This window comes from Delphinus delphis, chromosome 9, assembly GCF_949987515.2.
Source record: "Delphinus delphis chromosome 9, mDelDel1.2, whole genome shotgun sequence".
In the NCBI taxonomy this organism is placed as follows: domain Eukaryota; kingdom Metazoa; phylum Chordata; class Mammalia; order Artiodactyla; family Delphinidae; genus Delphinus; species Delphinus delphis.
The window spans coordinates 13,797,733-13,869,821 of NC_082691.1; positions in this window are offsets into that span (position 1 = coordinate 13,797,733).

Here is a 72,089-nt window from a genome sequence, read left to right on the forward strand (position 1 = left end):
TCACCACAACTTTGCTACCTTATACTTGTATATTACTTCACAGTTTTCAAGGTACTTTCACAATCTCTACCCTATTCGATCTGCACAACCTCCTATGACCTATTCATAGTACCTGTTATTACTCTTTTTCCAAGTGACGATCCTGAAGGTTACATGTCCCAGGGTCACGACTCGGCCCAAGAGCACATGGCTAGTAAGTGGCAGAGCTGGAAAAGAACAGATGCTCAAGGCATTCACGGTGCTCAAAGTCCTTCCATAGTTTAACGTCTTCCCCATCATTTGCCCAGCTCCGGAGAGAGCTGCTCTCTGAGCGCCGGGAACGTGAAGTTTGAAAAAGATCTGACGAACTCATCTACATATGCTAACATTCAATGCTGATAAGTTTCAACATGTCACCCCTCTCAAGGACATTGCATTTTAATGAGCTTCATTCAGTTATATAACGTGAAGGAATACTTGCCCAAATGTAAAATTGCAGGCATAAGTGAGAAGTTAGCCGGGGACGTATTGGTGGAAAACGGGAGCGTTCTGACATCCCTCAAATCACATCGTGTCGAGGATCCCCACCTGACGAACTCCCTGTTCCTCACGAGGCTTCCCCGCCCGGGAGGTGTGGATTTACGCACCTGCCAGGAGCTTGAATACAGGCCTCCGGCTTCCTTTCCAGCCATGCCTGGTAGGGTCTGTGTTTGCCTTGAACTCACTCCTCAAACACGCATTGGCTCTTCTCCTGCACTCTCCCCAGCGCAGTTTTGCTCCAGGGCTTGTCACACCCGGTGCTATCAGATCTCTGACCATGAGAAGCAGCAGCCCGGTGACCCAGACCTTGGCGCAGTGACAAGCAGCAAGGGTTAACCGGTTTTGCACGAAGCAAGCCTGGCTCAACCCTGTGAATCTCTTTTTCACATTTGCTGCTTATTCATAACCCAAGCCCATCTGCTGCGCAAGTAACGACCAGCCGCTCCTGTTTCAGATGTCAACTGCCCCAGCTGTTTCTCTCTCTCTGTAAACATGAAGGGGGGGAAGCAATTACCACAATATTAATATTCTGGCTTGATTATCTCTACGCAATGAAATGAAGACTGATGAATTCCCCTTGGGGCCCACCGTCACTTCAGCCCCACACAGAGCACACCTACGCAGCGTAGCGCAGGCTATCACCTCCCGGGAAGGCCCAGGTGAACCTCGGAGTTTCTGCCGTGACCCTGGCCACCTGCAAATGCCAAGGTGAACTTGGTGCATGCAGGGAAAATTGATGAGTCGCTTGGATCGTGCAGGGCTTTGAGAGTGAAGTCTACGTTGAAGTTAAGGAATGAGGCTTAAAGATACCCCATGTAGCTCGGGATGACTCTTAGATCTGTTTTGATAGAGATTCCAAGAGTCATAATTTCTTCCATCAGCATTCTTTGGTTTAAAGTCAATGTCAGACAAAAGCTATCATCAAGAACATGTTTCCCTCTCTGGTTTTTCACTGCCATCCCGAGGCAGCAGGAACTGGAATGATCTGACTCATCAAGAAAGCTTTCTTCATTATTTCCTAAATTTGTATTAAGCATCGGCACATCCTCCCTCGGTCATAAAGCAGGCACCCAAGCACCTCGTATGAGGAGCTCCGAGATACAAAATTTAATGTGGACCATTTCCTGCCCTCCTCAGACTTCATACTGCCTGATACTGGGGCAAGAACTTTATTTTATTTTTTTTTTAGGCCATACAGCATGTGGGATCTTATTTCCCTGACCGGGGATCAAACCCGTGCCCCCTGCAGGGGAAGTACGGAGTCTTAAACATTGGACCACCAGGGAAGTCCCAGGGGTAAGCACTTTAAAAAGGAGGTTGAATCAGAATCGGTCTGCCTGGCTCTGCCGCTTTCCACGTGTGACCTCGAGGTCCATGACCTGCCGGTGCCTTAGTTTCCTCATTTATAAGATGAGGATAGCACTGTTGAGAGGATTAAAGGAGTTGATAGGCACGCAGTGTTTAGAACAGGCCCTGGCCACACTCAGTGAAGTATACATGTTGCTATTGTGCTGCGTCTCATATCTGAAAGGGATTTCATGTGATGGTGTCTGGGTGCAGGTACCGGGAAGGCCCCAGAGAAGAAGCATATGTAAGCCATGCCTCAGACAAATGAACTCAAGAGTAGAAGAGAAACTGGAGGCCGCGGAAAACACATGGACATAGTGATGAAGGAATAAAAGTTCTCAGTGTGTTCGAAGTTAATTGTCACCCAGGGGACAAGAGAGTTGGGTGCATGGAGGCAGGAAAGTGAGCTAGAGTGAGCAGGGGATTTAAGTTTGGAATAGATTAGAACAGACCCCGAGTGATAAACCGAGGAATTGGGATGTGTTCTTATAAGGAACGGGAAGCCTTGGTAAGTTTCTAAGAAAATAACCTAAATAAATTCATATTTTGAAAAACTGTAGGAGCAGGCAGTTCGGAAGACTAAAATGGCAAAAGCACGGGGAGACTTCTGCCGGGTAAGTCGAGGCGGGGTCTGACCCAGGGCAGCAGAGTGCAGACAAGTGGACAGGGCAGTGACCAGAGGGCCGAGGGGGTGAGCAAGAAGTTCAAACGGAAGCAGACCGTGAGGCTCAGGGTCCTGGCACGTGGGAGGAGGGAGACCCCCCTACTGGCTTAGAGGACACAGGGGGACAACGTGAATAGCAGTGGGACTCCGCTGGGGGCTGACATGGTGTTCTTGGTCACTGTGGGGGATTCCTGAGGTGCTCAAAGGCAGAGAGCAGGGCCTTCCCTGCAGCTGTACTTGAACAAGCCGCTTCTCCCCCCAGCGGCAGGTGTGAGGCCTGAGATTCCACCCACCTCCCAACGGAGCCAGCCAAGCACTGCCTCACGAAGGGAGGGAATCCTAACAGACTCTTCTTAGGCATGGAAGTTTGCTCAGCTTATTCTAGCTTGCTGTAAGAGTCCTGCATTTTATAATGGACGGTCTTATTTCACGAAGCAGCTTCTTCTGGTATATGTGCACGTGTGTATGTGTGTGTGCCAGAACACAGGTGTGCATGGGTGCACATGCATGTGTATGTGTGTGTGAGGGGAGGGGTGGGTCCAATAAGAAGAGTCGAATTTGCCTGATAAAGTGTTGTGGGCTTCTAACCCCATCTGCTCACCCATCCCACTGCTCTGGAATCTCGTTAATGGCGACTCGATTCTTTCTTTCTGTTCAGCGTAGCCATACGCACCACAGTGGGGAACGTCTGTGGGTAGAACAGCCTCCCTCTCATCAAGACAGCTCTGTGACCTTGAGCGGGTTACGTACCGTACCTGGCTTCCTCACGTGCAAATGATGATAACTGCAAGGGTTGTAAGAAGTATTGTAAGGATTGAATAAAATAAGGCAGCAAAGCCTCACATCTGCTAAGTGCAAAGTAAACGTAAGCTGTTATCGTTGTGACAGGATGCTGACAAACTGACACGGCTCACGGTCAGGGGTGGGGTCGGACAGGGCGCCTTCTCACCCCAGGCCATGCTGTGTGCTGGAGAAGCCTGCAGTTCCAGCTCCGCCCCTGCGTGGCCTGTACCCCTCTGTGCCTGAGCTTCCCTTTGTGCAAAATGGATATGCTGACCACGCACCTTCTGCATCGACTTACTGTGCGCATGAAATTGGTGTAAGGTGGTGAGAATGGTGCCTGGCGTCTAATAGGTACTACTGATTTTTAAATTCAGCTGCTGATACTTCTAAAGTAGAGGAAAGGCAGAGACAAGGGGACTGGTGTGAGGGAAGGTGTCATGGGTCCTGTCATTGAAGATCAGCTTTTCTGATGACTAGGCCTGAGGACACAGCAGTACCGTAGCTGTCCCTGGAACTGGCGTGCTGTGACTATAGGCTTGGTAGGCTGTCCTTCTAGTGTCGTTTCCAAACTGGAACTAGAAACAACTCCCAAAGTACGCTGCCAGAACATTTTAGGTTGTCTCAGCATGATGACTTGGAGAGGTTGGCATTCCTTTGGATCTGTGAATTCAAATTTCTCTTTTTAATTGAAGTATAGTTGATCTACAATGTTGTGTTAATGTGATTAATGTTGTATAAAGACATTCAGACATTCTTTTCTCAAATATATTTGTTAAATATTACATTCCTACCCAGTCGCCACTTTTTAAAGAGTTAAGAACAAGATGGGAAGGAGAAGAGACACATGAAGCTAGCCCCAGGCCTGAGAGTTGCTGCTTGCCTGTGAACATGGGTGTCCCATTTTGAGAAATCCCAATACACATCACTCAAAAAGCTGCTAATCTTGTAAAAAGAAAAAAAGAAAGGAGTGTAGTTTTCTGGAAAAAGAGTGAAGAGAATCAACATTTGCATTATCAAAGGATTCTTTGCTTCAGGGGGAAAAGAAACCACAAAGAAAGAAAGAAAAGAAAAAAAAAAGTAAAAAAAAAAAATTGAAAAGGATTCCCCACATGGTCTGTTTAAATGGTATCCTTTCTTGGTGAATTTCAACCCTGATTCAATTTGCAAATATTGGATTTAGACTGCAGTGCGTAAACCATATGTTCCTGAGGAGGTTTAAAAACGTGTAAAGTGAGGTACCCCTGTAGGAACGATATTTAGGAGAAATTAAAGCAAACCAGAGAAAAGGAGCACGTTCCTTTTTAAAGAAATCGGGTAATTGAACTCAGAGTATGTGAGCTTAAACATCAGCTGAAAAACAGCTGCTCTTCAGAGGCGGATGAGCCAAAAGAGTGAGGTTGGGAGGAAGTTGAGATGAGAACTGTTTAGTTCTTTAATGCTCCTGTGTGTGGATAAAAGGGTGAGAAGGAGGGGATCTTCTTTGGCCCCAGCAGCGGTTCCAAGCAGTTCTAGAAACTTCTGCCTCCCTGAATATGATCTTCCCGCATGGCGGCTGGAGTGGAGGACCAGGGTCACACACATGGAGCAGTGATGTAGCAGGGCCAGCGGGTCAGGCACCTGTGAAGCCGCAGCCATAATACATTCTTCAGAAGCTGCTTTTTGACTTAATCGAGCACAATTTTCCATCCCATATGTGCAAAGCATTTCATCCATTAGCGTCTTCTTGGCTCCTTTGGGCTTCTTTCTTTCCATTCAAAAAAAAAAATCAAAAAAATCAAAACTCCCCATACTTCAACTCATCACACGCAAATATTTTGCTTCTGAAATCCACTCCATTTTCTCCTTGACGACTGGCATATTTTAACCTGTAGAGGTTCAACCGCCCTCATCTGCTTTTGATTAATGCAAGTTCCCTCTTTCCTGGGTCTGAACCCAATCACATTAAACAAGGTACTTTGCTAAGTGTTCTGAGGCGTAACAAGGGATCACGAACAGCTGTCTTAAAGGAGCTTACATTTTAATTTAATGTAATTTAACTTTAATTTAATTTCCATGTAACTGCCTGTCTGATTTTCTCAATTTCTACCGTAGAGTACCCCCTCCAAAAAAGAAAAAAAAAACACCAAATGCTTCTAGAAACTTGCAAACTGACACTTTAACTCTTGTGTAGTTGGGGAAGGTGGGGAATACACGCGTCTATGTGCATATGTGCGCACTCACACACACACAAAGATGCACAGATATCCAAAGTAACAACCTCAGATTCTATGTTGTAACCATGCTTTACTTAATTTTTAATTAAAAAAATAATTTTTTTAGCTAGGAAATGCTGAGCATCACTTTCCTTGAAATGGTACTTTGCAGTTAACCAAATGAATGACATAGGTTGTGTCTTTTTTTTTTATACCCCCTTCACCTATTTCTCTGACCCTGCCCCCCACCCCTGGCAACCACCAATCTGTTCTCCATACCTGTGAGCTTGGCTTTTGTGTGTTTCTTTGTTTTTTAAGGTTTGTTCGTTTTTTTGGTTTTTTTTTTAAGATTCCAGACATAACAAAGAGCACACAGTATTTGTCTTTCTCTGACTTACTTCACTTAGCACAATGGGCTCAAGTTCCATCCACATTGTCACAAATGGCAAGATTTCACTCCTTTTTATGGCTGAATAATATTCTACTGTGTGTGTGTATATATATATATATATATATATATACACACAGACACACATTTTCTTTATCCATTCATTTGTCAATGGATACTTAGGTTGTTTCTATATCTTGGCTATTGTAAATAATGCTGCAATAAACACGGGGGTGCATTTTATCTTTTCAAGTTAGTGTTTTCTTTTTTTTTTTCGGATAAATACCCAAAAGTGAAATTGCTAGGTCATATGTTAGATCTATTTTCAGTTTCTTGAGGTATCTCAATACTGTTTTTGACAGCAACTGTACTGTTTTACATTCCCACCAACAGTGTATAACGGCTTCCTTTTCTCCACATCCTAACCAACATTTGTTAATTCTTGTCTTTTTGATAATAGTCCTTCTAACCAGTATAAGGTAATATCACATTGTGGTTTTGATTTGCATTCAGGTGACTGACGATGTTGAGCATATTTTCATGTACCTGTTGGCCATCTGTATGTCTTTTTCTGAAAAGTGTCTATTCCAATCTTCTATTTTTTAATTGGATGTTTTTTCTTCTTTTTGCTACTAAGTTGTATGAGTTATTTATATATTTTGGATATTAGCCCCTTAACATATAAATGATGTGCAAAAATTTTCTCCCACTCAGTAAGTCGCATTTTCATTTTGTTGATGGGCTCCTTTGTTGTGCAGAAGCTTTTTAGTATGATGTAGTCCCACTCATTTATTTTTGCTTTTATTGCTTTCACTTTTGGTGTCACGTTAAAAAAAAAAATCATTGCCAAGACCATACTGCCTATGTTTTCTTCTAGAAGTTCTATGGTTTCAAATCTTACATTCAAGTCTTTCATACATTTTGAGTTCATTTTTGTATATGGTGTAAGATAGTGATCCAGTTTCAGTCTTTTGCATGTGACTGTCCAGTTTCCCTAACACTGTTTATTGAAAAGAACGTCTTTTCCCCATTATATACTTGGCTCTTTTGTTGTAAATTAATTAGCCATATATTCATGGGTTTATTTCTGGACTCTCTGTTCTGTTCCATTGATCTATGTGTCTGTTTTTTTTTTTTTTGCGGTACGTGGGCCTCTCACTGCTGTAGCCTCTCCCGTTGCGGAGCACAGGCTCCGGACGCGCAGGCTCAGCGGCCATGGCTCACGGGCCCAGCCGCTCCGCGGCATGTGGGATCTTGCCGGACCGGGGCACGAACCCGTGTCCCCTGCATCGGCAGGCGGACTCTCAACCACTGCGCCACCAGGGAAGCCCTATGTGTCTGTTTTTTATGCCAATACCAGTCTATGCTGTGATCATGCTTTACTTTAAACAGTAACAACATTTTCTGGAATCTAGAATGAAAGGGCCTTTGACCTCAAGACCACATGTAGCCCAGATGTAACTGACCATGGTGAAGATGATTTCAAAGGGGTAAATGCTGGACGCAGGAAGAGTAGCAAAGGGCACTGTTGCAGTTGTGCAAGAGTGAAATGACAATGACCTAAACAAGAAAATGATTGTGGGAAGGGAATGGAGTCAAGATATATTCAAAGATAAATTTGTAGGACTTGGTAGTTCCATAGATTGGGGGGGATAAGCAAAGTTTTGAGTCTCCATTCACTCCCTTTTATCTGACCAGATTGTTAGGAAGTTGGCATTGATGTTCATGGAGATACAGAGCTCATGGACTGGAACAGGTATGGGGTGGAAACAGGACGAATTAAGTGTGGGACAAATTACATTTGAAATTACCACGGGAATTCCAAGTATATATATGCAGCCAGCCCTCATATACGTCGAGGAGTCTGAAGCTGAAAGGAGAAATCCCTGTTGGAAAGTAGAAGGATGACCCATCGGAGAGGGTCATGTAAGTCAACAACAGAGCAAGGATTAAGGAAGTGTGAGTGGACAACTATGTCGAGCAGCGTGGGTATCCTGTAGACAGGGATTGGGACACATCCACTAGATTTGGCAAAATGGTGGTTCTCCCCAGGCAGCTGCTGTGACACGTTGAGAAAGTAGACAGCAGAGGAGAGTTTGGGAGTTGGCAGAAGGCAGTTAGGCAAATGGCCGTGACTGTAGCCACACAGATCATCACAGTAATCTTGGCATTTGTTCTGCAACTGCATGGCCTTTAGTTACAAAAGGGATTAGAAAAGCTTGAGACGCTCCCTGTGTAAAGGCAGATCCACGTGAATGCCCAGGAAACGCACTGAGTACAGAGCATCATTCTAGTCTCTGGTTTCATCCTAAACCTGTCTCTGTCAGAGACACACGTACATGGCCAGATATGTGTGCCCCAAGAACGCGAAAGGACTCAGATTCTTTTCAATGTAGAAAGGTAAGAATTTTAAAGATCAATACATATTGATGATCCTAGGAACATCAATGCATGTACAAAGCTCTCTCCCCCCCTTTCCTGGTGTCGGATAGCAGGTTGGTAGATGACTAATACCAGCATTTTCAGGTGACAGATGATGTAATCGAATGGTCAGGAATCCTTTATTTACAGTTAAGAGGCATGAGATGTGATATTCAGAGATGGCTAGAACTCCAGAGCCTCACTCGTGTGCAAGAGATTTTGCAGGGATATCGATTCAACTCAGTTTCTCTACCAAACTCAGTCTCTACAAATCCTTGGATCCTTTAAAACGTAGATGAAGCAGTTCTAACGTATGACAGAATTATAGAGCAACTCCGTATTTCAAAACATCTCTCTGAACAGGCTGACCTTTATTTTCAGAGAGTATGTGGTCAGTGCTTCCTGTAGCAGTTGTGATGCCTGTGTGTTGATATACCCGTGTGGGCTGGCTGGTTCCCTGGGTACACAGCAGGCACTTAGAAAATGTGTCGGGTGGTTCGTGGAAAGTGTGCATTTCTAAATACCTGGCTAGGGTGAGTTGTAGTGCACAGCTATAGATCAACACTTCAGACCTCTGTAACCCCAGATTCCCTCCCCATACCCCAGTCAAGATGACAGCTTCTGGTTGGTTCTCCTCCCATCTGAAACCACACTTGTGTAAGTCTCCTTCACCCATGGCTAGATGTACCCACTCACCAATTTCTGCCCCTCATAGGAAATACGAAAAAGCTCATAAAAATACAGGTGACTTAAGTGTGTGTTTCAGTTACTAGTTTTGTCTCTTGACCTCCTTGATCTGTTGAGCTTTGGGACCTTTGCCCACCTTTGCTAGATGACCTCTGACTCCTTCTAGGTAGAAGCAGCTCATCCCAGTGGTGGACAATGTGGCCTCTGGCACTGCCTGGGCTGACTTCCTAGCTCTGCCACCTCCTATCTTTGTGCTGTGGGCAAATTGCCTAGCCTCTCTGTGCCCTGGTTTCCCCGGATCTATAATGGGGCTAAAAATAGAACGTCTCATCTGGTTATTATGAAGGTTAAATTAGTTAATACATGTTATGCGGCTGGAAGAGTGCCAAGCACATGGCAGACAGTCACTAGAGGCACTGTAGTTGTGGAGTTGTGGTTATTACCTAGTGCTCTAAGCTTCTCGGCCTATAGCTCCCCATTTCTGACCCCGTGGAGTGGCCGACGGAGGAGCCCTGTGGAGCCTGGGACTGGGTGTCAGCTGGCCTCGCTGCCGGCCGCCAATGGCACAATGCACACTTTAGCCACAGGTTCTCGGGCAGCTCTCAGTAAAGACAAATGTTCACTTGGGGCTCGGAATTGCTCTCTTGACTGAAAGGAGGTGCAAAGAAGAGGAAATTCAAATCATTGTTCCCCTCAAATTATCTTTTATTGTACAGTGTTTGCCGATCCTTCGAGTTTTTTATTTACTCGCTCCTGACCCACTCAACTTCCAGGGGAAAAGAGAATTTCAGAGATGTTGTAGGATTGAGCAGGGGCGAGACACATAACAGGAAGACGTGTCCTTCGTTTACGAGTCTTAATTTGTGAAACTTCCTTCATTTACACCAGTTTCTTAACCCCTCAGACAACTGGCGTCACCCATTCTTGTATGAAACTGCTCTCTCTCCATCACTGGAGAGGACCGAATCCAGCTGTCCCAGGTGATCTTCACAAGAAGCATAGGTGAGAGCCACCCTCCAATAGAGCTCCCAAGCTGCAGGTCCCCGGTGAACCCAGGCATATGATCCCCGTGGGGATCCTTCCCACATTTGGTGGGAAGGCACCCACATCAGCAAGCCCTAGGAAGGAAAAGGAAATCTGTCTTTTCTTACTATAACTCACAGGCCCTTCTGGGAAAGGGAAATGATGGTCCAGGTAGCCTTGGAGACATTGCTGATAACAGAGACAAGAGGCTGGGGATGCAAAACTTAGTAGTGGCTGCAGCAGCAACAATGGCAGCTTGATTTATTGAACACTTACTATGTGCCAGCCATTGTGTTTAGTGCTTTATATGCATCATCCCATTTTATCCTCCCAAACCCCTCCTATAGATGTTATCTAGTGAGAGACAACATCTAGTGTAGATGTCTCTTAGTGGTGGCTAAGAGGACAGGCTCTGGGGTGGGGTTTCTCAACCTCAGCACTGTTGACATTTGGAGCTGGGTAATTCCTGGTTGTGGGGACTGTCCTGTACATTGTAGGATGTTAAGCAACGTCCCTTACTCAACGCTGTAAATACCAGTAATATCCCTCCCCTGTCCCAGTCGTCACAGCCAAAAATGTCTCTAGACATTGTCAAATGTCCCCTGGGGAGCAAAGTTACCCCTGGTAAAGGATCACGGCTCTAGACTCTCAGAAAAAGCACAGAGAATCCTAGCTCCAACACTACTGGTATGGCTGTGGGTTAGTTTCCTCATCGGCAAATGTACACACCACATATTTTTAAAAATTTAACTGAAATAATTTCTGTATCATGCTTAGAGCAGCACCTGGCCCAAAGGAAGTTTCAGTCGATGTTAGCTCCTTTAATTACTTGAAGTTTTACCTTTCGACATATTTTTGTAAACAGATGAAGAAACTGAGACTCAGAGAAGTTAAATAACTTATTACATTCTCAGCGGAGGTGCGGCTGAGCCAGGTTCAAATGCAGACCATCTGCCATCAGAGTCGCATGCCCTCCACCTGGCTCTCCTGCGGGGTAAGCTCGGAGTCAGCCAGGCTGTACACTGTCCAGCCAATGGCTCGGGGCTGGCTTCCTGGGGTCCTAGTGGGACACAAGCCCTGGAGCCTGGTGACTCTCCCTGACAGCAGCAGGGGCCACAGTGACCCGAGCAGCTCAGCCAAGGCGGCCACTGCGGCTCCCTGGCCTTTGACATTGTTTGTCGGCATCACAAGTGGACGCTATCAGGGATTACTATTTGCGTATCCGTGAATCACAGTATGCCAGATTCATAAGAGCCAGATGTCCCAGCTGACCCAGACGAGGCCCTCAGACAGATCCCACGCGTTTCATGTGTCAGGCCTATATCCATTCATAAAACAGCTCCCTTCCAATCCCCAAATATAAGTCTTGAGAAAAAAAATTCAAAGTTGGATGTGCAATTCTGAGACTAGCTGCAATTGATTTCCAGACCTCGCCCCCCTCCACCATCCCCAGCCCTGCAGTCATCTTATACTTTTAATTCTGGGTTAATTCTTCCATGGTTCAAAGCAGAAAGAGGGGCATGGTATCCATCATTCGACCCCAGAAAAGGAAAGAGGAATTCAAAGACATATGTAGGTGAGCACAGCATAATATTAGCTTTGCTGGTGTAAATGTTAAAGCTACAGAAATAATTTGTGGTTGGACTCAGGGGAGGTGTGTCACTAACACCCTCCCCTCTTTTTCTTTACTGTTTTTTTTTTTTAAACTGTTTTTGGAGCCACTTTCTCAGAAGCACAGCTGAAAACCCCTTAAAAACGCACACACGCATGCACACCAGAGGGGTCTGGAGTAAGGATCTGAGAGGTTCAAGTCGGCTCCCCCTGTTAAAAATTACAGCTGCACCAAAGATGGTACAGAATATCAACCCAGGGCGCAGGAAACTCGTCTGGTTCTCAGGAATGAGAAAATGTATCTGTGCTGGATCAGACAGAAGGTAGAGGGTCAGGCTTCCCTCTCCCGTCACCACTCTGTCCAGAAAGAAAGGTCAGGGAGATGCCCACCGTGTCTGGCAGCATCCTGGTGGCTGGGTGCGGTCAAAACACAATGTCTGTCATTCATGAGTGGTCAAAAGACAGGGACGCATTTAAAAAAACAAAATATGCGTGAAAAATCAACCTGGCGTTTAGTGTTACTCGGTTTTCGTTTCCACTTTTTGATTTCCTCCAGGGGCTGAAATTTAATCTCTCTTTTAGCAAACTGGAGCTGGCTCCTTCTCTCCCTCTGGCTTTTTCTCCCCAGTGGGCTCTCAGTGCCTACCCCACAGATACGCTCAGCCGATTAGGAAGCCTGTGCATTGTCACCAAGACCTGTTGTCACCAAGGAAATGTGTTGGGGCAGGTGCTTTCCATCCACCCCTCCGCACACCTTCAGCCCTGCTGACCCTGCTAATCTTCAGGTTCAGCACTTGTCAGGTGCTGACAGAGAAGGCATCCCTTTACAAAACACACCCACCCTGGGGTGTCCGTGCGTGCGAGCCTGTGTGCGTGCACCTGTGTGTCCCACTCTCCCACAAGGTTCCACATTTCCCATGGGTCCCACTAGTGCAGGAGTCGAAGTGACACGGCCTCAGTAGCTGTTCTAAGAAACTCTGGCCAAGGGCTAAGCTTGCCCCTCTTCCGAGGGTGTGCCCCCGGACATTCCTCCCCTCCCCAAGAGGCACTTTTGGTGAGACAACACAAACACCCTCACCCACTGTGCCCCCGCCCCTTGGCTTGATGACCTACATTACTGGCGAGCACAGAGTCATTTCTTAGTTTAACTCACATCCGGTTAGACACAGAGATATTTGTTAAGGCTACTTTGTGGCGGGTAAGAATACATCAGGGGTCACTCCAAATCCATTCCAAATCAGTCTTGCAGGCCAACCCCGCAGAGAACAAGAAGGAGGAAATGACTCACTCTCCGAGCCCATTGCTCTCTGTAATTCCTGAGACTCTCTCCTGGCACAGAGAGCCAGGGGCCGTCGCCGAGGTTCAGCTGCTACTTGAGATCAAGTCCTGCCTCTAACAGCACCCGTGCTCCCCGCTTTGCAGAGGAAGGCCCTGCCCTAATGGCATGTGTCTACACCCTGCCATTCTTGGATTGTACGAAAAGTGGATAGAAACAGCTTTCCCACCCACTCACTTTCCTGATAACCCTTAGAATGTCCGTTGTTGAAATAAGGTAGATTTAGTACATCGATAGCAAATGAGAATCACACATTTTCCCCAACTCACAGTACTTCAGCTCTGTTGTTTTCAAGCAGACTGATAGATTAAGTTGGAATTGTATAATCATGATACACCATCCTTCACTGGCCAAAACTTAGATTTCTTTACTCACTTGTCTCTCCATCAATCTACCCATTCATTGGAAAACACGTTAAGTGCGGGATCTGCCGGAAACAGTGAGACCCAGGGCACGGACATGAAGACACAGTCCCCGTCGCTGATGGGTTGGCCAGGTGGTAGATAGAGATGGGCAAGCAAACATGCACAATTACATTGGCACCACGATCTGGATCTTCTGAAGCACAGGGCAGTGACATAGTGCAGGTGGTCAGTACCACCTTCAGGCATCAGGAAGGCTCCCAAGACTGAACGAGCAGGGATTTCTGGGCATGAATGTGGGCAAAGGTTAAGCAGACAGTGGGAACCCTTGGAGCTGTTTTGTGCCTCTGCCCTTACTCCTGGGGCTTTTTCTGCCTAGAATCCCCTAACCCAGCATTAAGGAAACTGCTGGCACATAGTAGGCAGCTACTGTATGCCCACTGGGGAACTGATGAATAAATTCCTGACGATGAGCAGTTAAAGAAGCTGGTAAAGATGTAGTAAATCAAAGAAAGTGGAGGCAACTACAGACAAGGCCCAGCGAACACATGGCATGTGAATAGCTGCCCCTGGAGTCCTCGTCCATGGCGGATGGCATCCATGATCAGAGAGGTTTTCTGGTTGAGTTTAGATGGCAAAGGACTCAGCTCTGCACAACAGAGCACTTGACTGGTGCACAAAGTGGAACCTGTTTGCCGTTTGCCTTTGTAGACTATTCATAGGAGGCACTTGACAAGGAAGAGTAAAATACACACATACATAGCATTAGAGATGAGACTAATTTCTTCATGAAGAGCCTTTGAATATACCTGGAGAAAGAATATGAGCTAGAACGTCTGCATAGCGCTCACATCTCGTGTATAGTGACAAGAATAAGAGAAACAGTTCTAGAATGTCTATACTTTTCTTCACTGTGATGTTTGTTTCTATACTGAACAAATGATTTGGATTGTCTGTGGGGTCCTGGGCTGTCCGAGGATAAGATGAGGTTGGTGGAGTTGTAAGGATGAAGCGCTATGGAAGTGCAGAGGGAAGGATGTGAACCTTCCAGCATGAGCACTGAACACTGCTCCAGAGGACGTAAAATCGAGCTGCACTTGAAAACACGGGTCAGGTTTACACAGGAAGGAATTGTTAGAGAAATGACCTTTTAGGGAGGAAAAAGTAGCCTGAAAAAGAAGTCTAAGAATAAAAATTGGAGGCATGGGGGGATTACAGGGAAGAGTATAATGTGTCCAGAATATGCACTATGCTAAGTGCATCCTGGGCATTAATTAACTAAATCATCTCTTAATCACATGTGGTGTCACTCAGTACCAGGGTCAGGCAGACAGTATGCTCATATATTCATACTTTAGGGCCTTAAAGAAAATAAGTGACATTTTTAGGAAACAGAGGTTATGACAGTCACGGCCGGTAAGAGATCCTTCATCACATCTATTGGGTCCTGGGAGAAAAGTCTGAACCACTGGCTCAGCACAGGGCTGTCCTTCCATCCCTGGACAGGACGGGTATACAACCAGATTTCCCAGCCTCAAAGGACTGCTGTAAATAGTAGATAGAATACATGAGTCTAGGACAAAGCCGGGAGCCCAGTCTGTACTTGGAGCACAGGAATTGTGGATTGTGGACAGTAAAGGAGTGTTTCTAGCTTCACCGGTGCATCAGGACCACCTGGAGGCTTCTTGAAACAGATTGCTGCCCCCTCTGCCCCCCGGGAGTTTCTGATTCTGTAGGTCTGGAGAAGGCCGGGACGTTAGCATCCTTGGGCGATGCTGCTGGCCCAAGGGTTGCTCCGTGGGGACACCCACACTGGGCCACACTGCCTTTCTGTGCTGTGTCACTTGACACACCCACTCTGAGCCTTTACTTCCTTCTGCAACTGTAGACTCAGAGAGAGGGAGTTCATAAACTCATCCAGGGAAAAGTTTCAGACGAGCCATTAATTTACTACCTATTACTTAATATAAATGAGGAAAATCCAATGGTAGAACTTATTTCAGGCACTTTCGGTCATGAAGTGGGAAAGGATTTGGAGGAAGGAAGGATTGATAATGCTTTTGAAATCATACCTCTCCTATAGGTGAGATGACTGGAGGTCTGAGAATTTCCTGGCTAATAAAATGTAGTCAATATTCCTACGTAGCAAAAAGATCACTGCCTTCACCTGGCCCATGAATACCGCAGAATTCAAGTCCTTTTTTCATCTGTTCTTCTTTCCCCCTTCCCCTCCCCTCCCCACCTAGGAGAGTACTGACCTGGGCACCCCAGAACGGCTTTGACTGACCCTTTTGCAATAGACAAAGCATCAGTTATCATGGTATCCAGCCCAGCATGGACAAGTTGGCACTGGTGATAGGTCAAATACATTCCTCAAAATTTGGTGCTTCCTCTTGAATGTCTAAATATTAGGGTTTAGGAACAGAAAACCCTAACCCCAGTCTGTCACTCAAGGATCCTGCGATTGCCGAGCGGAGGTTTAGAAAAGAAGCGGAGATTTTTTTCTGGGAAACCACCAGTATTCCAGCAAAAGCCACAGCATAGTGAGAACTTCTGAGTAAAACTAGGAAATACCAGCTATGGAAAGAAATGGCAGTATGTTGACCATACATGTAAATAATTTCCTGCCCCCCCCTCCCCCGCCAGCCATCATCTCCAGGGGAAAATAAGCACATCTGTGCGGGAGAGTGTCTGCCTTCTTCTGAACACAGGTCAGGAGCCAAGTCAGTTGGGAGAGCCCCATGGAAGCACAAGATACACAGCTTCGAAACATCACTGGCCTCTCTCTCAAGTACAGTAATTGCCAGGGATGGTCCACAAGGTACACTCCTTCCTGACATGAGACCTTCCACATAGACCTCATTTCCAGTTGGCCCTCACTGGCGTGTGTTCATGAATATTAAGTAAAGGAACAAACATTTATGGAGCACCTTCGACGTACTGGAGTTTGTGCTAAGTACCTTACACATAGTGATATCTTATTTAATCCTCACTCCAACCCTGTAAGGAATGTCCTCCATTAACAGATGAAGCATAGGCTTAACCAAGGTCGTGCCACCTACTGAACTTTAGTGATGTGATAAGATTCAATCCCGGACCTGCTTGAGGCAGAACAGCATCCAGCCATTGCTTTCAACAAAAGACCTGTCTTTTCGGTTGTTTTTTAAAAAATTATGTTAAAATACACATAATATAAAATTTACCCTCTCTGCCGTGTTTAAGTGTTCAGTAGTGTTAAGTATATTCACATTGTTGGGCAGTCAATCTCCAGAACTCCTTAATCTTGCAAAACTGAAATGTTCTACCCCCTAAACAACAAGTCCCCATTCTCCCTCCCCACATCCCCTGGCAACCACCATTCTACTCTTTGTCTCTAGGATTTTGACTACTCTAGGGACTTCATATAAGTGAAATCATACAATAATTATCTTTTTGTGATGGGCTTATTTCACTGCACGTAATGTCTGCAGATTTCATCCACGTTGTAGCATGTGTCAGGATTTCCTTCCTTCTTAAGGCTGAATAATATTCTATTATAGGTACATATCACATTTTGTTTATTCATCTATGAATGGACACTTGGATTGCTTCTTTCTTTTGGCTATCATGAATAATGCTTCTGTAAACATCTGTGTGAAAATAGCTTTCCCAGACCCTGCTCTAAATTTTTTCTGGATATATATCCAGAAGTGGAATTTCTGGATCATTTGATGATTCTATTTTTAATTTTTTGAGGAACTGCAGTACTGTTTTTCATAGAGGCTGCACCATTTCACATTCTCACCAATAGTGCACAAAGGTTCCAATTTGTCCATGTCTTTGCCAATGCTTGTTATTTTCTAATGGGTGTGAGGTGTTATCTTGTGGTTTTGATTTGCATTTCCTTAATAATTAGTGATGCCAAGCATCTTTTCATATGATTGTTGTATATCTTCTTTGGAGTAATGTCTATTAAAATTCGTTGCCTATTTTTATTTTATTTATTTATTTATTTATTTTGCGGTTCGTGGGCCTCTCGCTGTTGTGGCCTCTCCCGTTGCGGAGCACAGGCTCCGGACGCGCAGGCTCAGTGGCCATGGCTCACGGGCCCAGCCGCTCCGCGGCATGTGGGATCTTCCCGGACCGGGGCACGAACCCGCGTTCCCTGCATCAGCAGGCGGACTCTCAACCACTGTGCCACCAGGGAAGCCCTTGTTGCCCATTTTTAAATCAGGCTATGTGTTTTATTTGTTGTTGTTTCATTTTAGAAGTTGTTTATATATTCTGGATATCAAACCCTTTTCAGATATATTATTTGCAAATATTTTCTCTCATTCCATAGGCTGTTTTTCACTCTGTTGGTTGTGTCCTTTGATACACCAAAGTTTTTAATTTGAATATAGTCCAGTTTATTTTTTCTTTCATTATTGTGCTTTTGATGTCATATCCAAGAAATCATTGTCAAATCCAATGTCGTGAATCTTTTCCCCATGTTTCCTCTAAGAGTTTTATAGTTTTAGGTCTTATGTTTAGGTCTTTGATCCATTTTCAGTTACTTTTTGTATATGGTGTAAAGTAAGGGTCCAACTCCATTCTTTTTCATGTGCCTATCCAGTTTTCCCAGCATTGTCCTTTCCCTACTGGATGGTCTTGGCATCCTTATAGAAAATTATTTGACCATATATGCAAAGGTTTTTTTCTGAGGTCCCTCTTCTATTCCATTGGTCTATACGTCTGTCTTTATTCCAGTACCACACTATTTTGATCACTGTAACTTTGTAATGAGTTTTGAAAGTCAAGAAGTGTGAGACCTCCAATTTTGTTCTTGGTGAAGGTTGCTTTGTCTATCAAAAAAACCTGTTTTGAAGAGATAATAATAATAATGACTGTTTATTATTAAAAATCCAGAAAGGGAATGGAGTTCTTAAACCTACAAACTATTTCGCTTGCTAAGGATCAATGAGTATAGATGTCAGAACCATCTTTCAGTTTGAGAGGATCACGTTTCATAAGAATTTGAAAATGTTGTCCCCTCCTTCATAAGTTAGGTCAGCTGACTTTAGAGTTAGCCCTGCCTTGTTCCCCTGTCTTATCCCTACTCAGGGTCCTGGCTGAGTTTCTTGTTAGTTGAGCTGCTCTGGATGGAAGTTGTACTATATTCCCAGCCTCAAAATTGGGAGTCCAGGAGCAGCAGGGCAGAGGATATCAGTAGTAAACAGGAGATTTGTGGAAGCTCCATAGAGGGTTGGGGCAGTTCAAAAAAAATGGAGTTCCCTCTCTAGTTTTCAGTTTAGAGGCAGAGGGTTAAAGCCTGACAGAATAAAAACACCAAATTCCGTAGGAAATACCTGTTTCAGTCCAAGGCACTGTGGCTGGATATGTGGAGTGGAGATGGAAACCTTTTCTCCTTCCTTAAAAAAAATACAATCTAAATATGAGAAAAGACAATACTATGTTAGCGCATTGGAAGAGAGTGGTGGAAGAGAGTCCATGGGAGCCTGGAGACCAGTTGTAATGCCAGAGCTGAGGAAACATGAGCAAAAAGACAAGAACAGCAGTGATGGGAATAAAAGAAACCCAGGTGGTGGTTACAGAGATGTCTCAGGGTCCCAGCGCTAACCTTAAGTATTGTCCTAAGGCACCGGCAGGCTTCCTAAGGTAGTCCGAGGCAAATGGTGGAGCATTACTCTGCTCCGTAACTCTCCCACCCCCGGAAGCTCTCTCCTTCCCAAGTATTCCCTGTTCATCACCACTGTGGTCTCTCCTTCCAAGATATCCTTGGCTTCTAAATAAACCCTCTCCTCCCCCCACCTCAACCCTTAACAAACCCTAGACACATGTGCACACACATACATACACACACACATACACACATGAGTCTCCCTTTTTCCTGTCTTGAGCCTGGTCTCACAAGCACCTGCTCCCCGGGTGTCGCTCACCCGGGGGATGCTGAAAAATTGGCTGTCAATGGCAAACACTTGATTGACAGGTGGCCTCAGGATACCTTCACTTGGATAAGCCAGAGAGGCATGGGGGACTTGGAATTAGAACAGGGATCTCTGACTCTGTGTATGTGGCAGCCTGGATGGGAGGGGAGTCCGGGGGAGAATGGATACATGCATATGTTTGGCTGAGGCGCTTTGCTGTGCACCTGAAACTATCACAACACTGTTAATCGGCTATACCCCAATATAAAATAAAAAGTGAAAAAGAAAAGAACAGGGATCTCCCGTAGAGAAAGAGTTGCCAACAAAGAAGTGAGCAAAATGATAGAGGTAAAGTAAAACAATAAAACATATTTAAGAGGACTTAATGATTATGCTTTAAAGAGCAGTTTGTATTTCCCTGCTCTACCTCACACGGGTCCTGTGTCCTAGGTCGTTTAATTCTGATAACTGCACTGCACGATAAATGCTACCATCTTCAGTTTGCTGATGATGAAACTGAAGAGGAGAGAGAGGAGACCCATATGCTCTCTTTTATGGAAACTATGAGGTCGGGTCTGACTGGCAGAGATCTGGCCTCCTTTGATTAACCTGTTCTCCTTCTGTGGATAGACCCAGCTTTGGGGGAGTTCAGTCTGGGTTTATTAAAGCACAGTCACACTGCACAGGTCTGTTGAGAGAGGCGACTCCTCTCCCTCTTCTTTCTGAAACCCTTATTGAGCACAGAAGGGGTGAGTCCACAACTACTGAGTAAAATATGCCTGCTTGGTCTATTCAGAGCAGTGTCATTCGTATCCCACGTATCCCACATAAGCATAGGTGTGAGGGGCGTACCCTGAGGGGTCAGAGACAAGAAGCCTCACCTGGGCTTTTGGCCAAGGTGCTATTTTTGAGGGTTAACTTCTCAGGGCCTCAGTTTACTGTCTGCAGCATGGTGGAGGAGAAGGCATCGGGGGAAGTCTCCAGGAGTCCCTCAACACCCCCAAACAGCCCTGCAGCAACCCTTTGCTCTCACCCAGGAACCACAGAAGGGGACGAAGGGAGGGAAGAGGGACTCCTGGGGACTTCCCCCCGATGCCTTCTGCGTGTTGCTTGTCCCTTATTCTTCCCTCACCTCCACCTCCCTTTCCTCCTGTCCTAGCAACGGGCTGGCATCCTGGTGACCTGGGCTGTATAATTCTCAAGGTCTTCTCCCAACCCTTCCCTCTCTCCCCCCAGTTCAGGATTTCTTGGGAAGAGAAATACAAGGATAAGAAGAACCGTTCGCCCCCCTTGCAGGGTGTGTATGGATTATAAGATAATTCTTTTCCTTTCCTGTGTTCTGAGTGACCCGACAACATTCCTTCATAGCAACTGCACTTTTATATGGATTAAGAACCAAATGTTGAAAACACAACAGAAAAAGGAATCTTATTGCAGTTTCCAATATCTGACCTGCCAAGAACCAGGAGCTTCAGGGAAGCTAAATCAATTACTTAAGAAGTTTCCATCTTTTCAGCTTTTCTCAAGAAAAGTTGGAGGGAGCCTCCAACCTATCTTTCCAAAAAAAAAAAAAAAGTGCACACACGGCAGTGAACGGATAACAAAGGCATTTCCACCAATTCCGCATTGGATGGGAGGGCCTGCCTAGAGATTTGCCAAGAACACCGAAGCCAACTCCAGAAAGCTTCCTGGGATTGCAGTTGAAATAGCCCTCTTGATTAGTGAACTTTCCCAGGTTGATTAAGAAATTTGTACTGTTCCCCTGTCAGCAAACTCAATTTTTTGGAATTCAGCACTTTGAAGCAAAAAAAAAAAAAAAAAAAAGATCTAAGAACATGGACTGTATTGTCTTCTTTCTAGAATCTTATTGAAAATGTGTATTTTGTCATTTTTTTAATTTTTATTGGAGTCTAGTTGCTTTACAATGTTGTGTTAGTTTCTACTGTGCTGCAAAGGGAATCTGCTATATGTATACATATATCCCCTCACCTTTGGATTTCGTTCCCATTTAGGTCAGCACCGAGGATTAAGTAGAGTCCCCTGTGCTATACAGTCTGTTCTCATTACTCATCTATTTTATACATAGTATCAATAGTGTATATATGTCAATCCCAATCTCTCAATTCATCTCACCACCTCCCTTTCCCCTATTTTGTCATTTTTAAAAAGCTGCATTCTACCCAATGCAATTCACCTAACGTTTGTCGAATGCCTAAGTGTGTCCGGTTTGTTGAACGCCTGATGTGAAAATTCAGAGATTCAGTGTGAATTCAGGAGCTCACGATGTAGAGGGGAAGGCAGCCTGCAAAGGGAGATCTGTGGAGGTACGGAATCCACGCTTCAAGGAAGGGGGTGTCTCTGTGGGGAAAAATGAGTCTGCTTCAGGGAGTCAGGACAGACTGGAGAAAAAGGATAAAGATGAATGCCCTTGGCTGGCAAGGGGAAGAAGTCATTCCCAAGTGAAGGGGCTTCCTTTGTGCCTCCAATTTTACATACTTTACCTCTGTTCATTCACACACAACAGGTGGGTTTCAGGTCTTACAGAATTAGTCTTTCCACGTTATGAGTGAGGAAACCGAGGCAACGAGAGACAGTTACGTGTCCAGGGTTACAAAACCGTAAAGCACGGTTTGCACAGGCATCTAAGTCACAGTCTGGGAGTTAGATCTAGATGGAGGCCAACAGGCTTTGGTCAGAGGTGAAAGGAATGAATTCTGCTCTGAATACGTCAAGCTCGAGGTACACGTGGGAGTACATTAGCTAGAAATAAGGACCTGGGATTGGAAGAGAGCTGGGGGCGAGATTTGGGAGCATGGGCAGGTTGGTGACAGCCGGGGTATGTGTGAGAGTGAGTGAGATTGTCCTGGGTAGGCATGTGCCGAGAAAAGCAGCTGTAGATAGAACCCCGGGGCCACAGGAAGGGCCCGAAGACGGACAGAGAAAACGGGGGAGTGGCTGAAGCAGTAAAAAGAGGCAAAGCCATGGAAACCAAGACAGAGGAGAGTCTTCAGGAATGAACAGCGCCAGCCAGTGCCATAAATGCTGCCAAGAGCTTACACGGGATGACAGCAGCCTTTCCGTGGATGCAGGCAGGAATGTGCATGCTAAGAAAAACGATTTAAGTGGATAATTTTTTCAAACACATTCTGTGTGCCCAGTACTGTGTTAATAGCTTTATATATATGGGCTATTTAAATTTTCCCAGTATGAATTGTTGTGGATGTTACCTCCAGTTTACAAATGAGGAAACTGAGGGTTTGTTAAGAAACTTGCCTCATATCAGCAAACTGGTTTGTCAGAACCAGATTTAGAACCCAGGTCTGTCTGTCTCATAACAGCACGCTCTTAAATATTACTTTTTTCCTGATGTAGAGAGATCGCTAACATAAATTGTCACAAAAGGTTTGATATTTACAAAAACTTTCCAGAAAGGGGCTTTCATGTGATTACCTTCCTGATGAGGTGGACATGAGCTGTTCATCACTTGTTCACCCACGCACTCATTCATTCATTCATTCATTCATTCCACAGACATGTATTTCTTCGAGCCTCTATAATGAGCCTGACATCAGGCAAGTCAGCAAAGATCCCCATGTGAAGGAGACCTGATTCCTCCCTGGAGGAGCTTTCAGCCTCAGAGCAAACATGTACCACAAAGATGTCCACTTCTCTGTGGTAGGCGGCGTGCGGGAAGACGGCGTTTGCACCCAGGGGCACCGAGAGCAAAAGGTTGCCCTTCCTGAAGGTCAGAAACGATTCAGAGAGGAAGTGGCCGGATCTGAGTGTCAGTGGTGAGTCGGTGTTGTGTGGACCCCTTGGGGCTGGGACCGCAGGCAGGGGCAGTCCTGTGCGGGGAGGCTTAGGGCCAGGAACAGGGTAGCATGTGGAGCCACAGAAAGCCCAAGTGGGCTAGAGTGAGTTCTCAGGCATCAAGAAGCTGCCCTGTTCCTGATTTTTTGATATACCAGCAGGCACCTGCATAATTATCTGAGGGCTATATTTATTTATGCCAACTCTTTAAAAATAATCTAGCTTCAAATTTAAAAAATCCACAGAATTGCTGTTTTGATCAGTGGTTATTTATTCTTTTGTAAGATGTTAAAGTAAAAAAATATCCATTGATATTTTACAAATCTTACAAATCACCTGTCGTGTGCATAATAAAGTATGAACCCCCTTTGAGAGCACAGAGATGAGAGTCCAGATTGGGGGGGGGGTCTTAAACTTTCGGGTCGCATACAGCACTTGGAGAGTATAATGAAAACGATGGAGCCTCTCTATGTCACCCTGTGGGTACTAGCACACACCCTCACGTGTGGTATTTTGCATGTTATTTAAGAAACTAGCGGAGGACTTCCCTGGAGGTCCAGTGGTTAAGACTTTGCCTTCCAATCAATGCAGGGGGTGCGAGTTCGATACCTGGTCAGGGAGCTAAGATCCCACATGACTTGCGGTCAAAAGACCAAAACATAAAACAAGCAATATTGCAAGAAATTCAATAAAGACTTTAAAAATGGTCCCCACACACACACACAAAAATCTTAAAAAAAAAAAAGAAGAAGGGAGGGGGGCAGTGGTTCCTGGATGAGAGGTCGGGGTACCCTGCTGTAGGAGTAGGCGGGATGCAATATGAATGGTCGTGTTAAAGCCTGAAAGAGCAAAGCTGAATCCACCTGCTCTTCCTCTTATTTGGATCCCAGGAGGCCACCTGGTTGCACTCAATAGCCAGAGGTATCATTTCAGAAACTTTGTCATCTCAGCAACAGGAAAACGGCAGCCTTAAGAGGTCCAGGCAAAACTGCTGTATCGTGCAGGGTTCCCAGCTCGGTGCTCTGTGGATGGGATGGGGGAGGAGGGAGGTGCAAGAGGGAGGGGAGATATGTATACGTGTAGCTGATTCACTTCGTTGTACAGCAGAAACTAACACAACATTGTAAAGCAACTATACCCCAATTAAAAAAAAAAATGCAAAATCAGCCTCGGCCTGTGTAGGTGGGGACTTCAGCCCTCTGCTGGCTGAAGGGAAAGACTGAGTTAGCCCAGCAGGCAGCTCGTGGCAAAAAAAAAAAAGCAAGCCACGGAGGTGCAGAAGCAGGGCCACTGCCCCCAGGCACGAGCAGGGAGGTAGGCGCTTGGCAAGCCGAGCTGAGAGCGGGGGAGAGGGAGACTGCAGCCACCAACCAGGGGCAGAGCCGCGCTATTCAGTCTCTTAGCTCCATTGCTGTGGCCGGGGCCCCATTAAGGGATGCCCCCCCAGCACCCACAGAGAGGGCCAGACAACAAGTAACGCTTGTCTTCCGCTGGCAGAACAAGTCCACTGACCGGCCACCCTGCCTCCCCCAAAAAGGCCAGAAGAAGAGGGAAGAAAAGCAGGGAAGAAGGATCGAGGGACACGCAGAAGAATGTGTCTGCTGCTCCAAATGTGGCACCGTTTAAGCTCCCGTTAAATGGTGAGTCAACAAAGAGGTCAGCTCGTCCAGGGACCCAATTACCCTCCGCTTGGTGCCCAGGAAGGCCCAATTAATCCTCATTAGCTCGGCTTTGGTGGGGCTCTGAGCTCTCTGGCCCCTCCAGCTCCAGCCCGGGTTGTGGTCCTGGGTCCAAGCACCCCGCTGTGAACCTTGTTTTCTCAAAGCTCACACTTGGCTTAAAACTCTTGCTGGTTTGACCCAAGAAAAAAGAGCCTGTGGCCCAGAGGTAATGAACTGTTCTAAGTCTGTCTCATCTTTCTCTAAAATAAGAATTCTGTCGACTGCACAAATATGACACGAATCAAGACATGCCACACCCCCTCTCCCTCGCATACACTTAACACTCAGTCTCCTGAATGCACATGATTTGATTCTGAGTGAGAAGCTGGACCCTGTCAATATAGCCTAATGTAAATGCTTTAAGCAAAATGAATAGTATCATTAAATTGCTTCTGTCTCTTGTGTTCTATTGGTTTAACACCTATGATGATAAGCCTGCAGCCCTTAAGCTAAGCAGACAATTTGGTACTAACATCCTGCCCCTGGAAGGTACAAGGACAGGAATGACAGGTCCAAACCTCTGCAGGGATGGACACTTGGTCTTCTGACAGTTTCATCCTTTCATTTTAGTATTCTCATTCCCCCTCCCTCCTGCCCATTTTTTTTTCCCACATTCCTTATTCGCAACCCCCAGCCGTGCCCCCACCCTGGCTTGATTTCAGTTCCCTGTTCCTCAAACCTTGTTCTCAGGCGAGGACCAGCTTATTCACACAGAGCCATCACAGGCCCACCGTGGGTCAGAGTTCCCTAAAGTCTGATCCAGGGGCCGCCTGCAGCTGAAACACGTGGTGCGTGTCAACAGTTTAAATCCTGGGCTCCACTCACTGAATCACAATTTCCAGGAGTGGGAAATCGAAATAAGCATTTTAATTGTTTCCCAGGTTATTCCTCTGCGTACACACACACACACACACACACACACACACGAAAAAACCGCTAAGATACAGCATTTGGCCTCCCAGGGCTGTACGAGAAGTTTGTAAATCATACAGACTTGGCAATTCCAGGACAAGGAATGCTCTACGAGTTGGTCTCAACTGGGAGATGTACGCACATGTGTGGATGATAGAGTTCCTGCTGTGTATGTGAGCTTCTCACATCCAGTTCTCCACAAAAGGCCAACTGGAGAAGTTCAAGTGGCCATACCTCATGGCCCAAAGGCCAAAAGAGGGAGCTAGTCTGGTAAGAGTGAACGGGGGAAGGAATGCTGGCAAAGGGAGATGCGACAGGAAGGGTGAGGGGGGAAGGGTCTGTACTTGTTGGTCTGATTTCCTGCAACTTCCGAACATGTATTAGTAGGATGTCCCCACCGTGGTGGGATTAAGTGGCCCTGGAGTATTGAATGACTAGACGCTCCCCCATTCAAACGCACTCACTTCAGGAACCTGGAGATGAAGCCCTGGGTCATTTAGAAATTGAGCTCCTCATGGAACACAAATCAGTCTGCTGTGGCTTAACCAGTTTCTCTTCCTCATCCGATGATACAGCTGCAGGTAGGGGCTGCCACCTTTTTAAAATCCAAGGCTCCTTCTGTCTTTCTGACCTGCCCTCCTTAGAATGCAGCCTCGTCCTTACGGGGGTTGTATCCTCACCTTCCCTCTGTATTCCAGGCCAAAAGAGGAAAAGGGAAAGCACAGGGAGGAAAGGTGCCACTTCTGTCAGGAAAACGCAGCTTCCCCTGAATCCCCAGAAATCTTCTGCTTCTCACTGGTGAGAACTGCCTGTAATAGCCGCCTCGGTTGCAAGGGAATGTGATAAAGGTAGCTCTTATTTTAAAAATCTGGAACATTGTCTCCTTGAATAACATTGGGAAGCTTTAGTAAGGAAGAAAAGACACCTGGATACTGAGGAGGTAGGCAGCTTCAGATGCTCGTGGTGGACCTGGCAGAGGCAGGGGCTTCACAAGCTAAGGGACAGTTTTATGGACGTCCATTCACTCAGTCGCAGCCTAACACTGCTTACTCGATAAGGGTTGAGTAAGGGTCGATAAGTCCCCTGCAGAATCTGGAGGCAAGCTCTCCCCTCTGACTTGGGGGTGTTCTAACATGTGACTAGGAATTTTCAAGGAGACATGACCCCATTGTCTGTGCTAACAAATAGCACTGTCCTCATAAGTGTAACATTTTGAGAGAGGTGACTCATGCTCACGTCAGAGTCTTCAGATGACTGGGTTTTCAGGTCATCACACGGCATGGAGGCTGGCTGGCTGGCTGAGGAGTCTTCATGGGGGCTCCCACGTCTCTGGGGACCCCAGGGGAGGAGGGCAAGAGGAAAGGCTGACAGAAACGGGCTGCGAGCAATCAGAAAAGCTAACCCTTTGATCCATCGTCTGAGAGACGCGCCGGAAGTGTGACTGTGGTGCTGCTGTGTCCTCTGAGCATAGAGCTTCTCTGGGGACAAGCTAAGGAGAATACAGGCTACCACTACTGAGGACTGAACATTCAACACTTCAATAAGCCCACAAGTGACGCACGAGTGATAACACGATGTTATACGTGAGGAGACCTGGGCTTACAGGAGGTGAAGGGACAGGCCTGAGGCGCCCAGCCAGAGCACACTGTGGGTGCCTGTCTCCAGAGCTGGAGAGCTGAGTGGATTAGACATATTGATTTCCACATTAGTAACCCGGGATGGCCCGTGATGAGTTTAGTCCTCTCGGGGATTATTTAGTGTTCAACAGAAACGGGAAATCCTAATGCTTTTCTTTTCTTGAGGCCTTTCTTAGACCTCTCCTGCTTCCTTTGTTCCATGCTAGTTTTCCCTACATATCTAGGCTCTCAGCCTCAGAGGAACTAAAGCTTACCTCCTTTCTCTTGGCTTCTAGGTCTACTGCTGTAACATAGGTACCCTCCACACTGAATTTAGGGGCAGGAGAAAGGGTCCAGACCTGCGAGGCCCCTGCCTGACAGCCTGTGCCCTAATCATCCCCCAAAGCCTTCCCGAGTGCCAGATTCAGAGCTAAGCGTTTTCATGCAGGTTCTCATCTCATCCCCGACACCTTATGATGAAGATCCCAATGTCACCCCCGTTTCCACAGATGTGGAAAGTGAGACTTGGAGAGGTGAAGTGCCTTGCGAAGGGGCAGAAGGCGTGGCAGCACTGTGATGACAACTGTGCTGTTCCAGACTCTTTTTTTTTTCAATCTGCCTTTTTTTAAACTTTTTATTTTCTGTTGGAGTACAGTTGATTCACAATGTCATGTTAGTTTCAGGTGTACAGCAACGTGATTCAGTGATACGTATACATGTTCCAGATGCTTGCATTCCACATGTGATCACGTGTATCTACGCAGCATAAGCAGACCAAGGAGGAATGTCAGTCTTTCATATCGCAGACTCTCTGTGGTCTTTAGATGACATGAAAAAAATCAAATATGTCCCTGTTATGTCTATTTTCTTCTAATGTTTTCCCAGTGGGAGTTCGAGACGTCTCCACGGGAGACAACCACGTTATCTTCCCCAGGAGCCCTGCAGCATGTCAAGAGTGACGTTGCCATTGCCCTGAATGCCCCCGATTCCCTCATAACCACAGAGCACAGTGTGTGCAAAACGCACGGACAAACTTCCTGTATATTTGTCCCCTCCATTCCAGGCATGCTTCTTATACCACAGAATGTTATGTGTACCCAGGAATTAATGAGTCTGCAAAGGGGAACTCCCCCTCCCCCCAATATAATGCAAGCTTCAAACCTAGGTAGCCACAAGGCAGGATAAGCATTTTTCTGCTCACGAGCACGACAGAGCCACCAAGACCGGGAGCATCAAAGCCCCGGGCCCATCCTCAGCCCGGCCCCAGGAGAGGTCTTCCTTCTAGAACTGGTTCCTCCACTCATGGCACCCAGAGCCATCCTTTCCTCTTTTCCCTGGGATTCTTGCCTTAAAATTCCCCGAGAAGTCTACGCAAGGCAGTGGCAAAGGATGAAGCCTGGAGATTTTTAGAGGACCGGCCCTTCAAGGCCCTAGGTGGAAGGCCTGAACTTCTTTTTCCAGAATTGCTTCAGCTTCCAAAAGTGAACCTCTGCTGGGTTCTGGAAATAATATTGCTCTTTTAAAAAAAAAACACTTTTCAAGTATAAAACCTAAGAATCAGATACTCAGTATCTATGAAAGCCAGCATTAGGAAGGTGCCTTTGATGTGGATACGGACTGTACAAGACTTTCCGCCTAGGTGTGTATGTTAATGCCGTGTAAATACAATCAGATCGTGTTTACCTAAATACACCCCAAATAATCACTTCTGAAATACCATAACTGTATCTCTTCTTCGACTTTTACTTTAAGTTCTTGTCGTGAGTGTCACTGAAGATAGACAGAATTAGCATGTCAGAATCAAACTGAATGCCGTCTTTTGCCCCAGACACCAAAGTTTCCCAGAGCTCCGTGGCTGAAGGGCAGCTTTTCTCCAAACCCTCTTTAGTGCTACAGAGATGGATCTGAAAGATCAAAGCTGTAACATAGAGGCAGCCAGTGCAGAGACCCGCAGAGACCTGGCAAGTAATGTAAACGGGAGATGCCATGTGAGTGTCAGTAGCCGTGGTGACCAGGAGAGGAACGAAGGCCTTTAGACACAGGCCGTCACCACTCTGTTGGTGCCACGAGCAGCCTCGGCTACGTGATACGAAGGGCTCAGTGCAGAATGAAAATGCAGGGGCCTTTGTTGAGACGGCAACGGCAGAGCATGAAACCAAGCACGGGGCCCTTCTCAGTGCGGGACAGCGTGTGACCATGCAGGTCAGGGGGCCCAGGAAGCCAGCCCTGGCCACACGGGTATGTCAGGCCAAGTTGACAAAAGCAGCGCACAGAGACTGGAGCTTGCTCGCTTCTTGAGACCTTTAAACCCAGATGAAGGCCCAGCCTGGATGTGGTAGGAGGTGGCCTGGCCTGCTGAGGGGTCAGCACTAAAGGGCCCCATCCTCTGCTGCCTTTCTTGGGGTCCACCCCTCCACCGCTACCACCTGCTTGCAGACTTACAAATGCAAACCTGTTCAGAGAGCCTGAGCTCAGCTGCACCTGAGTCTTTGATAACCTGGCAAGGAACTTTTCCAGAAGTTGCGGGCACATAGGTAGACTCAGGGTAGAGACCTAATACATCTTCCTTTCTCGTCCTTCCATTCTAAAACAGAATGCATGTCTTTCTTACAACCATAGTATTAAATGTTTTCACCTTTTTTTATACCTCATTGTATATTTAACTTTTTGTTTATTTTATAATTTGTTATTAATGTTTCATTTTAAAATTTTTATGCGTTGATTCTCTTAAACATACAAAAGAATTACATTTCAAATAGAATATACAGACCTCCAAGTATATTTAACCTTAGATTGAATAAATGATGGCATCTGACCTATTTCTTTCAGATCCATATCTTTGTTTTAAGAAGGAAATCTTGCAGATATATTTGAAATGTTCCATATACTCCTTTCTCTTTTACCCAGAATTAACCACAGTCTTGAAGTTTTTATAACTTTCCCATCAAAAGTTTTATGTTTTGGGCTTCCCTGGTGGCGCAGTTGTTGAGAGTCCGCCTGCCAATGCAGGGGACGTGGGTTCGTGCCCCGGTACGGGAAGATCCCACATGCCGCAGAGCGGCTGGGCCCGTGAGCCATGGCCGCTGAGCCTGCGCGTCCGGAGCCTGTGCTCCTCAACGGGAGAGGCCACAACAGTGAGAGTCCCGCGTACCGCAAAAAAAAAAAAAAAAAAAAGTTTTATGTTTGGACACTTAAGTAGATGTATAGTATTATTTTCTTTTTCTGTTTAATTTACCAAAATCATATATTTGCAAGTTGTTTCGTTATTCCCTCAACGTAGAATAGATCTATGTTGATACACTAGATCAAGGAGTATTCATTCTAACTGCTGTTTAGTAAGCCCCTATACGTATGAAGGATAATTTATTGATGCCTCATGTATGAGTCTGTCTGTTTCCTTCTGATTTTTTGTTGTTGTGAACAATGTGCAGTGAGGGTCCTGCTCTTTGGGTCTTCGCGCGAGCAGGTACATTTCTCAAGGATCTGTATCTAGTGGTAGAGTCTGAACATCGCCAAGTTGGGAGCAGCTTGGTGATATCCATCAGAGGCTGTTCCCATTTACTCCCCACATCAGATCTGAGAGTTCCCAAGCCTCACATCCTCGCCCACACTTGTTATGATGAGACATTATTCTTTGGTCTGGCCAGTGGGTGTGAAGAGACACTTCATTGCTGACTGAGTCTCCATTTCCCTGCCACTGATGGGATTGCTATGTATTTCCATATATTTATTGGTCACTAGGGTTTTCTCTTCTGCTAAACACTTATTTATATCCTTTGTCACTTTTTTAAGAAGTGGATTGTTTTCTCTCTTTTACTACTGTGAGGGAGTTCTTCATATTCTGAATATGGATTCTTTGTTGGTTGTAAGTGTAGCAAATATCTTTTCATGGTCTGTGGTTTGCTTTTTCACTTTGGATTGCCTTGTGTTATACAGAGGATTTTAATTTGAATGTCACTAAATGGATCATTCTTTGTTTTTACCATTTGTGGTTTATGTGTCTTGTTTTGGGAATTCTTCTCTAATTCATGTGTATAAAGATACTCTCCAATGTGTTCTTTTGTTTAAACTTAACTTCATAATTTTATATGGATTATTAAGTATTTGTCCATAAGCATGTATTTTTTTAAAAATTGTGGTAAAGTACACATAGAAAATTTAGCATCTCTCCAATATAGTCTTTGAAATATTTCAAAATTTACTCTCCATATTTATGTCTTTAATCCTCCTGGAGTGTAATTTTCTGTATTACAGAAATAGGTAATATTTCTATTAGGTAGGATGTAATATTCCTGAGTTAGTATTTCTAACTTTTTTTTTTCCAAATGGAGTTTTCTCAGGATTATCTATTTAATCGCGCATTCTGTCTCCACTTACTTGTAATGCCGTTTCTGTCATATATCAATTTCGCATATGTGTATGTTGTCTTTCATTGGTCAACTCGTGTGTTTCTTCACTAGTACGTTGCTGTTTTAATTGTCATAACTTGATCATGGTTACTGATACCAAATAAGGCAAGTTCATCTTTGTATTGTTAGGATGTTTTGGGCTGCACTAATACTGACATAAGAAATGGGGTTTTATAAAATGCCATATAATAATAAGTCTGAAGGGAAATGTCTAGTTCTACTTCCAACCATCACTTTCTCATGAAGTCCCATTCAAAGACAAAACGAGTCCCATTCAAAGACAAAACGACTTAAAAGGCATCCCTTGATTTTTATTAGGAAAAAAACTATCCTTTCCCAGAAGCCCTGGTAGGGATTGCTCTTTACATGCCATTGCTCAGTTGCAGGTGAAATAGACAGCCATCCACCTGTGCCTGGCAAAGAGAAATAAGATTGCAATAATCGACATATTATTGTGGCTTTGTCCATCTCTCCTTGTAATTCTGTTGTCCATTTTGACTTCATATGTTTTGGGGCTGTGCTGTTAGAACTTTAAAGATTCAGGATGATTATCTTCCCGGCAGATTGTTCCTTTTATTCTGATATAAGAATTTATTTTCTATTTTTCTTCTTTCCCCTTAATAATTGTTTGTTGTCTTAAAGACTATTTTACCTAACATTAATATTAATATGCTGGTTTTCTTTTGATTAGTGCTTTCCTCTATCTCTTGTCTCATCTCTTTCCTTTCAAATTATATTTCTTTACATTTTACATCTTTCTCTCACATATATCAGTGAGGATGGGTTATGTTATGCCGTGGTAATAAACAGTTCTAACATTTCAACAGCTTAAAACAACAAAGATGTATCTCTCTCTTTCAAGCTGCAAGTCTCACAAGGCACCATGGGCAGCTCTGTTCCATTTCATCCTTCCCCTGGGGTTCAGAGCAGTCACTCTCCTAATCAATGCTCATGGTTGTGGCAGAACGGGGGAAAGTGATAACATCACACACTGGATGTGAAGGTTTCCACCCCAGTGTGGCACACATCCCTCCAGCGTATGCTTTACAGGTCGTAACCAGCACCTTCCCCTCATTCCTAGGGAGCAGGCAAATGAAATCCAAACCATGAGTTCAGAAGGAGAGTAAGAAATATTTAGTGAACAGCATTAATAACTATCATAAGTTGTATTTGAATTAAAATTCAGTTTGAGAGTCTGTATCAATTGGTAAGTTTATTTTATATTTACTATGAATGCTGGTATATGGGATGATTTGTGTTTTCTATTTATTTCCCTTACCGTTACTTTTTTTTTTTTTTTTTTTTTTTTGCGGTACGTGGGCCTGTCACTGCCGCGGCCCCTCCTGTTGCGGAGCACAGGCTCCGGACGCGCAGGCTCAGCGACCATGGCTCACGGGCCCAGCCGCTCCGCGGCATGTGGGATCTTCCCGGACCGGGGCACGAACCCGCGTCCCCTGCATCGGCAGGCGGACTCTCAACCACTGCGCCACAAGGGAAGCCTTCTTTTTTACTTTCTAGCTATTCTTCAGACCTTCTCCTTGTCTTTGCTGTTCCTTAGCTCCACTACAATGTGTCTAAGGGAGGATTTTCTTTTAATCTATCCTGCTTAGGATTCACTGGGATTCCTACATCTGAGAATTGATGTGTTTCACAAATTCTGGGAAATCCTCCGCCATCCTTTTGAATGTTGCCTCTCTTCACTCTATTTTTTCTTTCTGAAATTTTATTTTTATTTTTTAAAACTTTTCCACATTCTAGTATTTTATTTTTATTTTTAATTTTTTGACCATGTCGCACGGCATATGGGATCTTAGTTCCCCAACCGTGGGATCAGACCCACAACCCCTGAATTAGAAGCACGGAGTCTTAACCACTGGACTGCCAGGGAAGTCCCCCATTCTGAAATTTTAATTTGACATATTTTAGACTGCCTACATCTATCCTGCTTATTGCTTAACTTCTCTTTTACCTTTCAGGTATTTCCAGATGCTGCATTACAAGTAATTTCCCAGATTTTATATTTTTGTTTGTTGATTCTCTTTTCTACTATATTTAATGTGGTCTTTAGTCTATCCTTTGAATTTTTTATTGTATTTTTTTCTCTTTGTAGAAAGAAGCTCAGTTAGTTCTTTTGTTTAATTAGATTGTTCTTTTACACAGCGTCATGTCTTTCATCATGTTTTCTATTTCTTTTAAATAAAATATCTAATAATTTTAGGTAATCTTGTTTTCTGGTTTCTTTTCAGATTGTTCTGTTTCTTCTGGTTCTTGGAGGGACGGGAGACATTCATCCTCTTTTGACTGTCCCTGTTGACTTTCCTGTGGTGAGTAATTATTTGTATTATGTGCAGTGTTTTTCTTGCAAGTGCATCTTGACATTTTTCAGATTGGCATGTTTTCTCCTGAATGGTGATTTCTTACATAGAAAGTAACTCATTGTCTGATTCTAGCAACATGTAGACCTAAACTATTGCAGACTCACCTTCAACTACAAACATACAAAAATTTTGGATAAACTATAACAACAGCACAGTTTTAAAAACCTATCTGAGGGGGAAGAATAGAGGGCATCTCTTTTTTTTCTCTGTAAGTCCCTTTAGCCGTGAGTCCTTAATGGTTTTGTGTTTTTAAGATACCCAAGCACTTCACCTGGGTGAGAGAAGCTTTCACGTTAATTTCTGAGTTGAGATTCTGCACTAGCTACAAGTGTTCATTTGATTGTCACTGTGCATGTGGCAGGCTGGACACTTCTTTCTTTCTTTTTCTGTTCTTCCCTGAGCCCTGGGCAGAGCAAGCTAGGTGCAGCATGCCAGGTTGGTCCTGGTGGTTTTTCTGTGAAGGTCTTTCACAGAGTCAGTAACCTTCTAGGGTTCAATGCCAGTCTCAATTCAAGCACCATGCCTCATGGGGCCAAAGTCCACGTTTCCTGTCAAGGTGTGAGCACCAGTATTTCCGCCCATGAATGGTAGGACACCTTTCTAAATCTTATTACCTCACTACCACATCAGGCTGCCTCTTCGTTAGGTCTGTGCTGGCTGGGAGTTCTCTTTTCATTTCTGGAAACTAGAGATTCATTTTAATATTTATTTGCTCCCCTTGATATGTTTTAGAAACTACTGTGTTGTTATAACATCCAGAACTCTTATGTTGTGGCGAAAGGTGCAATAGTTCAGTGCCCCACGTTGCTAGAACCACTCGGTGCTCTATTTTCTGTGTGAGAAATCACTGCTCAGGGAAAAAAATCGCCAACCTATAATTACTTTTATAGGAGCTTATTAAAACATTGAATTTTCATAATGACAAAAACCTGGAAATACATATGTGAGTGTGTCAGAATGGCATCTACACCTCCAGGTAAGAAAAGTGTTCTCCATTGCATCAGTCACTTTTACCTTTTGTGTGTTAGTCCAAGGCCACGTTGTTTTAAACCCGTGTTTCGATAACGAAACTTTTCAAAATTAACATATGGAACCACGCTTTTGCTAAACTATTTACTTCTCATTTCTTGTTTCCAGGTTTAGTTTAATATTATCCTTCACTTCAGCTACCATACTTTGTAGAAAATGCGTTCTCTTGCAGAGCCAAAGAAATGTAAAACAAAAATGACACACACACATGTCCCAAAAGTGTCCATCTGTTCATTCACCCTTCTGGGATTTAGGGATTTTTTCATGTACTTGTATGGAGACTTTTCCCCTTTAAGACTCATGTATTTGATATTCTGTGGGACCTGGTAAATCCATAACATAACCTGAGATAAGTTCCAGGGAGTAAGATAACATTTGTTATTTACAAGCCATTCACTCCCCTTGACAATTGAGTGTTATTTTCTCTCTAAGAGAAATGGTAAAACGAATGAGAATGAAAATTAAGTGCTGGGAGTTGGCAAAATAGGGCTCTCATGTTGGTGAATATTGCACACGGGGAGAATGACAAGTGACAGCCAGCTCGGAATTACATTTCATGGGAAGGTACTGCATAGCCAAATATAGACAGAGGAGATTACTGCTCATTGAAAGCCTGTTTTGAAATATTCCTTAAGATTGTTAAGAGATGTGTTTGTTTTCCTATAGCCAAAGCCCCCAGAAAACCCATAGCAGTTCTATTCCTTGCACCGTTCAAGACGAGAACCGTTACCAATAACACCCCCTCAGCCAGAAGCTATGTTTACCGAATCAGCCCTAATTACAGCTTTAGCTGAGGTTGTGAGGTCAAGAGAAGCAGTCACATCTTTCTCAGAAGGAAAACATGAGGTTGGAAAATTTGATCTGCAGAATTTGTTTTCCCACCCCAAGTATAGGGGATCTATCCAAGATATACAAATGATGGTGCGTTTTCAGTTCTCTCTTGTAATCCTGAAAACTACAAAAACAGCGTTTAGGCAGCTGCTAATACATGAACAGGTTGGATCTCTGAAATGCATTCATAAGTATAGGAACAAGAATGAAGGGAAGACCAGCTCAAAAGCTGGGTGACAGTTTAGTCCTTTGAGAGTCACATTGTAAATCAACCCACAAGGGATCAGGGTCAGGAGAGCAAGGTCACTTTAAGACGGCAGAACTTGAAGGTTCCAATGTATCTATGACAGGTGCATGCATGGATGACACGTAAATTGTTGTGATTCAGCAATTTATTGCTAAAGTTTTCATCGTGAATCTTAACCTCGGTCCAGTAACCTGGCAAGTTGTGCTAAAGAGATCCTTAAAGATATACAAAGTAATCACATCAGTGTTGTTTATAGAGAAAAATAAAAAAATAACCAAAGGTCAATGATGTTGGTTAAAGAATTGTTAATACTTGTTCACAATTATTTGTAATTGTTAGTAATTTCAAAATCATGTTACAATATAGTGCACGAAACCCAGGGAAATTCTTCAGTTAGCATCTTTATTTTTGTCTTCCACAGCTTCTTCCGACTTTATTAGGTAGGGGGAATTCTCCAGATGGAAACTTAGGGAGCCCCATGTTTTTTTGTTTGTTTGTTTGTTTTGCGGTATGTGGGCCTCTCACTGTTGTGGCCTCTCCCGTTGCGGAGCACAGGCTCCGGACGCGCAGGCTCAGCGGCCATGGCTCACGGGCCCAGCCGCTCCACGGCATGTGGGATCTTCCCGGACCAGGGCACGAACCCATGTCCCCTGCATCGGCAGGCAGACTCTCAACCACTGCGCCACCAGAGAAGCCCGGAAGCCCCCATGTTTTGTTTTAACCATTCTTAGCACGTAATTCTCAAATCTTAACACCTGGTTTTTGTTTTTTTTTTTTAGCACCTGGTTTTAATATAAAACTTCTCTATCTAACTCGGACCCTCTGCAGGCAAAAAGTCTGGAAGGGCTGGTGGTTCTTACTCATTCTCCACTCTGTCTCCTCACTTTCCCCCCATTTTCCTGAACTGTTCAGGGTTTTGGTCAGGGAGGGCAGGAGGAGGGAACAGGAAAGCTTTTGACTGGTTCTGTAATGAGAGGAGCCCTTCTCCTGGAGCCTGTTTGGAGGTCGAAGCTCTCTTTCTCTGGTTGGCCCTTTGCTGGCCTTTCCTGAGACCCACCACTGGACTTGCTTAATTGCATTTCTCTTGATTCTGTCATGTGTTCCTACCACTTGGCCACTCTCTTCACAGCAGCCCACTAGACAGAGACTTTATCAAGTCCCAAGGCCCCCAGGAAATCCTCTTGGGCTGCATTAAAGATGGTCTGACCAGCTTTCCCTGACTATGAGGCCGCATCTGGTCCATAAGAAACATGCACCTTCCTTTCCTCTGAGGGCGGGTAGGCTCAGCCAAGTGCCCAGCTCCGCTGTTCAGTTTTCCAAGCAAAAGCCAGACATCAGCCTAGTGTATCTCCCCCACAGAGGAGAACACATACCAGATCAATTCTGAGTGGTCCTTGAAGATTTTCTCTTTTTCTTAAATTTTTTTTCGGTACGCGGGCCTCTCACTGTTGTGGCCTCTCCCGTTGCGGAGCACAGCCTCCGGTCGCACAGGCTCAGCGGCCACGGCTCACGGGCCCAGCCGCTCCGCGGCATGTGGGATCTTCCCGGACCGGGGCACGAACCCGTGTCCCCTGCATCCGCAGGCGGACTCCCAACCACTGTGCCACCAGGGAAGCCCAGAAGCTTTTCTCTTTTAATCAAGAACTTGACGTGGAATGGAAAGCATCCCAGGCCCCATATTGGGATGCAGATTCTTATAGCTCCCTAACTGCTCTATTCATTGAAGTCTTTCTAAAACCTTTCTGGATCTCCATGCTTGTCTCTTTATATACTTGATGTGAGGAAGGGGCCTAAGAACTATGAAACTCATTTTTTAACATCCCCTTTGAAATCCCCACCATGTGGAATGTCTTATTTTCACTCTCTTGTCTTTGCCATGCGTTGCATATCTGTATCTCAGTGGAAACTTCATGCCACATCTGGGGATGTGAACGGCCCTTATCCAATAACTCCAGCCCCTTTGATAATGTCAGTGTTGAAGTTTTGGGGGAGACGTTGTGTATAGAAAGGGAATTCCTGAAGTTAAGTTTGTGGGAAAGGTCTTTAGTCAACTGAACTGTTTTGTTAGAGGGAAAAAAAAAAAAGTGAAGAATATGATTTCTGTTTGTGAGAGGGAAAAAGCAAAAAGAGATTGGGAAGAGGGGAGAAAGTGCACGGCTGAGTAACATGGCTTAAAGACCGATGGTCCCTAAGGAAAAGGATGTCTGATATTCAAGTGTAATGGCCTTCACATCCTGAACTTGAAGTCAGCTACGCATCAAACAAATCCTTGTTGGGATAATTTGTTGTTACTCACCAGTCAAGCAAAGAGCCTTATTTCCACATTTGGGTCTATGGCCAAAGCAAAATAAAGGAAGAGCTGTAAGCTAAAGAGTGGAGAATGGAATTGAGAAGAAGCAGGAAGTTAGAGTCACAGGTGATCATTAGAATGTGAGACCCCGGGAAGTTGCCAAAATCCCGAGGAAAGCAATGAAATGAAGGACCAAGGCCTCTTATCTAGATCACAAGGAGCAGAGAGACCCTGCTGACACCTGGCTTACGCATACAAGTGTACATATTAAAATGTCTGGAAGATGTTAACTGCGGTTATTGCAGAATGGTGGGATTATAAAAGATCACTATTTTCTTCTTCATTTTTTCCCACTAATATATGTTTCTTAGATTCTTCTACCATATTTTTGTAATTAGAAAAAAAGCAAAGTTGAGTTTAAAGGAAAAATAAGAGAAAAAATATGAATCAGAACCAGGTGAGTCAGGGAGACAGGAATCCATGGGCTCTACCTTGGCAAGTCCATTCTAGATGTAATGACCTGTTGGCCATGACACATTTAAATGTAAAATGGTATATTTCTGTTTTGTTTTATATATGCATCAGTCTCTGAGATTAGGTAACATGCATCCATCCTGAAGGTACCTACCAAACAATAAAAATAAAGACAAATAATAATTTTCAAAAATGTATTTCCCTGAAGAGCCAAGAAAGCTAAGGAACAAACATCAAACTGTAGTGACTTCAATAAGGAAAATGTTCTCTTACAGGGCCTTTGGATAGCCAACCGCAAGCTTTGCCAAGATACATCTTGGTGGGTGTTGGGAAGGTGGGGACATTTTGTCCCCTAAGAAGAAAGCCAGGCATAGTGGTGGGGCTGGTCCTCGGGTTCCAGCCTGGCAATGGCTCTCTGATTTTCACAGAACCTCCCTCCACGTGTCTGCTGTTTCCTAAGGGGTATAGAGGGGGAGGGTGGCTGCTTAGGGGGCAGGTCTTCCAATGGTCATGGCAGCTGGTAGCCGAGGCTGTAGGTGCCAATGGGCAGAATTGTTTGCAAAGCTAGTGCTACTTGCAAACGAGAGTGGTCCCCAGGTAACCACACTTGGAGAGATGAGGTACATCTTGCCTTGTGTATGGAAAGGTCTTACTCTCCACCTCGATCAGAAATATAGGCTTAGCAGGGGACATGCCAGTGTCCTGGCTCCTCCTGGAAAAGGGCCTTGGGTTAGGTGAGTAGACTTTCCTTTACTAGGGCATCCTAACAGATGGAGAGAAAAGGAGGAGGGCGGGAGGAGAGCAGTAGAGAGCTGTCACTGGTTCAGTCTAATAAAAAAAAGTAGGTTGACAGAAGTGACACCCAGATAATACAGTGGTACAAGGTTGGGCTCCAGAGTTTGACTGCTTGAATCTGAATCGTGGCCTTGCCACTTAATGATCAAGAACACATTTCTTTCTTTTTTTTTTTTCTTTTTTAAATTTTTATTAGAGTTAACTTACAATGTTGTGTTACTTTCTGCTGTACAGCAAAGTGAATCAGTTATACATATACATATATCCACTCTTTTTAGATTCTTTTCCCATACAAGTCATTACAGAGTATTGAGTAGAGTTCCCTGTGCTATATAGTAGGTCCTTGTTAGTTATCTATTTTATATATAGTAGTGTGTATATGTCAATCCCAATCTCCCAATTTATCCCTCCCCCCTTCCCCCCTGGATAACCATAGATTGTTTTCTATATCTGTGACTCTATTTCTGTTTTGTAAATAAGTTTATTTGAACCATTTTTTTAGATTCCACATATAAGCAATATCATATATTTGTCCTTCTCTGCCCGACTGACTTCACTCAGTATGAGAATCTCCAGGTCCATCCATGTTGCTGCAAATGGCACTAAATTGTTGCCCTTTATGGCTGAGTAATATTCCACCACACATATGTACCACATCCTCTCGGTCCATTCCTCTGTCGAGGGACCCCTAAGTTGCCCATGACCTGGCCATTGTGAATAGTGCTGCAATGAACATTGGGGTGCATGCATCCCTTCGATTTATGGTTTTCTCTGGCTATGTGCCCAGGAGTGGGATTGCTGGATCGTATGGGAGCTCTATTTTCAGTTTTCTAAGGAACCTCCACACTGTTCTGCCCAGTGGCTGCACCAGTTCACATTAAAGAACACATTTCTTAACCACTCTCATTTGTGAAATGGGGATCATCAGGGGGCCAGTCTAACAGGTTACTATGAACATTAGATACGCTATTGCAGGAAAGCACTTACCAGGGTGCTCAGCACAGAGTCCATGATCAATGAATGTCAGCTCTGAGGACAGGTGTAAAGGCCTGTGGGTGGGTGGTCATAAATCTCTCTCTGCACCCACCCCTCTACCCCACTTCCTAACTTGCTTTCCCTCCTGGGTCCTCCCTTGTTGACCACCAGGCACCAGTCTTCTTGCTTCTTATCTGAGATTGGTGTTCTCGATTTAATGAAAATCATCAGGGTTAGCCTGTTCAGTCAGTACTAAGCTGCCAAGTCACCCAGATGTTTTGCACTGGTCTCCACCAGCCAGGAAGAGGGATAATTATACAGGCTGTTTTTAATTGAATCCACTCAACAAGCTCCTCAAATAAGTATTATTATTAGTCTATTTTTATAAAATGTGTAAACCAAGGCTCAGATAGGATAATTTACCCAAACACACATAGGAAAAATAACCCAAACTAGTTTTTTCTAATTTCAAGATGAGTGTCTAATTTTTGAAAATAAGACTGGAAAAAAGATAGGTTCTTTCTTCTTTTCTCTTCTCTATGAATATGTGAAAAAAAACACCAATATTATTTAACTTACCACTTTTTGAGTGTAACATTATCTAAATGCCGTTGAAGAATCTCTAGTTCCACAAGAAGTTAATGCATAATAGACAAGAAGGGGGAAAAGAAAAATGAAAACAAAACAGATTTCCAGATCAAAGCCGTTTGGGTGATGTTGGATTAAACCAAATGAGAAAAACTGACTTACTGTGGGAGTTCTCAGACTCTTCCACATGTAGATCTCCAGAACTGTGGTATGAAATACTATATTACCCAAACTATTCTGGGGAGTTTTACATAGGAAATCCTTCTTGTTAATGGGAAATCTTTCTGGATTAATATTCCTTTGAAGTTCTAATCTATTACCATTTGGAGAAATTTTCAAATATATTTGACAGGTTCTGTACAGAACATTTTGAGATGACATGGAAAAGGGGCAAAATATGATGAAAATAAGTTTCTGTGTAAGTTACTGTTGTTAATAATAGAGTTCGTGATATGAAAATCTAAAAGTAGTGACCCCAGTGAAAACCAGGTGAGAGGTTTCCTGAATCCTGTGCGTGTGTATGCGTATGCATGTGTGTCTAAGGATATGTTTGTGTGTTTTAGCACAGAGGTATAAGAGCTTTTAATTTTTGCATTATTTATTGTTTTGGTCCATGTTCTTAGAGGAGCATAAAGCATGGTATTAAAAAGGTAATACAAGAATTGTTCTTGAGACATGATCACTCTGAGATGAGGAAAGGTAGAGGGGATAGGTGTAAGTAAAATAAATGAGTGTAAGGGGAAGACCAGAGTAATAATTTCTCAGTAGACAAAGTGGTTTTTCATGGCTATGGCAGGAAAACAGCTGTAGTAGGGTTTCCTGGCACTCACTTTTTAAAAATTTTAAACAAACTTAAAATTTTTTTTTAAAGTTTTAGATTTATAGAAAAGTTATGAAGGTGGTACAGAGAGTCCCCACGTGTCCCAGACCCAGATTCCACTATTACTGGCATCTTACACTCATATGATACACTTGTCACAATTAGTGAACAAATACTGATACCTTGTTATTAACTAGAGCCCACACTGTATTCAAATTCCCTTAGTTTCTATTTAAAGTCCTTTTCCAGGGTCCCACCCAGGACACCACGTTACATTTACCTGTCATATCTCTTTGGGCTCTTCTTGGCTGTGACAGGTCCTCAGACTTGCCTTGTTTTCGATGACTTTGGCAGCTTTGAGGAGTCCTAGTCAGGCATTCTGTAGACTATCCCTCAGTTGGGATTTGTGTGATGTTTTTCTCATGATTAGTCGGGGGTTATGGGTTTGGGGGAGGAAAACCTCACAGATAAATTCATTCTCATCACATCATATTTTTAAAGAGATGGTGGCAAAGACTATGTGTTCACCAAAACCTGTTTCTATTTTTACCTAAGCACATAGCTAGCCTACATTTCTTAGCCTCCTTTGCTAAGCGAGGTCATGAACCTGGGCTCTAGCTAACAGAATCCCCAAGCTTTAACCACAAAAAGCGTCCCATGGATTTTCCATATTATTCCCTCATTCCTCACCTGCTGGTCTAATGCAAAGACTTCAGTGGAGGACTCTGAGACCCTGGGCAATGGCAGAACAGTGAGAATGAAGGATCCTGGGTCCCTGAATGACCCCGTGGAGCACAGCCCCAAGTGGCTTGCAGTACACTGGGATGGGAATAAGAAGTTAACCTTGGTTAAGCCACTGAGGTTTGGCGACTAAGAAACAGAAGTTAACCCTCCCTGAATCATATAGAGTTGATCAGGGTGAAGCTCTATGCTGGTCACAAGGTTGAGAAGAATCCATTTTTGAGTAAAACCCCTTCCCCTTTGTCAATCTGGCCGGTCAGGGTGTTTTCATAAAGAACCAGTCTTATGAGTACCCATTCCCTTTAACAACAAGTCCTCCCAGTCTGGAGGACTCCCTGAAACACAAGATCTTGGAAACCGTTCTAACTGAATGCAGACACCGGGCTGAGAAGGGGTCTGCCCTGAGGGCCTGCCTCCTGGCAGACACACTCCTACTGCCACACACAGCCTGGGGACTTTTTGTGTGGTGAACTGTTGGCATTCAAGGGAGGAAGCAGGAAAGAGATTTGGGGGGATATGTGTAAATGGATTCCTGGGTTAAAATAGACAAATCTAGAAATAAAGTCTCTCTGAATGTGTTTCCCACACAGCGGAGAGTTCACACTGGGTCTGCCATTGTCTCTGGGAGTTCATTGTCTGAAAGGCTCCACCAGGAATGGCCCATGGACAGTCTTGTTACCTCAGCGCAGTTGAATAGAAATGGCCTAATGCCAGTGTCACTTGAAGGATGGGAAACTGAAACATCCATTCATTCCTACCTAGTTCTCCAAACCTGAGTGATACTAAGAATCATCTGGGGAGCACTTAAAAATCTAGAATTTAGGGCTCTACTTTCAAAGATTCTGACTCACAAGGTCTGGAGTAGGGCCTGGGAATCTACGCTTTAAAAACACTACAGGAGGTAAGGATCAGCCAAGTTTGAAAATCTCTGATCACAACCGTTTGCAGTAATCATCTACACTAATTTATTTTGCTGCATCAATCGCTTAAAATCAGCATGTGTACACACACACACACACACACACAAGCGTGCACACGCCATCAAACCATGCAAAGCAAAAAGCCTCCATTCACGCCACTATCAATTAATCAGTCTTCTTTCTGAGACAAGAGGCTCTTATTTGAGTTCCAGCTCTAATTCATTGTCCGTCTTTTCACTCCTGACTCCTTCAATGACCACCAGACTGCTGGGGAGAAAAAGTCTTCTCAGTGTTAGGGATCCACATCAATATCTCCTGCCTGTAACTGTATCTCTCCTTTAATTAAAAAGTTCTGCTTGCAGTAATACTTGTCCTTTTGTTTAAAAAAAAATTCACAATTCTGGGAATTCCCTGGCAGTCCAGTTGTTAGGACTCCGCACTTCCACTGCTGGGGGCCCGGGTTCGATCCCTGGTTGGGGAACTAAGATCCTGCAAGATGTGCGGCACGGCCAAAAATTTAAAAAAAATTTTTTTTTAATTAAAAAAACCCCACAATTCTCAGGTATGTTATTGGGAAATGAATAGATTTCCAGTATATGCCATACGTGGGCTAACCTATGCTCTCCATTTCCATTTGGTCATTCCCAGTTTCTCCAACCTGCTTCTCTGGGTGCTGTGAGTGCTGTGTCAGATCCCTCAGGTATTATGTCTGCCATCTTCCTTCATCTACCAGTAAAAGAAATCTAATGATAAAAACAGAAAGGGAATTCAGAAAGCTGAGTAAAAGTTTTCTTAGGGATCCTGTGTGGCCGTGCAACTCTCCCTAGTTTCATTTTCCGTTGTTTAAAAAAACATCTCTTTAGTCATCAGTTCAAACTGATTCCTGGGATTAACGTCAAGTTTGGTAGCTTTTCCCTTCAGGGATTATCACCTCCAGCCTGGCAGTCACACCCCCAAGCCCTCTCAGTAGCCTGGAAGAAACTGGAACCCACCAGGAGAGGCTGGGATTCTTTTACCGTTTTCAGATCCCTTTTATCGATACTGATCATGGTTTTCCAGTATGAAAATGCTACACATTGAGGTGCAAGTAAAATGCCCCTTCTCACTTCTTAAATCTGATGTGAGACTGATGGGGCGGCCGTGAATTAATTAATAAAAATATCTAAATTTGATGTTTCTTTTTTAAACAGTAGCTAATATATGTAATGATCAAACTTTCATTAAAGAGTCACCGGACGTCCCACCAGAATGTTGGCCATTGCAACTCAATCCATTCACCACATCATCCACCCCAACACACACACACACACACACAGACACACGTTCTCATATACAGCCACTTATAATTTTTTTGGAAACAATTAGATTCACGTGCAGTTGCAAAACTTCACAGAGAGATCCTGTGTACCCTTCATCCAGTTTGCCCCAATGTTTTCGTTTTATGTAACCACAGTTCAGTAAAACCAGGAAACTGGCATGGGTACAATGTTGTCACACTTTAAAATATATATATTATTATCTGCTTCTCCAGGCAAAGGCTCCTTCTCAGAAGCCGCTGACTTTCGCCAAATCAGCATCAAATCACAACTGCCCTCCCGTGTGAACCCAGGTTGGTGGATTCAGTCACATGTTTTGGTTTGTCTTGGAATTAGATTACGGTTCCCCCAATTTAAAAAAATTCCCCAAAGGGAAAAAAAAATCATCAAGCTAATTTCACATGGTGTGTACTCCAGTTATCCGTTGTTGTGTAAGAAACCACCCCCAAATGGAGTCACTTAACCACATTTATTTTGCTCATAAATCTGCGATTGGGACAGGATTTGGTGGGGACAGTTGATCTCCGCCCATCTGGATGAGTCTGTCTCGACTGGAAGGCTGGCTGCACCTGACATGGGCGAGGGCAGCGTGAGGGTAGGGCGCGGGGTCGTCTGAAAGCTCCCTCAGCCCCGTGCAAGTTTACTGCCTCAGCTGAGAAAAGTCAGAGAGCTGGGAGCTGGACCCCTGCGCTTCTCGGGCACGGCTCCCTCTGCAGTGTGGTCTCTCCTCAGGTTGCCTCCAGCACGGCAGCTTCAGGGAGAGTGTACTTTTTTTTTTTTTAATTTTTATTGGAGTACAGTTGTTTTACAATGTTGTGTTAGTTTCTGCTGTACAGCAAAGTGAATCAGCTATGCATATACATATATCCCCTCTTTTTTAGATCTACTTCCCATTTAGGTCACCACAGAGCACTGAGTAGAGTTCCCTGTGCCATAGAGTAGGGTCTCATTAGTTATCTCTTTTATACATAGTAGTGTGTATAATATAGGTCAATCCCCATCTCCCAGTCCATCCCACCCCGCCATTGTCGCTTGGTATCCATAAGTTTGTTCTCTACATCTGTGTCTCTACCTCTGCTTTGCAAATAAGTTCATCTGTACCACTTTTCTAGATTCCACATATAAGTGATATTATGCGATATTTGTTTTTCTCTGACTTACTTCACTCTGTATGACAGTCTGTAGGGCTGTCCACGTCTCGGCAAATGGCACTATTTCATTCCTTCCTATGGCTGAGTAATAGTCCATTGTATGTATGTACCACATCTTCTTTACCCATTCCTCTGTCGATGGGCATTTAGGTTGCTTCCATGACCTGACTATTGTAAATAGTGCTGCAGTGAACATTGGGGTGCATGTCTCTTTTTGAATTATGGTTTTCTCTGGGTATATGCCCAGGAGTGGCATTTCTGAGTCATCTGGCAACTCTATTTTTAGTTTTTTGAGGAACCTCCATACTGTTCTCCATATCGGCTGTACCAATTTACATTCCCACTCACAGTGTAGGAGGGTTCCCTTTTTCAGGGAGGGTGTACTCCTTACATATCAGCTCAGGGTTCCCGAGACATGTGGGAGAGAGGCTGAAAGAGAGAGAGAGAGAGACAGAGCGAGCAGCTGTAAGCTCTTAATGGTGCAGCCTCAGAAGTCATGTAGCCTCACATCCATGATATTTTATTCATTGGGGTAGTCACAAAAAGGCACACTTTCAAAGACAGGGGATTTAGGCCTCACCTTTTGTTGAAGCGTTGCAAAGTTTTGGAAGAGCGTGTGAGACCAGAAATGTTGTTGTGAGAGATCAGGAGGATAAACAAACCAGTGGGAAAAAAATCTAAAGAGATGTTTCTCTTTTTTTCCAAAGCAAATAACCTATGTCGTGATCAAAATTTTATTAGGTAGCCCCTTGAAATTCTTTCAGAATTTTTGCCTTCCTCCATTAGCTCATAACTACAGCCACAAACACGCACACGCACACACACGTGTACACACATGTACAGACAGAGCTTGATGATTTCAGAGCAGACAGAGACCAAGAAACCATGGCATTGAGTGTGCTGAGTCCAGACAAATGATATTTACACACACATCCAAATTGGAAGAGAAAGTGTATTTCTTTAGGTTTCAGACACTGTAATAGATATAAAGCAAAAATGAAAACCCGTTGCAAAGTTCTAAAAAACAAAAATACATGCATATGTATACCTATGCACACATGCACACACAGACATCACTTTTTTTCTATTACTGTACTTTTAGCTCTGTCCTCAGCCAAAGCTTCCTTCTCAGAAGTCAGAACTGACTCACTGGCTGTCCATGAATCCAACATCAAGACACTACTGTCGGGACTTCCCTGGTGGTCCAGTGGTTAAGAATCCACCTTCCAATGCAGGGAACGCAGGTTGGATCCCTGGTCAGAGAGCTAAGATCCTACATGCCATGGGGCAACTAAGCCCATGCACTCTAAGGCCGGCGCGCCACAACTGGAGAGCCTGTGCTCTGCGACAGTGACCTGACGCAGCCAAACAAGTGAATAAATATTTTTTAATGTACACTTAAAAAATAAAAAGACACTCTTGTCCCCTGATGTGGGCTCAGGCTGGTGGGTTCAGCCAGATTGTTTTTGGTTTGTCTGTGAACTGGGCTGTGGCTCCCAGGAGAAGGAACTAAAATCATCCAACTAATTTCACGTGATGTACTAAGAACGCAGCACTACATGAAGGAGGTGAGTGATTAGTTTACCAAGCCATCCAGCCCTATGTAAATGACCTGTGATAAATGACTGGTCAGCCGAAAGAGCAGAAATCATGTCGTATTTCCAAGTTTGTAGTGAAGTGCCATGTGTGTTTATCATTGTTATGAAACAGCACAGTCGACTGCATGGGACAAAACTTTCTGCAATCACAGAAGTGACTTTTTAGTTAAAAAAACAAAATCACAGTATAAGATTTTATCAGACATTCTTTACTTGGATTATCAATGGTGGCTTGCAGATGGCCTTAGTGTGCTGACAGCCATGTAATCCGCTTATACAGATATTGACAAGAGTTCTGAATGTGGAAATACTTAAACAAGGTCGAGCTCTTTTGCCTTTTATTTAGGATTTTCATCGTAGATCCTGAGAGTCAGAAAGTACACCCACAGCTTCATCATGGTACACTTCCTGACTCTGCATTCTTTTACTGGATTTTTCTTTCAGTTTCTCTGGATATAAGAGTAGTGTAGTTGAATAGACAATCTTCTCACCTAAAACCTACATGAATCTTAGGGTAGCCCTGTCCAGAGAGAAGTGAAGTAATCACAGTATAAATGAGGCATTTGGATAGACTAATGCTTCTTGTAAGTCAAGATTATCTAATTTACCATCAAAGGCCCCAGCTAGCTGTCACTTATCATTTTTTGAGCACTTGCCATGGGCAGGTGCCGTGCTGACAGCTTTAGGTAACATTGCCTCTTTGATAATGACGAATTTCTGTGCAGCTGGTATTATTATTACCATTCTACAGGTAAAGAATCTGCAGCTCCTAAAGACTGAGGAACTTGACCAGGGCCACAGACACCTGGAGCCAGGAGGAACTCAGATTCGTCAGACGTGAACTGCTGCCCTAAGTCAGGTTAGTGCCCTGCCCTTGACAGAGACTTAAAAACTACACAGAAAGGCAATAAGGAGCTTTTGAGATGATGGGAAGAGGCACAGTGGAGTGTGAGCTAATCGAGTGTGGACCCTCCTGAGGAGTATAAGAAAATACTTACGAGTGATGGAAAGCTCACTGGAACTAATGTGGGAGGGTCCCTAGGCCCTGGAAAGAGGTTGGTTCTGAGAGATTTCCACACTTGAGAAGCTGGGGAATCATTATTTTTCCAGCTGAACGGCAAATAACTGTGGTTCTAACTGTCTTGATTTGGCTTTGCCAGTTATTGGTTGACCTGGGGCTGCACTCAAGAAAGATTCAAGAGTGGAGTAAGAAGTAAAACAGGGAAAGAACATAAAACATAATTGATGAAAGGAACTGGGTGTAATTCAGGGAAAAGACAGTAGCTCTGAAGTCATACTGTAAAGAAAACAAGCTGATCTGAGGTTGGACACAGCAGAAATTCTCCCACCGATGCATTCCCAGGGACTTCTATCTGTGTGCACAAGTGTACATCTGTGAGTCTTGAGTCTCCATGGTTGGATAGAAGTGGGTGGGTCTGCAGTAATTCTTGTAAACTGTCCAAGTTCCATTGGCAGGGGGGTGGGACTACTTATGCTGCTTCCTGTCCCAGGGGATTACAGTCATTCTCTCACCTCTAATTTTCTCACCTCTAATTTTATCTTATCTACTTTGCTCCAAATCTTCTGACACAGCGCTTCTCAAACTTTAACATGCTTATGAATCATTTGGGAAAGATTGTGAAAGTGCAGCGTGTTCCTTATAAGTCTAGGGTGAGGTCAGAGTCGCTGTATTTCTCAGAAGCCCCTGGGGGTTATGGATGCCCCTGTTGGGGAACCACACTTTGAGTCATGGGGTTCTAAACAGTGAAATCGTCCTAGCACAGGAGGATGAGGACGGTGACTGTCTCAAGAAAACAGCATTGTTCTCTGTCTTCCCACTCTTGTTGGGCCACTACACACCATTTTATAGGTTCTAATTTGTGGCGAGGGCTGAGGAAAGGATGGGCAGCAGGTGCCACAGTCCTAGGCTTGCTCTCTTGCTTTCTCTCCCATCCTCTCTTTGTCTGATCCCATCTGGATGGCTGGCCTTCCTTCCCCTCCAGAGGGAATTCCACTCAAACAGCTGCTTCCTCCTGTGTCTCAAGCAGTGTTCTTACAGAAGAGTTAGACTCTAGAGCTTGGACTCGAGCATGCAAAATCAGCTGGCCTAGCCTTCCACCCTCATTAGCGGGATGTCTAAACCATTCAAAGGGAGAGAGATGCCTATTTTCCTCACCCAAACCACCATCTTTTTTTTTTTTTTTTCTTCTTAGCTGTTCATATTTTCAAACATTGGCGTGGGCCTTTGTTCAGCTGGAGACTCGGTCATCAAGACCACATTTGGATTAATTTGGTTCCAGGTCAAACAGTCCAACTTCACACATTTATCCCATGATTTCCTAATGCTATTGAATGACACATCATTTTATTTTTCCCTTTGTTTTTCTCTTTCAACTAATTTATTTAATGGGTCCAAAATGGGGGACTGGACCATAAAAACATGTGGTATTCTAATTGGATTTTGAAAATGTGTAAACATGGCCCTTCAGTGGCTTCGTGTTACCATCTGGACCAAATAGAAACTTCTGACCCTTGATTCCAACTTGCCTCCACTTGCTCCACCTCGGTGTCCCATCTCATGTGTTCCTTCTCTCCAGGGTCTCTCTGCTCCAGCAAAGCTGGGCTTCTGATTTTTCAAAACCCATTTCTCAATTTCTGCCTCAAGGCCTCTGCCTGAATTAGTCTACAGAGGAGCAGCAAGTTTCTACTTTCCATTCTCTACACCTTTCAGAAAGGTTTTCAGATTTCAGCTCAAGATTGATGCCTCTAGGAATATTTCCAAAATCCACCCCAACCACTCTTCAACCTTCTGTGATCCCTAGTCCATTTCAGTGCCTTCTGATTATTTTGGCAAAATTTGTGTTCTACTCATATATATTTATGTGTGGGCTTCCCTGGTGGCGCAGTGGTTGAAAGTCCGCCTGCCGATGCAGGGGGCATGGGTTCGTGCCCCGGTCTGGGAAGATCCCACATGCCGCGGAGCGGCTGGGCCCGTGAGCCATGGCCGCTGAGCCTGCGCGTGCAGAGCCTGTGCTCCGCGACGGGAGAGGCCACAACAGTGAGAGGCCCGCGTACCGAAAAACAAACAAACAAAAACAAAAACATATATTTATGTGGCTCACTGAGTTCTTTTTTTTTTTTTTTTGCGGTAACAAAAAATTGTGTTATAACAATTTACTTGATAGCAATCAGGACACGGAGATGGATGAATGGATGGTGTAAGGACGGAAGGAAAGATGGATGCGTGGGTGACCCAAAGATCTTTCTTTAAGCTGGAAGCTGGAAGCTGAATTCAGGGGGCATGTGATACAACATACGCTCATGACTCTACCTTTATCCGTCCTGTGGCTCTATGCCTGCGATTTGGGAAGGTGAGCTCAATTCAGCCTCTTTTCTCTAATTTTCGTGAAGAAAAAGCTTATTCTTTGAGCCCCAAATATAAAAAAAAAACACTGGTTTAAACAGGGTATGTGAAATGTAATCTTTCATTCAATTGCCCATCACTTACCATAGAACTTGCATTTTTTGGAACCACATTTCCCCCCCAAACAAGTCACTTTTAAGTCATGTCCAATTTTGTTAGTATAACAAGATATTTAATACCATTGGAATCAGAGGTACCTTCATATTCTAACAAGACCTGTAAAGAAACCATCGTGCATTAGGACCGGAAACTACACTTTAGGGTGTCTGAGAGGCAGTAGGATGGTCCCACTGCCACCAAGCACCATCCTACCAGGCCCTCCCCAGTCTAGAGAAGATGGCTTAGTAAGGGCGATGTGGGAATTACAGCGCACTGGTACCAGTCTGTTCTCACCCTAAGCCAGGGGCTGGGAAGAGTATGTTTCCACTTCTGAAACAAAGTGAGGGGGGGCTCCAGAAGAGTCATTTATAACGACTGGGGTACTTGCAATAAAGGGGAATTGACATTTCATTCTTTAATTGGAGGCCTTCCAAACCTCCAAAGGCGTCAGACCTTCCCTTAGGATGTTTCCATTGAAGAGTGGCCACTAGAGCTCTTGGGGGAGCTTGGTGTGCAGCCCTGAGGGGCGGCAAAGCATGTAGGAATATGCAATCTGTGACCCTCTTCTTAAAATAGTTTTAAAGATTTTTTTGATGTGGACCATTTTTTTTTAAGTGTTTATTGAATTTGTTACAATATTGTTTCTGCTTTATGTTCTGGCTTCTTGGCTGCCAGTCATGTGGGATCCCAGTTCTCTGACCAGGCGTTCAACCAGCAACGCCCCACAACATTGGAAGGTGAAGTCCTAACCACTGGACCGCCAGGCAAGTCCCTGACCTTCTTTCAGCCTAGAAATTTCTGAAGGCATGAGTATCAGAGCTTGGAGGAACTGTGGTGGAAATGCCTAGGAAGGGCAGGATGGTCCCCAGCCCACCTAGTTTCCTTCCATTCTTGGATGATGTGAAAGAGGCCCCCTGCCTTTCACTGGCTCCACCTGAGGGAGCCCAGATATTAGTGGAGGTGCTGGGTGCAGGAGCCATGGGATTCCTTCAATAGTCACCAAGTCAAGACCTGGGATGGAGAGCTAATGGCAGACATGGCTGAATTGGGGAGGGTGGGGGGAAGCTTAAAAACCCACATACTCCACCTGTGGTGAAACCACTAGTAGTAGATGGAACCAGGAAGAATCAGAACAATGTCCAGAGGTACCTCTCTCCCAAGAGTGAGTGGACATTTAAGGAAGGATTCTTGAGTCCCCTAGCCCTGCTTCAGGCTCCCAAGTATCTAGGTCTAGAGGAAGAAGAGGACAGCATTGATCCAGAGCCAGATCTTGCCCCCATCCTCTTTCTAAACAGTCAGAGTCGCAGCTCTAGCTGTAAATTGGATATGCAATTAAGGGTTTAAATTAAGCCACACTAAGTTTTAATTACCAAATGTGACCAGGAAGTTATGGAATACACCCAAGATTTTGTTAAGGGAGGAGAAAATAGTGGCTTCTACATAGCACAATTGAACACAGAGATTTAAAAAAAAAAATACATACGGCTATCTCATTTTTTCTTTGGATCTCAGTTGCAATTCCTTCAAGACCCCATTGTCATAGAAGGCTTTACTGAAAGCAATTTTCATGCTCTCATGGTCAAATAATCCAAGAATGTTTATTTTCTTTTCCTGACTTTTTGCACACTTCTGGGATTGCATAATGCACTTTCACTCATCGATCACCCCATATTAAATCTTTCCTTAAAAGTTCAAAGTCAAGGGCTTCCCTGGTGGCGCAGTGGTTGAGAGTCCGCCTGCCGATGCAGGGGATGCGGGTTCGTGCCCCGGTCCGGGAAGATCCCACATGCCGCGGAGCGGCTGGGCCCGTGAGCCATGGCCACTGAGCCTGCGCGTCCGGAGCCTGTGCTGCGCAACGGGAGAGGCCACAGCAGCGAGAGGCCCGCGTACCGCAAAAAAAAAAAAAAAAAAAAAAAAAAAGTTCAAAGTCAAGTATTTGGTCATTTGCAAGAGAACCTATCTGGCATTGAAGGCTAGGGCTCCAGAGTGATGGGATTAGAAGACAAGCCACAGCACTGTATCCTAAGGCAGGCACACAGCAGAAATGATGCTCCGGCCAGACTCGGAGAGAAGCGTGTGAGCCCCCATTCTGAGCTCATGCTTGAGTTGACCTTTTGTTTACATTTAGTCACTCTTGTATATACTTAGCTTTATTCTGGATTAAGGAGGCCTTGACTTGATGTAAAATGCTTTTAGAAAAGTCTTTTCAATGAGGGCAATCTCCACTGATCAAACCAGACTGTGCAGACTGATCGGTAGGTTAACAGTAAGTCGGGTTAGTGGACAACTTGAGGCACGAGACCCACCCTTTATTTTTATCTGATGACTCTGCGAAAATCTTTGTTTTATTGTTACCAAGGTTAAAAACAAATACGTTTGAAAATGAAATCGTATTTGTGTTTCTATTCTTTAATTTAAAAAATAAATTGTGAATCTCTAATGCTAATATTTTTCCAGATCAATAAAATAATATTTTTTTTCCCAGGAGCCTCCCCGAGGCCCCTCTTCTTTGAATTTATGTCATCTAACAAACTAATGAAGATGCATGTTATAATGGATCCCTTCACTTCAGGGGGTGATTATGTAACTTTCAGAAATCATTCCACAATCTTAGAACAGTCATTCTTCAATCAGCCAAGATATTCAGTCAATAAATGCCATTCCATGTGATCATTACTATGGCTGCCAAACTGTGCAATCTTAAAATGTAGTGGGGGGGAAGGAAAAAAGCAAGAAGGGTGAGTATCTAGGATAAGACCAGGTATTTTGGGGCAGGAGGCTTTTCAGGTAGACTGGTCAGGGTCTACCTAAGTCCATTCCTACCTGGAAGTCTTCATCGTTGTCTTAAGCCTGCAGTCAACGACCATCGTCCCCCTGAGAGTCTGAAACCTGAAACAAGCATATTTCTTTAAGCACCTTTGCAAAACTGCTTAATTTTCCATGAGAGCTCATTGCCTTGACCTGGCTCCTGGAATTCAAGAAAAGGGTGGAAAGTCGAGTCCAATAAATGACTAACTTTCAGGAACTTCAAACTTCATTATTTCTGATGGCAACCCAACGCGTTTTCCATTGTAAAAAAGGGGGGGGGGGAAGGCCAGGTATTTTGTGCTCAAGTAGCTCTTTCTGAGCGAATGAACGCACGCAGTCCTCTTTACCCTGGTTGAGAGCCTCACATTCTATATCTTGTTGGCTCAGACCGTCTTTGTTTCAAGTCCAGCCCCTGGTTGAGGGTCAGCTAACAAAAGACAGAATGAGGTTCAAATTCTTTAATTAGTTTTGTCAGTGATTCTCTGTGGTTGGCAAATAAAAGAAATACTTTCTGGGAGATCAGGTTCTCACACTGGAACTTTGGACAGGATAAAGCACTTGAAAGGCCAAGATCATTTTCAGCCCATTGTCCTAGCCTGTCTCTGAACTGGGCTTTTGCTAAAGAACTCTGGAGCCAAAATTTTTATGTCATCCCCAAAATCATGGCCCACAGGTACCAATAAGAATCTCTCTTTCAGATATTAAAGCACAGAGACCTGCCATCTTAGAAGGGCTTCACGAAACAGTGAACTCCGTGAGCCAATTGGGAGAAAAACAGTTTTTCTTGGTGAAGGTTTGTGAATGAGCACCGTCTGGGATACAGATTTCCTGAAATGCTCAGAGGTTGAGTCCTCCAAAGTGAGAGTACTTACAGCAGGATGAGGGCAGCTCACCAAGGATGCTGAAACTCGCTTAGAGGTCAATGTTGAAGGTGGAGGGAAAAAAAAAAAAGGAAAGAAAAACTTTCAAAGAAGCATCTTTGGCATGACCATGCCCTTTCATACCAGAAAGTTCTATTCTTTAAACTCGATGTAGGTCCTTCTACGACTGACCACATACCCTGATACAAAGGCAATAACTAACCTTAAAACTATGCAACTTCGTTGATATGGCCATGTCCCGAGACAGAAATTCTTCGTATAGCACAGGATAAAAACAGGATTCCAGTTTTATCTCAAAAATGGGACACTGCAAATTCAGGCAAAACCCACAAAGGAGAAGTGACCATGTCTTTCCGGCTTATGCAGCAGCTGGAGCATGTCTGGAAGGAACCACACCCGCTGCCTCTTCTCTGACTCACCCCCTCCTCCCTCCTTAGGGAATACCCGCCTCACTTCCTGAGCAGGAATAGGTTTCATAGGGAGGCACCTATTCTCTGCCCTCTGCGTCGGGGCACGGGGCAGGGAGAAGGTGTCCAATCTTACCCTTTCACAAATGTCTCTCTTGGGCAGTCTGACTTTCCTCTAAAGGCCTCTAACAAACCGAGATCATACATTCAGTTGAGGGGGAAGTACTTGATTTCAGTTGAGGGGGAAGCATTTGATTTTCCTTTGAACTTGACTGTCTAGGAAAAAAAAAAAGTAATTCCTTGGCTAAAATAAGGGTACAAATGAACTTATCTACAATACAGAAATAGAGTCACAGATGTAGAAAACAAACATGGTTAGCAGGGGTAAGGAGGGGAGGGATAAATTGGGAGACTGGGATTGACATAAACACACTACTATATATAAAATAGATAACTAATAAGGACCTACTGTATACACAGGGAACTCTACTCAATACTCTTTACCAATATGGGGGAAGAATCTAAAAAAAAGAGTGGATATTGTAAGGCCAACTGGCCCGAGGCAGGGGAACACAATCAGATTCACAGGTTGCATCAGACCGAAATTCTCCAGACCACCCAGTTCCAGAAACTGCCCTGGAGACATTCCGGACCACCCAGTTCCAGGAACTGATCTGGGGACTTTGAACCCAGCCCAGCCTTCCCGCCTTTCGAGGGGCGGGACTAATGGTCCCCCAGGATACCCGAAAAGACCACCAAATAAGGAATACCCTGCGCCCTCCCAGATTCACCACACCCCTTGCCCTTCTTCCCCTATAAACTCTTGCCCAACCCTCGCCCGGGTGCCACTTCTCTGGCCCCTTTCTCTCGGACCAGTGAACCTCGCCCGGGAGCGCTCCCTAATAAAGCTCACTTGAAGCTTTCCTCTGTTTCACGGTGCCATTTGTTAAGATCCGACCTTACAGATATATGTATAACTGATTCACTTTGCTGTACACCTGAAACTAATACAACATTATAAATGAACTACACTCCAATAAATTTTAAAAAAAAAGTAATTCCTTGGGAGTATCACTTCAGACTTGAGGCACCAGATGACTCTCAAAACCATCTTGGGACCACATCGTGTTCACTGAATGAGAAATTCAAACATCAAGACAGAAAACAAGAGCAAAGAGAGAATAGAGAAAGTAGGCATTTGTTTACCACTTTTGGAGCAAAGGCTCATCAATACCTGTTTCTCCCACTGGAGATACGTATTTGACGTGACCATCAAGGGCTGCATCCACCGAGGTCACCCACATCATGTCATCCGTAAGTTCCATTCCCAGCCTGCCGTATCTTGGGAGTTTTCTTCCCAGTGGAAGGGATCAGGCACTTGTTTTATATTCAGAGGAACACTGAGATACAGGCGATTTCTTTTCACAAGGGCAAAGCACTACACACGTAACTTGTAGAATATTCAACTGCATGGTCACTTTTCTGTGTTATTATCTGCCTCTTAATCCAACACACTGGACAAATGTTCCCAGAGGGCAGAGAAGACAGAACTTGTAGCTCACTGATGGGCCCTGACAGCTCTCCTCTTTCGTACCCTGCCCGCTGGGCCTCTGGTTATATCCGCAACGGTTACTTTCTGAACCCAGTGGTATTTGTGACTCTGCCCACGATGTCACCCGTTACTGATGTCTGCACATCAGGCTGGCCTCTTGGCTGCAACAATTACCTCCCCGTGCCCCAGTTCTGCAGCAGGGTTGGAAGTTTTCGTGCTGGGTCTTTTAAATTATTTCTTCTGCCTCCCCTGCTTTGGATTGCTCGAAAAAATAGCAACTAACAACAGTAAGGCTGTCTTAAATTTGCCCAAAAGAAATTGCCTGGGACTTTTCAGAAGCCACATTCAATTTATGAATAAATGAAATGGATCTTCTCGACCAGCCATGACAATAGGCACTGGCCTACATATTCAGGGCCTGAAAGAAGTTGAGGCAATGGGCCTAATGAGAAGCAGTCAGCGAATCTAATGAGAATCAGACAGAAGGCCTAATGAGACATTTAACATGCTCCCCCTCTCCCTCCTCTTCTGTTCGGTTTTCATGGGAATCTGTGTTTGGGGAGCTCAGTTGCACTGGCTACAACAGATACATATGGCCCTAGTGGGGTGATCCAGGAAACAGTAGAAAGGCATGGAGATGGCCAGGGATGGGGGGAGGGTGAACTTGGAAAATATACCCCCAGGCCATGATAATGTGGCAGGGCGGGGTGGGGGTGGTTAGCTGTTTCTTTTACTTATATTTTAATTGTACCTATGCCTTTTCCAGAATACCATAGAGTCATTGAGCTATTGGTGATGATACAGTAAACAGGCAGAGATTTCAATCTCATTACATCACTGCTTAGAGAGAAATCAAGAGGAAAAGTATGCAGGGCTGTTTCTGCGGCTGACGGTGGCCATTCAGAGAACAACGACTGGAATGTAGGTGCTGCACAAAGGGGGATGCCCGGAATAGAGTCCTGATGAGGCAGCGTTCCTTGGAACACTAGGTATTTTCATTTGTTGACCTTGGATGGAGGTGGCAGCTAGAGAAATAGCAGGAGCACAGACTTTCCTGAGTTACAGCTCTGCGTGTCAGTTACCTGTGCTGGCGGTAGGCAAAGGAAATACGTATGTGTCCGAGCCACCGTCTGAAATGTTGTCTGACCCATGGATCTATCAGTTTTGTAGTATAGCTTGGCTTTGACAGAGTAGGCAAGATTTCTGTCTCATTATTTAGCTTGCAAGCCCAAGAAATTTGCACTGGTCCTTGTTGCCTGCCTATCCCATAACAGTCTCTGTGGATACACATACTCTTTGTTTAATTTGCTTGCCCCAGTACATGATTGAAATGCAACACTATCCCTCTCTCTAGCCACCTATTTATTTATTTATGACAACTCTTCTTTTGGTTGTCAAGGTCTGACTTCCACTGGCCCACCTATATCTTGAGTTAAGGATCTGAAAGTAAATGAAACAGTCTTGTTCTTTAGTGGCGCCACCTGGTGGCCTCACATGGCAACACAGTCTCAGCAGTTAAATGACTAAGGATTTAGAGATCAGATTATCACCTGGGTTAGTGGGGCGTGGACAGAGCAGATGTGCACCAGCATTAATGTGTTCCAGGTACCAGGCTCAGAATTCACATATTTCAGCTTTTTAAAACTTTACAAAAATTCTATAGAGTAGATGATATTATTCTTGAAATGCGGCTGTTCATATTACCTAAAATTTCCTATGGGCAGAGGACTGTGCCAGATGCTTTACATAACATTGCCTTGTTTTTCCTAATAATGATATTATGAGGTGTGAATTATGTGGTCTTTTGAGTCTAATTGCTTGGATCTGTAATGGGCTCCAGCCCCTACTTGCTGTGTGACCTTGAACAGATTACTTAACTTCTCTGTACCTATAGTAACAGCGATATAGTAATAGTACATATCTCATAAAGTAAGCACTTGTAAAGTGTTTTAAAAAGTGTCTGACACATAGTAAGCATTCAATATATACCAGCTAGTACTATTATTAATAATAGCAGCCACAGCTAGTGCCTCAGTGCAACTAAACATTGCTGGACAAAAACCCCACTATAATGACTGGTCTCATACATTTCATGTCCATAAATCTCAAATGGACACTCAACAGTGCTAGACCATCCTACATGTATTTCCTTTCCATGTTCACTTTTAAATTCCCCCAAACAACTATTTCCCACTCCTCTATCCTCATATCATTTACATCATGACCACTTCCACACTCAGCTGATGAACTTGCCTCATTATTGAGAAAACGATTAGCTAGGAGCTTTTTCATTTCTCCCCAGCCATATCTGCTGACCTACCTGTTCTCCGCCCTCTGTCTTTCATAAGGGATGAAGTTCCCATTCCCATCAAATGGTAACGGCTCCAGTCACACACACACCTGGATCTCATGTCCTCTAGTCTTTTCAAAGACTTGGCTCCTGTATTTGCTAAATCATCACAATTTCCCTTTCTCCTGGATCACTGCCATCAGCATACAAACATGCATCCTTAAAATAATCCTGCCTCGAGGTTATAACCCCTCCAGTTAACTCCCATTTTCTGCTCCCCGTTGTTCTAGATACAATGAAGATAAAAAACAATTCATTCTAATAAGACCTCTATTTCCACCAAACCCATTAGTCTGCTTTGGTCAAGGTCACCCATGACCTCTATGCCACCAAATCCATTGGCGGCCTCTCTCTCCTGGCTTTACCTCTCAGCAGAATTTAATGCATCTTCCCTGAGTTGCTGGGACACCAAGCTCGCTCTCCTGCTTTCACTCCCCACTCACCCGCCTTCTCAGAGGAACCTTCATGTGTGGATGGGCTCACCTGAGAGCTCCATCCTAGCCCTCTTCTACTCTCTGTATCTGTATCTTTAACTTAGGAAATTCACCCAGATCCATCACCTTAAATATCACTTTCATAAAAGTTGAAACAAGATCTCCCCAGTCCTGCCTTTCCTTGAAACTCCAGATGCAGATACCTCCTCCTGACTTGTCATTTCCATTGGAAACATACTGGTACCTCAAACTGCCACAACAATAATTTTGATACCATCTTCAAACATGGTCCTTGTCCAGTTGTTTTTTTTTAATTGTTTGATTTTTGGTCTTTTTTGTCAGTAAGCAGCATGACTGTTGACCAGTTCGTCATGTCAAAAGCCTGGGAACGTCTAGGAGGAGACTTCGATGCCGCTTTTCCTTTCTCGGCCTTAAAAACATGCTCTGCTTCTGTCCATGGCTCCCTACGTGGACATTTCCCACTAGCAAAACCCAATCATTCCTTACATGGCGGCCAAAGTGTGTCTCCTAACTTACCCTGATCTCATCCCACACATTTACAATCTACTAGCCATGCAGCAGTTACAGACGTTATCTGAAAATATAAATCAGATCACTTCCATCACTTCTCTCCTTTAAATCTATCCGATGGCTTCCTGTCACATTGTAACTTAGCCCAAATTTCTCACTCTGGCTTTCAAAACACAATAGAGCAGAGTATCTTTAAGAAAAATGACATGAGGCTTTTTCTTAATTCTGAGAGTTCTCCAGTAACTTTCCAACAAATTCCTTTCTTAACCTAAGTTAGCCAGAGTCTTAGTTGCTTACAGTTGAAGAACTATAATTATATAGCCTGGGACTAGAATTCCATTGAATGCCTGGCTCTTCACAGGAAAACGTTTGGGATGTGGGTAAATTATGGACCTATCAAGCAGATTGTGTACGTGCGTGTGTGTGTGTGTGTGTGTGTGTGTGTGAATGTGATGAGAAGGTATACAGGCACTCACACACATAGTGATACTTAATAAGAACTTGTTGAATTGCTTTGAATTTGACTTATAATTTCTCTATGAAATCTGCCTTCTCCCAAACCTCAAAAACAAAACAAAACAAAACCCTCCCATCTTGTCCTGGAGAGGAAAAGAACTGGCAAATAAAGGCCTTTAGTATGAGACTAGGGGACAAGAGGCACATTGCTGAGGGCCCATGATACTTTTAGGAGCCCTCAAAAATGTTTTACGTTCTTTTTAATCAGAAGAAAAACATAATATAATAATAATGAATATATAATACTGAATACAACTTGTATTATGTTCATCTTTATACTAAAGCAGTCATAAAATGTAATTTTTAATATTTTTTGTGGAGGAAGGGGTCACTGAAGGCAAATATGCTGGAAAGGCCCCCATGAAGGTCGTACTATTGTCCTGTTCCTGGAAGCCTTGCTCTCTGCAGAAAAGACTGGGGAAGGGGCTTCGGGCTTTCTGGTCCCACTTGAATTTCAGTGATTGGGGAAGGCCAAATGAAACCCAAATGGACACAGAGAAGCAAAAATAAGAGGCTTTCCGCTACATTTATTTTTTTGTTTAACAGACACTTATCTAAAGCTCACTGGATGCAAGACACTATTCTAATTGCTTTGCAATCACTAAGTCATGTAATCTACTGTCTCCTGGGTGAATATGAAGTGAGTGTCAAACACCTTCGCTTAAGCTCTGCTAGGCTACTTCCTTCTTAAGGTGAATGTTCTTCCAGGACCAAAAGGAATGTAAACACAGAATTTCTGAACTTGTAACTGCAATGTAGCAGGCATGAAATAGCTGAAAAACAACCACCAAAAAACTGTTTTTAAGCTTAAGCTATAGTGTCCAGTGTTGACATACTTATAATGTCCTTAGTGATATCCATCTTGTTTCAGGAAAACAGAAAGAAAAGAAAGAAAGAAAGAGAGAAAGGAGAAAGGAAGAAAGAAGGGAAGGAAGGAAGGAAGGAAGGAAGGGTGAGCTGTGAGCAATCTGCGAGTGTCTTGTGTCTTTCAAGGAGCTCCCTCACCCTAGAAGATGTCCTCCAACCTACCTTAATGAAGACCAGTCTCCAAGTTTTCCCCAAATATGAGATCAAGTTAAACATGTGTCACTTCAGCAGGTCACAGCACAGCAACGCCTGTCACCCCGCATTCTCTGGAGGTACGCACGTAACGTGTCATACTCACATTGGGTTTATATTTACGTGTGCCAGTGCCCATCAGTGATTAAATTAACTGTTAGAAAAACGTAAATGTGATCCTTCTGTAGTCTTTTTCTTTTCTTTTCAATGAATTCCTCTCAGTGAAATTTCAGGCTGAAGCATCATTTGAAGCTGAGCTTTTGTGAAGCCCACAGTGAACCAGACTTGCTCTGGCTGGAGAATCAGACGGGAAGCAGCTCTGCAGACCATCCCATCTCAATCGTGGATGCTCAACAAACCAGGGGGCTTTCTAGAAGATCCCAACACTCAGGCTCTACCCAGACTGATGAAATCAGAGTCTTCGGGATTGTACCTGGGCATCAGCTTCTCTAAAACCTCCCTAGACTATGCTGGTATGCAGCCAGAATTCAGAAAAAACACTGATTTCTGTTTTGTAAATAAGTTCATTTGCACCATTTGTTTAGATTCCACACATAGGCGATATCACGATACTTGTGTTTCTCCATCTGACTTATTTCACTCAGTATGACAATCTCTAGGTCTGTCTGTGTTGCTGCAAATGGCACTATTTTTCTCTTTTTTATGGCTGAGTAATATTCCATGGTATATATACACCACATCTTCTTTATCCATTCATCTGTCAATGGATGTTTAGGTTGCTTCCATATTCTCTTTGCAGCATGTAAATAGTGCTGCAAAGAACATTTTTTAAATTATGGTTTTCTCCAGATAGATGCCCCCAAAGAGAAATAGAGTCACAGATGTAGAAAACAAACTTGTGGTTACCAAGAGGGAAAGGGGGGGGTCGGCAAATTGGGAGATTGGGATTGACACGTATACACTACTGTATGTAAAATAGATAACTAATAAGGACCTACTGTATGGCACAGGGGGAGAAAAAAAAACAAACAAAAAACACTGATTTCATACCAACTGAGTACTAGGACTACTAACGTCCCAGCTCTTTGTATCAACGGGGTGCTCTACAGCTGTGGCCTCTTCCATGTAACCCTACGTTTCTCTGTCTTTATTCTGGGAGGACTTTTTAATTTAAAGTGATTATCTACTCAACTCACTAGTCCTAGTTTCAAAGTCATTTGGGAATTAGATCCTCATTGAAAAAGTGTCTTAGAACCACAGAAAGGCTACTGAAAGCTCAGGGCTGGATCCCAGGACAACTGAGAGGTCCCCTAGGAGTCAGGATTGAAGTGCTCATTCACCAAGACACCAAGAGCAGCATCACCAAAGGGCAGTCTGCACCACTGTCAAGGCAGGGAATAAAGCAAGTCAAGGGATCAATGCAAAGAATACTGGTTTAGGGGGAAAGTGAAGATAATCATTTCTGTCCAACAAAGATTTCTTGAGGACCTACTGTGTTCCAGATATTGCACCAGGCACTGTAGGTACAATCCTACTGTCTAGGAGCTGAGAGTTTAAGGAGGAGATATCATCAAATAATTTCAAAATTACATGGGAAGCTATGAGCAGAGTGAGAAAGGATATTTGGTCCCAAGTGATGCATGTGAGTAGAACTTCTAGAACATACACCCTTACACAATCCTTGAGAAGTGAATGTCAGTGAAGCAAGTTACGGATGCCCAGGAAGTGGACAAAGCAAGGGCCAGGTGAGAGGTGGTGGGACCAGGACAGGACCAGTGCCACTGTGGTAAAGGTTGGTGTGAATGAGCAGTCAAATCATCAGAACTTCAGGACTGATGGGATGTGTGGCTTGAGTGGGAGAGAGTAGACTCTAAACTAAAAAAGTCAGGCGCCGGGAGAATGCTGCTCTCGGGACATGGATTCTGAAATGGGTGGAGACGGGCAGTCTAAGAACCACATGAGGGTCAGGGGTGCCAGCTTTTCATGGGGTGCCAGCTGTGTGGCTCAGGTGGTGCAGCCTTGAGTGGTCAAGCTGGATGCGGCGTCTGCAGAGAGTGAGGTGGAAAGCTAGGTGCCTGCGTCCTTCCCTTTGATTCTGTACTTTACTCATCGCATTGACAGTTGGGATTAGTATTTTCCTAATTCAATTGTTTTTGTAAGTCCCCATTGGTCTGATGATTGATTACAGGTGGCTATAACCTAAGAAATGGTGGAGCGTGGCTTAGCCTCCCCTTTCTTCTTCCCTCAGCAAACCAGAGGCCTGGAAAATCTTGGGGTTGCCTTGGGAAACGAAATGCACTTTAAACGAGGAGCTCAAGGAAGGTGGAACCTTTAAATTAACCTCCAGTGGAAACCCCAGCCTACTTGTTATGGTCATTCTTGGCACCAAAGGCCTCCCATATTGGCTCAAATCCAGTAACACAAAAATGGTAAAGTTGCAGGACAGAAAGTTGGCATGGACCCTGTGGTGATTTCCCTGTCCCACTGACTCCCCTGCCTTGGAATTCTGTCTAGACTTGGCTTCAAGGCACATTCCTTCAGCGTTCAGTAGGCAGGGGTGTCCGGCTCTTGCAATGTGTACATGATTTTAAAAGAACTAAGAACAGGCTCTCAACCACTGCTTTCTTTTTTTTTTTTTTTTTTTCCAACCACTGCTTTCTAAAGGTCAAATCTCACTGCTCCAAGTGTGAGCGAGAAACACAAATATATTCCAGATCACACAGCCCACAGGTGCAGAAGGGGAGTTCTGCAAATTTCATGTGCAGACTGGCGGGGTCCTTTCTTTGAGTCTCCAGATGCACAGGGAATGTTTTATGTACAGGAAGACAGGCTACACAGGGACAGCTGGGCTTTGGAGAAAAAAAGTATGGACATGTAGTTAACTCTACCACAACTCCCCATATTCAAGCCACCAAGATAGGAGGGAGAAAGGAAGCACGCAGGGGGGTTTCATCCACACGTTCATTCCAAAAATGTGGAGTGTTTACTATATGTCAGACGTTTTCCAAAGATATTTTCCTGCCTGTGACAAAGTTGCTCACACTAGAGAAATGTGTTTCTTGCCACTTAGAAATCACTATGCAATTCAGGGAGTTAGAAGATCGGCATACCGTTTGCCTTTGATTAATGACATCACCAGGAAAGTGATTTTACGACTTTCCTTTTATCTAACTAAGCTAGTCACTTTTCATAAATGCCCTGGAGAGAAACATACCCTGAGAAGTGGGTTTCACGAAGGAAGCAACCTGCCTGAAGGAGGTTGGGAAATGTCTAATTGAAGGGCAATTATGGGTCTCTCTTGTTCTCAATGAACAATTGCCAGGAGGCTCTTGCCATGGACAGCCATGGTCTTCAAATTCTCCACAAACAGAAATGCAAACCATTTTATGTGATGGTTATAGTAATGATGATGATAATGATGATGATGATGATATGATGATGATGGTAGAATAGGCTAAGGAAAATATTGAAGGAGGTAAGAAGGGTGAGAAAAAAGCACAATAATCTAAAACAATAAGGTGAGGGCAATGTTCATGGACATTGATACCAGGGTATCATTCATTCAGAGATATTTATTGGGCACCTGTTATTTTCAGGTCATGCTAGGTGGTGGGGATATAATAATAAACAAAGAAATCATGGAACTTGCATTATAGTGATGGAAGAGAGAAAACAGAAACAAAACAAAACATAGGATGCCAATTGCTGAGATAGAGGAAGAGGTACGGGGGAGGCCATGTGTGTACATGTCTAGGGGTGGGTGTTAATTTGTTTAATGGTGTTGGAGAAAGAGACTCCTAGAAGATAACATTTCAGCTGATTCCAGTGGCTAAAGGGAAGAGTCATTCTTTGGGCAAACAGAGCTGATTCTTTGACTTCCTCAGCATTTCTTTTCCTAGACTTGGAGCTGAGCTGGTGTACCCTTCATGTTCAGTATCATCAGTTTCATAGGGAACACCTTTTGATTGTGGGACCGGGTGGACTGAGACACAGGGAGAATTTACAACCAGTGCCTACCTTCTGTGCTCTCCTCCGGCCACGTCCCAGATCTCCTGCTCTGTATGCTACATAGCTTCTGAGCTATTCCCTGCTTCTTCCCAAAATGTCAAGAAACCTATCCAGAGCTTGTGCACCAATCTCTTCAAAATAAGGCCATGGGGTTTGTTAATTCAGGTCAAGGAGCTGGAAAAGAATAATGGTAGGAAGCTGGCAGGCTTCCAGAGTGGGTGTAACTCTTTGGGAGAAGTGGGCCATGAATACTTTCTTTGTTCTTTTCCCTCCTTACATTGGATTGGGTGTGTGTGGGGGGGGGTATTTTCATTTTTAGTATCAATGATACGGAAGAAACTGGACTCCATCCTCTTACTTGGATGTGCCTTGTTAAAGTGGGTAGATGTCTTTACCTTTAAGCTAAGTGCACCCTGCACACAATTTACAGTCTGGCCTTGGCTGTCGCTGTCCTGATTAGCGTCCCAACCTTGGGGGCAGGAGTGACCACACCATGTGAAAAAGGAGGGTACATGACAGATTTCCTGAGCAGCTTACGCATCTTAAATGTGCGGAACCCTGGGATTGGATCTCGGCCACAGGTGAAAATTCTTGCCAGTGGGAAACAAGTCACCTTCTTTCCTACCTTCTACCCGGGGAGTGATTTGATCTCCCTGTACTCATGAAGGAAACTGCAGATGAAGCTGTTTCCTGTGCAGTGAGATGGGAACATCCAACAATGGTGAGAACTGGTGACACCGAGAGCCTCTCGTTTCCCACCTCTCCTCCCCAGAAACCCTCCACCCAGGGCTTGGCCACGATTCCACCAATGCTTTCTGACTCAGGAGCTCAGCTCCAGCCGAAGGAGTTTCCAGTTAAGCTACACAGGAGAAGCAGAGGCGATGGGGCATCCCCTTCACCTGCCATGACTAAGCGTTGTCCTCTATGCAGTGAGCAAACATAGCACACAGAATACTGAACACATCCAGGAGTGCCATGTCATGGGTGGCAGGGAGGGCTTCTAGGGAGCGAAAATAAGGGTGATGAGGTCCAGCTTCATTCGTGACCTAGAACCTGACTACCCAAGTGCTCCACAAACCGGCAGGTCAGCATCCCCAGGAGGTGGGGACTACAGATGCAGAAACTCAGGCTTCCTCTGCAGCCTCTGGAATTGGAACCTGCATTTTAACAAGATCCCCCAGCCCTGACTCCTCTGTTATCTTGGTGTCTGTCCGTCTAACTCACAACACTTTTGCTCTGGAATATATTTCTGGAATTCCTGCAACTTGCAGATGTTTTCTTTCCCCTCTTTATAGACAGAGAGCACTTCACTAGGGTTAAACTGCCAGTAAGCGTGACTGTGCCTTTGTCTGGTTCACTGCAGAGCCAAACCTCTCCCCTCAATGACCAGAACTCTTCCACACAAGGCCTCCCTGGCCCACTCTTTCCAGGGAAGCCTTTTCAGAACAAGGGAAAAGCAGTTTCTTCACCTGTAAATACCTACTTCACAGGGTTGTGGTAATGGCTAGAGATTCTACACATGGAGCATCTAGCCCAGTGCCTGAAAAAACCAGATGTCCTCAATAACTGACGGATTATTGCGGTGGGGATACGGGAATGTGTATCATACCTGGGGTGGACTTTTGCCATAAAGCTACGCAACATGCATATCTTCTTAGTATTTTGGAGGAACCATGGGGGACAAGAGGAAGGCTCACCTTCCACTGTGAGGGTTCTAAGGGAGGGTCCCTGTATGTGTGTGTGGGGAGGAGAGGGGGTAGGGGACACGTGGCAGAACTCAACCAATCAGAACCTCTGCCTGGGGCTCTGAATCTGGAAGTGACTGGCTGTAGGGGCACTGCCCAGCACCCATCCCATCGGCCCACAGGAAGAAGCCTTCCTCCATCAGGTCAGGGCTCCCCCTCCGTGATCAAAACATGGCTGAGGGGGGCTTCCCTGGTGGCGCAGTGGTTGAGAATCTGCCTGCTAATGCAGGGAACAGGGGTTCGAGCCCTGGTCTGGGAAGATCCCACATGCCGCGGAGCAACTAAGCCCGTGAGCCATAGCTACTGAGCCTGCGCGTCTGGAGCCTGTGCTCTGCAACGGGAGAGGCCGCGACAGTGAGAGGCCCACATATCGCGATGAAGAGTGGCCCCCACGCACCGCAACTAGAGAAAGCCCTCGCACAGAAACGAAGACCCAACACAGCCATAAATAAATTAATTAATTCAAAAACAAAAACAAAAACATGGCTGAGGGAACTTCACAAACTTCACCACTTCAGACACCATCCAAAGAAAGAAAGGCACTTCTGATATCCCCTTGTCCTGGGATCCGTTATCACTCATTGGCCCAGATTGTTTCATTCCCATTATTATACTGATCACAGGGCTGAAGGTGGAAGCACTGACAGATATAAACCACTTAGGGCACACTCCTAGGACTGCAAGTGGCATCTTTCCACCCAATGTCATGGCTCAACAAGAGGAAATAAGTCCCCCCTCACCCTCACCCCTGACCCCAAATCAATAAGGATACAAAAGGTGAAATGACGATATATGCTGAGGAGGAAACCAAAAAACCTCTACAAAAATTAAAACTGTGCTAAAAATATTTTTATGGACAAGGTCGTATATTAACTGGAAAAAAAAAATCAAGTCGTAAAAACAGGATTTTCAGCATTCTTCTGTTTCTTTAATTATCTATCTATAAAACAGGACATATAAAAGAATGCTAAGAATAATAGGCTTATGGGCGATTTTTATTTTATTCTTGATGCTTATCTCAATCTTTTACTTTTTTCTCTATAACAAACATATTTTTAAACACGTACTTTATTTCTTTAGCATCATTATTATCCTCAACACCAGTATCCACATTTTAGGACCCATCCAGTTCTACAGTATTGTATAAAATTAGTTTGGGGGTTTTTTTGGTATCATTTTACTTTTTTTTTTTTTGCCTTTTTAAAAACATTTATTGGAGTGTAATTGATTTACAGTGCTGTGCTAGTTTCTGCTGTACAGCAAAGTGAACCAGTTATACATATACCTGTACATATTTCCACTCTTTTAAAGATTTTTTTCCCAGGTAGGCCATTACAGAGCACTGAGTAGAGTTCCCTGTGCTATACACTAGGTTCTTATTAGTTATCCATTTTATGTATAGTAGTGTGTATATGTCAATCCCAATCTCCCAATTTATCCCTTTCCTGCTCTTACTCCTGGTAACCATAGTTTGTTTTCTATATCTGTAACTCTATTTCTGTTTTGGGGCATATACTGGGAGAAAACCATAATTCAAAAAGATACATGCACCCCAATATTCATTGAAGCATTATTTACAATAGCCAGGACATGGAAGCAACCTAAATGTCCATCGACAGATGAATGGATAAAGAAGATGTGGTATATATATGTACAATGGAATACTACTCAGCCATAAAAAAGAATGGAATAATGCCATTTGCAGCAACTTGGATGGACCTAGAGATTATCATACTGACGGAAGTAAGTCAGACAGAGAAAGACAAATAGCATATGATATCGCTTCTACATGGAATCTATAAAAAGGGTACAAATAAAATCAGTTTTGTTGAAATATCTCTTTGTGATGGTATTTTCTCAGTAGCTTAGTCCCTTCTACAAAAGATGCCTTCAAGGAAAGCACATCTTCTTTTAGAAAAACGAAGCCCAGAACCTGTTAGCCCTAGAAGGAGACTTTTCTACATGGCGGAGGGGTGATGAGGCAATTAAGTCTGCCTTCCTTTCCCTGGGATCTGCCCTTCCGTAAGGCCTCAGCCCCACCTACCACATCACATCCACGGCGCTCTTAGACTTTAACACTTGTGCTCACGTTCAAACCAAACAACTTCTCATAGTTGCCTCTTTGCACAGCTGAAAACATGCTGGAAATTTTACAAAGAAAATAAAAGAATTTACCAATGAATGACAAAAAAATGAATAAACCCAAAACACCATGATTCTATTACACATACCCAGCTCTTTAGGGAGCAGAGACGGAGCTCACACAAGTTAAACCATCTAGAACAAGAGGGTGGCATCCTACTCCTTGGATCCACCCCAGCTTTCTCCAAGCTTCCTTTTCTGTTCTTGAGAGAGAGAGAGAGAGAGAGGTTTCAAAGTGTTTCAATTAACCTCTCAGTTATAAGAATGGCTTCCACATAGGCTCAACAAAAGTACTTATTTTATTTCTATTGGCTCCTCTGAGGGGATAATATATAAAATGTAGAATTATGGTTCCTGCTCTAAGAAGCTTACCATTTCCAGTGGGACTATCCAGCAAATGCCTGTAATTCTCGTTGGAGCCCCAAGAAGGAAGTATGGAAATGTTCCCCATTTATCACTGGGCTCATGGTTGGACGGTCTGTCTCCTGATCACTGCTTCCTCGACTCATACCTGACCCTTACAAACCAGGTGTAGTGGCATCTCTTCCACGAAGCCTTCTCTGATCCCCTGCTCCAAAATCATAGGATTCCTTTTCTTCTGAACTCCCCACATATACTGTGTTTTCTTGGGAGACATTTCACAGTTTAATGAAACGATTCCTCACTGGGGGAAAGGAGGGGGGTGGGGACACACTCTCTGAGAAGCATAAAATCATAGTGACAAGAACAATAAATGCCCTGTATTGAGAACTTATAACCTGGAATAATATAAGTCTTTTCACAGTATCTCACTTAGTGATAACATCATATAGGCTTCAAAATGATTATGTAACTCATCAAAATCACACAGAGAGAAGGTCCCATGCTTTAACTCCTGTCTGCTTTATTTATTCCAAAGGCCCTGCTTTGAATCACCAATTCCTCCTGAGAGTTTTCAAACACCTCCCCAGACCTCCTCTCCTTCCACCCCTCCAGCCTAGGCTGTGGCCAGCACGTCAGGTCCGTACACACTTTGTCAACCAGTGGGTCCCCGGGCTTGGTGGCAGGGGGCTGCCTTCTGCTCAGATGCTGAGCTGAAACAAGACTGAAGACCACGTTTAGATCCTACTCATCTGCCTTGTCCCCCCTGCTGGGTTTGTACCCCTGCAGGGAAGTACCTTTTTTCATCTATCCGCCACCTTCCACATACACCAGCCCTGTGAAGTCTAGAACAATGTCTCACTCCTATTATTTCTGTATGAGTTTTTTAACTAACATATTTGAGTATGGGAAAGAACACAGAATAAACAGATTATGGAAGTGAAAATAATGTCAAGTGCATGTGATAACGTTTACCAGGGAAAGAGAGGCTTCCTGGAGGAGGTGATATTTTTCATTTCTTTTGGCTGGGAGGATCCTGACTTAGGAGAGATGAAGATGAATGGCAGCCCAGTTGGGGAGGATTGCATAATGGTCTGATGTAAAACATTTCTCGATGTTGATGAGAAATGATGATGCTGATAGAATTCCTATGACCATAGAACAGATGAGCAAAAACATTTAATTCTGGGAATTTCTGTTTTCCATCCCAGGGATTATTCCTTGGGCCATTATCGCTTCAGTGGACGAAGGTACTGGTTAAAAATAGGCTACTAATGTTTTCCTTAGAATTACAGCACACGTCAGAAGAGACTAATGACCCAACGCTGCACTGTTTTCTTTTCATTTCAGTTGGCCTCAAACAAATAAACCCGATAAATATTATCAGAGTCACATATGCTCATTAAGGGTTATAGTCAGTGGCTGTGTTTGTTTTACTGTGTAATAGATGATGAAACCATGGTGATGAGTGGAGTAAGCTGGGATGGTTTTCATATTTTCCCATCTTAACACTGGAGACTGGCTCATTGTTTTTTTCGCTGGCTTGTATTAGAAATAGAACAGCTTACTAAAACACTTATTCATTTTGACATGTCTTAATGCAGTCCACACTCACATCTTCCAATCTACTTCAATGATACATGATAGATGTTTGAAAGTGGTCCTTAAATATAGCGTTGAATGGGAAATAAGTACTTCCAGGGCGTGGACAACCAGTGTAAAAGCTTTCTGTTAGGAATTAGTATTCTTTAATAACTTATTAATTATCCATAACCAAGGATTTTGTTGTTAATCATTTTATGGGTTAGAGAACAAAATCTGGCTCATGCTATATAAAATTTATGTTCTAAAAAGTCAAGATATACTGGACTGGCTTACTGTCCATTTTCTTTTTTTTTAAGATTTCAGGCCAGTAAAAGAAAATAAGCACTGCAATTATTTCCTAATGAAAA